This window comes from Chenopodium quinoa, unplaced genomic scaffold (genome assembly GCF_001683475.1).
Source record: "Chenopodium quinoa cultivar QQ74 unplaced genomic scaffold, ASM168347v1, whole genome shotgun sequence".
Taxonomy (NCBI): Eukaryota; Viridiplantae; Streptophyta; class Magnoliopsida; order Caryophyllales; family Amaranthaceae; genus Chenopodium; species Chenopodium quinoa.
Genome location: NW_018744497.1, coordinates 2,893,878 through 2,965,966, shown reverse-complemented (window position 1 = coordinate 2,965,966; position 72,089 = coordinate 2,893,878). Strand labels below are relative to the sequence as shown.

At 40.0% G+C, this 72,089-nt stretch overlaps 1 protein-coding gene and 1 pseudogene across 1 annotated transcript; one reads left to right on the top strand and one right to left on the bottom strand.

The window, feature by feature from the left end:
* Positions 1–13,988: 13,988 nt before the first annotated feature.
* On the top strand, positions 13,989–31,985 carry LOC110697711. Its single transcript, XM_021875094.1, has 6 exons — positions 13,989–14,344; positions 18,164–18,230; positions 19,352–19,500; positions 21,934–21,996; positions 26,481–26,556; positions 29,257–31,985. The coding sequence occupies exons 1-6, from the start codon at positions 14,270–14,272 to the stop codon at positions 31,380–31,382; spliced, it is 2,556 nt and encodes an 851-aa protein (XP_021730786.1). The 5' UTR covers positions 13,989–14,269; the 3' UTR covers positions 31,383–31,985.
* A 460-nt stretch (positions 31,986–32,445) lies between these two features.
* Positions 32,446–60,031, bottom strand: LOC110697710 (annotated as a pseudogene).
* Positions 60,032–72,089: the final 12,058 nt, after the last annotated feature.

The window sequence follows — 72,089 nt, the reverse complement described above, 5'->3', positions numbered from 1 at the left end:
TCGTTTGGTGATTCATTTGGATATTTAATTTAATTTAGAATTAAATTAAATTCCATTTTTGCGTTTTTTCCAACTCTCCCACATTGATGGGAGATGAGATTTCAAGGGCTACTTTCCCTATAAATACCAATCATTTGGCATTAGGAAGCAGCACTTTAGTTATGAACTTGAAGGGATCTCCAAGAAGAGAAAACCTTCATTCTAATACTCTAAGTTATATTTTGCCTAGCTCCGAATAAGCTTCGGGGTAAGGGTCGGGTCAAATCGGGGAGCGAGGGTGTTAGCCGTCGGAGGTTCGCATATTTGCAGGACTCTACGTTTTTAAGTCCGAGCTCTAGTGATAGCGAAGTACGCGCCAAAGGTAATGATTCTTTCTCTCTCTTCTTGTTAATCATGTGATTGTGGTTTTAATACATGCTTACTTACTTTAATTTGTGTGCGGATTTTGGGCGGGTTTCCTTCCGCATGATGTTGGACATCAAGAAACCCAACAGCGGTATCGGAGCCGCGTGCATTCAATTATTGTAACTAATAATTAGTTAAGGTGATTTTAATGGATTTAAATTTTTGATTTTGCTTTCTAATTGTATTAGAAGCTCGTTTTAAATAGTTTTAATCTCATATTTATACTAATTTTGGCTAAAGAACCCAGATTTCGACCCAAGACTAGTGAATTTTAGGTGAAATCGATGTTCTAAATTATTTTTGAACACTTTGTGTATGCTCCAGAAGCCAAAATCCACCCATAAACATGTTTTTCGAGGGGTTTATTGTTTTTGACGAAAAATTTTAAATCTTTAAACCTTGCTTAATTATGGCATGTTAATGTTAGATTATGTGTATGGTAACACCATTAATCTACTGCAATAATGACCCTTATTAAGCATATTTATGAAGTCATATTTGGTGCTTAATTTGGTGAGTTTATTTTTCACATAAATTTGCAATTTCACATTTTTGCAAATTAATTGCTTCAGGTGTGAATGTTTATGGTGCATTTGTATTTTTAAAGCCCCTGAAATGTTAAAGATCCAATCTTTAATTGTTTATTTGGTTGGAACTTAACTTTCTACATTCCATGTTGAACTAAATTTTGATTTTAATCATTTTTTTAGTTGATTAAAGTCTTAAAATTTCAAACTTGTGATTGAAATTTGATTACTCTTCATATTGGAAGGATGTAATTTTTCAAGTTTACACAAGTTAGTGTTGGAAAAAAATTTCATTGGATGATTGTTCTTATTTTTCCAACTTTTTTTATTTTGTCAAATCTCATTATTAATTTGGTTAAATTAATTGTGAGAATAGCCCTCAATTTTTGTAGCATCAAGTTGAGCTAAAAATAATTTAAAGAATGGTTCTTGAATTAATTTTGGTTTGTGCACTAAAAAATTGAATTTATTTAAGTTGGACTTGTTTTATTTTCTTTTTGCTCAATATTGATTCTAAAAATAAATTAGAATAATTTTTTATATCACGCAAAAACGGGATTAAATCCTGAGGCACGAAGCCCCAAGCACATCTCTCGGCTAGCTGGGCTGCTTGCGCAACCCGCATGTGGGTGCCGAGGTTGTGCGAGCCGCTGGTGCATTAATAGATACGTGAGTGCGTGTGTGCAAGCTTGGTGCGCTGCTTGGTGCTGCACTGGTGCGTGCGTAGGCTGCGATGTGTGGCTGGGGCCAGCACTAGCTAGCACAGCAGCAGGCCTTTGAGGCCCTCACTTGCTGGCGTTGGAAGCGCGCTGCTATAGCCAGCATAACGCACATAGTGCGATGCTGTCAGCCACAAGCAAACTTCTTCGCGCAGCAAGTGGTTGTGCAGGGGCAGCAGCCACGCAAGGCAACCGAGCCTCGGGCTTAGCAAACCAAGCCTCGTTCCTTGGTGCTAGGCACTTCGAAGGGCTATTCTATTTTGCGATTTTTGTCGTTTTAATTATTTTATTAAAGTATTAATACGAGGCTAGGCCTCGGTTTTTCTAGGCATTTACAAAATAATTTTGGCAAAATTTGGGTAAACCGGCTTAATTAAATTAATTGGATTAATTTTAATTAAGTTGGATGCGGAATTTAGTGGGAGCTTCATTAATTATTTGAGCTAATTTTATTGCGTTTAATCACATAATCGGTTAACAACTTTGACTAGTTTTAGTTAGGCGCGTTAATTGGATTAACCACCTAAGTTAATTACTAGTTTGCGCGTGTTTTGCATTATTGCTTGAATTATTTGTAAAATGCATGGGTCATTCACGTTAGTAAATGGATGAATGCAATAGATTTTCTAATGCAGGTTTTACAAAATGGCAAATAGTGGGGCCCGACGAGGATAGTAAATACGAACTGCGTTCCATTTTGTATTTTTGTAAATCTAAATACGGTTTACGTACCGTTGCGTATTTATGTACCTTAATATTTAGATTAGTCCTAGTCTTAATTACTAGTAGTTGCATAATTGGTGGAGATGTCTCAAAGATGGCGTTTCTAAGAAGACGGGCCAAGAGGATGCAATGAAGACCCTTGAAAAATTGAAGACTCGAGTTCAAAGGGTCATGCTAGTTGCCAAATGCATCTTTATTATGATTTATATATTTTGCTTATATAATTGCGATGTTAGATGCATGTTTAAGATTTCGAATGTTGTGATGATTAGTTTAGTTCACTTAAATCAACCAATATAGAAACCCTAAGTCCCAAAGAAAATTGAGTTAAATTTATCATTCCAAAATGACACTTACGAAACTAATGAGAATAGTAATGGGTTGTGCCAAAGTACATCATTACTACTTTCCTAGGAAAGTAAGGTATGTTGGTGGGCTTTCCAAAGCAAGGCATCACATACAATTTAGTTTTGGTTAGACTCAACGATATCAGTAAGGAGTCTTTAGATGTCGTGGTAATGGAGATAAAACGTCAAGAAAGCATTAGATGCAACGTTTTATCGAACTAAGAGTAGCTTAGAGATATTAGCAATTGGCTGGATTTCTTACCTTAAAATATTAAGTGTTAAGACAAGCCAAAGCATGCTTAATCACTTTTTGATTTTTGGGGTCTTGGAATCGCTTTATTCTCACCTAAATGGGACAATTTTAAATGTGTGGATGAAACACTCAATAAGATTGAAAACTTTGGATGTATGCTTTAAATTTCAAACTTATTGGTTTTATGAATGGTTTTTCATTGCAAATTCTTTCAATTGTAAAATCATGTCTACAACTAATAACAATAACAACTTAATGTGCCTGGAACTCCCTGACAAGTTGGCTTTTAGCCTAAACTTGGTCAACTTCAAGGAATGGGAAGAGGAACTCCGGAAAACTCTTCGGAATAGTTCCATGGAGTATATTCTTGATACTCCCATTCCAAGCTTCTACTCGAAGGGAATCATGAGTAATGAAGCTCATGATGCATGGTCTTTTGATTGCAAGAAAGTCTCACGACTAATGGCTAATTTCATTCCAAAAGAATGGAAGGAAAAGTTCTCCTCTTATTTTTCAGACATGTTCCTCAAAGCACTTGAGGACATTGTCAATGTGAGAGTCACCAAGAGTCTCAATGGCAACTATGATGGACTTGTGTTTAATGTGACTAGGTCACTCTCAAACATAAAGATAAAGCCACCAGAAGAGGGTTGCCTTGCTAAGGAAAGGTATCGGCTTTGGTCGAAGGTCTACAATACCAAATTGAGACCCGGTATGCCCCTCCAACCTCATGTGCTTAGAATGACTAGGCTCTTCAAGCACATGGAGCTTCTCGGAATCCCATTAGAGGATGAGATGGCGGGTCATATCTTGCTTGCCTCACTCCACTCGGGCTATGATGCACTCAGAATGCATATAGGTGCGGGAAAGGAGTCACACTCATTGAGAGATGTGGTGTAGCTACTTCGCAAGGCCAACTCCTATGGAGCAACCAAAATTCCCTTGAGAGCAAAGAAGAAGGAGTTCAAGAACAAAGCGAAGATGCGATGCTTCTATTGTGGTGGGCAGGGCCACTACAAGAGGTAATATAAGATCTTCCAAAGGGATGAGGAGAAGAGGAATGTTTCATCTACCTCAGGTATCTTCATTAACACTTGTGTATAACCTTTTCATAGGTATTGGATACTATGTATGACTCACTTTATGCTCCCATTTTCAAGGATCAAGTGAGAGGGCTTCACAAGTGGATGTGCAACCACGAGCGGACAATGAAGATGGTCTTTCCGTCGTGCTTGTAGGCACATCATTTGTCTTTGGCTTGTAATAGAACTAATTTCTTGTTTTATTATGTTTTGAACATATTTTGATCTATGGTGTTGGACGCTGGGTTATTTAATCACAAGTCTATATATAACAATGGTTGTTTTGAATGTCTTGCTTATATGTTTTATGAGATCACACATTCTATGTGACTAGACAAATGTTAATGATACCACCAGAAGAGCTAAGACCATTAAGTTGAATCTAACCTACTTGTGGCATTGTCGTCTTGGCCACATTAACATCAAACGTATCAAGAAACTTCTTCATGAAGGGATTCTTGATTCATTCAACTTAGAGTCGTTTGAAAACTACGAATGATGCTTACTAAGCAAGATGATAACGCAGTCATTCTCCAAGTTGGGAGAAAGGGCTAATGACTTATTGGGTCTTATACACACGGATGTATGTGGACCAATAAGCACAACCGCAAGAAATGGTTATTGCTATTTTATCACTTTCACGGACGACTTTAGCAGATATGGCTATGTCTACCTTATGTCGCACAAATCTGAATATTTGAGAAATTCAAAGAGTTTCAGAGTGAAGTGGAAAATCAGCTTGGCAAGAAAATCAAAGCACTTCGATCAAATCGAGGTGGCGAGTATTTGAGCTATGAATTCAACTATCATCTGAAAGAACATGGAATTCTCTTAGAATTGACTCCTCCTGGAACTCCACAATGGAATGGAGTGTGCGAAAGGAGAAATATAACTTTGTTAGACATGGTTTGATCAATCATGGGTCTTAGCAATCTTCCTATCTCCTTCTAGGGACACACACTTTTAACCGCGACACTCACTCTGAACCGCGCTTTGTCAAAAGCTGTCGAAAAGACTCCATATGAATTATGGACGAAGAAACCTCCACGGTTGTCTTTTCTTAAGATTTAGGGTTGCGAAGCATAAGTCAAAAGATTAATTTCTAACAAACTTCACCCAAAATCGGATAAGTGTTTCTTTGTGGGCTATCTAAAAGAAACTAAAGGGTATTACTTCTACAACTAGTCTGAGTACAAAATATTTGTTGCTCGGGACGATGTCTTTTTGGAAAAGGAGTATCTTTCCAAAATGACAAGTGGGAGGAAATCGAACTAGATGAAGTTCGAGAGGATGAGCAACAAAGTCAACCTGACAAAGCTGACAATCAAAGTGCTTTAGAAGCAGTTGTTGACATTTGTCAGAGTCAAACCGACAAGGTGCAAAGTCAAAATGACAATGCAAATGCTCAACCTACTACCCTGCGTAGGTTGCAAAGGCCAAGATCTCAACCAGACAGATACCTCGGTGTTGTCTTAATCGAAGATCAAGACATCCAAGTTGTGGATGGAGATGAGCCAGCGACATACAAACAAGCTATGACGAGCTCCGACTCTGCAAAATGGAAAGAAGCCATGAAATCCAAGATGGACTCCATGTTTGAAAATCAAGTCTGGGACTTGATTGATTTGCCCGCAGGTTACATACCTATCGGTTGCAAATGGATTTTCAAGTTGAAAACCGACAAAGATGGAAATGTATATGTATACAAAGCTAGATTGGTGGCAAAATGTTACAGGCAAATTCACAGCGTTGATTATGATGAAACCTTTTCGCCAGTCGCCATGCTTAAGTCCATCTGGATTATCCTAACAATTGTCGCATATTATGATTATGAGATATGGCAAATGAACGTCAAAACCGCCTTCCTTAATGGGATTTTGGAAGAAACTGTGTACATGACACAGCCGGAAGGTTTTTTTGATCCAAACAATGTTGGGAAGGTATGCAAGCTTAAGAAGTCCATTTATGGTTTAAAGCAGGCAAGCAGAAGTTAGAATCTGCGATTCGATGAAAGGCCATTAGTGAGTTTGGTTTTATCAAGAATCTAAATGAGTCTTGTGTTTACAAGAAGTTCGGTGGGAGTGACATCGCATTCCTCATCTTATATGTCGATGACATATTGCTCATTGGAAATAGCATTCCAATGTTGGAGTCTATAAAGGCTTGGCTTGGAAAGTGTTTTTCAATGAAGGACTTGGGATAGGCACAGTACATGTTGGGCATCAAGATCTATCGGGATAGATCTAGAAGGATGATTGGATTGAGCCAAAGTACTTATATTGATAAGGTACTAGCACGATTCAATATGAAGGAAGCCAAGAGAGGCCACCTACCCATGTCACATGGCATAACTCTCAGTAAGAAATAGTGTTTGAAGACACCTAATGAGCGAGAGAGGATGAGTCTGATTCCATATGCTTCGCTTATTGGATCGATCATGTATGTCATGATATGTACTAGGCTGGATGTATTGTATGCCTTGAGTGCTACGAGCCGATACCAATCAGACCTAAGAGAGGCGCATTGGACTGCGGCTAAGAATATCCTAAAGTACCTGAAAAGGAACAAGGATAAATTTCTGGTCTATGGTGGCAGTAAGGATTTGGTTGTTGAAGGTTATACCGACGCAAGATTCCAAACTGATAGAGACGACTTCAAGTCACAATCAGGATACATGTTCTGTCTTAATGGAGAAGCGTTTAGTTGGAAAAGTGCTAAGCAAAGCACGACTGCAGACTCTACAACTGAAGCCGAATACTTGGCAGCTTCGGAAGAAGCTAAGGAGGCAGTTTGGATTCGTAAGTTCGTTGGTGAACTTGGTGTTGTCACCTCATTACAAGGACCAATAGACCTCTACTGTGATAATAGTGGGGCTATTGCTCAGGCTAGGGAGCCAAGGGAGCATTAGAAAGTCAAACATGTCATAAGGCGATTTCATATGATAAGGGAATGGAAGTCCGAGGCTGAAATCAGAATTTGCAAGATCTAAACGGACAACAATGTAGCCGATCCACTCACTTAACCTTTGCCTCAAGTGAAACACAACAAGCATGTTGAGGAAATGGGAATCAAAAACATTGGAGATTGGCTTTGATTTCCCTATTTGTGTGTTTTAATTAAGTTGTGGAGATCTTAATGTAAAACACCGTGTTAAACCATTCATTTATGGAGTAATTTAATTTTTCTGTAAATTATTATTTCATTTCTATTTAATTGTGGTTTAGAAGTAAATAATAAGTCCATTCGATTTGAACATTCAAAATAGGGTATCAAGGCCATGTCTTGGATAAAGAAAAACATAATGAGTGAACGTTGAATATCATATCAAAATTATCCCTAATCGAGATCATTTGAAAGTTGGACGACTAATGACCGCGTGAGATTAGTGTGTAGTATGATTTATAGCACCGTTTCTTGTGCTACAAGGACATGATTATCATAAATCATTTGCACAAGTTTTAGTTTGGAACTATACCGGATCAACCTATGAGAATACTTTAAGATATTTGACAATCGTCATAAGTATATTGCTCATTATAGCTATCAGAACCTCTTTCTTGGACCATGAGTGTTGTTAGTTCTCTAGTTCGGGTACTAGTCCGATTTGATGTTGTCAAACGTCTACCATAAGAGGGGATTATAAAGGCAACAGTTGGGCAGCTAGGCCCTCTTAGTAAGGGAAGCTAACAATGCAAGACTGGGAATGTCACCCTATTAACATAGGGAACATGTCTTTGTTGTTTACAAGGCCTCTCAAAGAGCGAGACTGTGAAAATGCATGTAATGCTCAGATAGATTTTAGAAATCATCTGCTTATTAACAGTCGAACTCGGAAATCGTGAAACACTTCTGAACGTGATAAGGATGACGAAGAATCTTATCTTATAGTTCATGAAGAGACATTAAGTGACATAGGAACTAGGCTATACACAATTTGCACACTTGTCTAGAAGGACAAGTGGGAGATTGAAAGGAATGGTGTCCTTCGAACAAGTGTATTATTCCAATAGAGGGTTCAGAATTAATTAGAAAGTTAATTATACAGTAAGGTCAAGTGATCAGAATGCCTAGCTGGAGGCCGCTTCTGTTCAGTAATATTAATGCATAATTAATATTACAGCTTAATCTTGACTAAACCCTTCGGGTAACACCCAATTGTGTACCTAACCGACACAACGAATTAATCCGAAGGATTAAATGAGTCAATAGAGTATTACGAACAAAGACGTCGAACTCCGAGCTTGGAGCATCGAAAACCGAGCGTCGCAAGTCAAGTCAAATTTAGGAATCGACGAGACGGAAAAATCGATCAAACGACAAGTCGTTGCTAGAGCAATATGGCTGCCGAGGTTGTGGAATGCCGAGCTGCGATGCTAGCATTCTAGCTAGCTGGCGTAGCATGCGAAGCATTGCTGGCGCACGTGCTAGCACCAACAGCACCATCGTAAGCAAGGCCAGTAGCATGCATATGCTAGTTGGGCCTTGCGAGTGATAGCAGCAGCTAGTTAGGCAACGCTAGCGATAGCAGCATAGCACCAGCAACCCGCATGCATGCGTAGTGTGCTTGCCGGGCTGCCAGCATACGCAACCAGATAGTAGGCCCAGCCAAGGGGCCAAGCTGCTAGCGAGGCAACCTTGGCGCCCAAGGCAGGCCACACCTAGCTGGTGCGCCGTGAGTGGTGCATTGTGTTTATGAGGACCGGTTGTGAGGATTACTTGGGGAGCAAGGGGTGGATGGTCCCCCCATGTGGTCCTCACCTAACCACTTGTTCTCCCCTTGTCACTTTTTGTTTAATGATTCATTTGGATATTTAATTTAATTGAGAATTAAATTAAATTCCATTTTTGCAATTTTTCCAACTCTCCCACATTGATGGGAATTGAAATTTCAAGGGAATTTTTCCCCATAAATACCAATCATTTGGCATTATGAAGGAGCACTTGAGTTGTGAACTTGAAGGGATCTCTAAGAAGAGAAAATCTTCGTTTTAATACTCTAAGTAATTTTGGCCTAACCCCGACTAAGCTTCGGGGTCAAGGCCGGGTCGGTTCGGGGAGCGAGGGTGTTAGCTGTCACAGGTTTGCGCATTTGCGAGACTTTATGCTTTCAAGTCCGAGCTCTAGTGAAAGAAAAGCACGCGTCAAAGGTAATGATTCTTTCTCTCTCTACTTGTTAATCATGTGATTATGGTTTTAATACATGCTTAGTTACTTGAATTTGTGTGCGGATTTTTGGCGGGTTTCCTTCTGCGTGATGTTGGACATCACGAAACCCAACATTGCCTCGTTTCTATTAAAGTGATCATCGCCGGTCTAATTTCAAAATCATTGGCGGGTGTTGTAGGTGGAGCAATCCCGCTCTCGAACCTATAGGCACCTAGAATCCCTAATTCCTTCAAAGATACCCTTGGATTGTCTCCCATGCTTTCTTGTTCAACCTCTTGTCTTGGTGGATTGGGGCTCAAAGATCTTGAAGCAACTCGTCTTCTAGAGATTGTTCTTTCAATTTCCAGATCTAGAGGAACAGGTGAACGAGCACAAGTACTATGCATGCAAAAACTCAATGAAAAGATTAGTAACACGGCTATAAGTGTAGCCGAAAGAGAAAAATCTTTTTGTATTTCAAATAAAGTGAAGTAGACTCAACAAACTAAAGTAATCAAACTACGCCATTCCCCGGCAATGACGCCATTTGACAAGGGTTGAAACTAGGTCGTTTAACTAGCTCACCTATGCCAACTAAATTTATAACCAAACTTACTCGTAGTATAGGGGCAAGTCCAAGTCGATCCACAAGGAATGAGGGGTCTATCGCTATAATCTTGTGTCAAGCTACCTTGAAGCAAGTGTATGAGTGTATTGTGAACTAAACTAATCAACAAAAAATAAGAAATCGAGGAAAATCAATCACAAAGATTCTAGGGACTAGGTTCCACATATAATCATAATAGAGGTGCCAAATTGGGGGTTAATAAAAGCAATGAGTGTTGTAAGGACTAATGGTATTTGCAATCAAAGAGTTCAAAGGTTATCTAGACTAATTATCAAGCAAGGTTTCCACTATGAATGACAAACTAGTAGAATCACAATTCAAACAAATTGAAAATTGACAATCTCAAATCAAGTGGTCATCTCATCAAGATCATCAATGCAATCAAGTTTAGCAATCTAGGTTGATCAATCCTATCAAACTAAACACATGTACAAATCCATCAATCAATTTAATCACAACAATCTATCGATCAAAATCCCCAAATTAGCAACAATCTAATAATCACACATGCTTCCCCAACACACTAGCTAAGAAATCTACTCACCAATCATCATGAATTGAAGAAACAAAGCAAAGCTAATCATCATCATTATCATAATTGCAAAAGAAATCAAAGCAAATCAATTAAGCTAAATCAAGTTTAAATAAGCAAAATCAAATGCAAATTTCATCAACAACAAGAATTAAAGGCAATGATTGAAAGCTAGAAGAATAAATCTTACAAACTTGAAGATCAAAAGAGAATTAAACTTGGATTAGATTGAATTAAAGATCAAATGTTAAAATCTACACTCTCTCTCTCTAGTTTCTCTCTCTAATAGCCTACTAATCTCTTTCTTAAAATGCTAAAAATGAAGTCTATCTCAAAATAAAAGGTTCATAGTTATAAGAGAAAATAAAGAAAAATAGGCAAAACTGCAAAACAGGGCTGCTCGGGCATACTGATCTGGCCGGCTGAGCAAATGCCTATGCCCGAGAATACCCTCTTTTGGCTCGGGTAGTGCTTGGCCGAGCAGATGCTTGTTTGCCCGAGTTGCTGCTTGCTTGCGGGGGATGCTTGGTGCGGAGAGCTACTCGGGCATGACGAGCCACTCGGCCGAGCACCCTTTGTATGCCAAGCACAGAAGCAAATTAACTTCTCCAATGCTTGGGCATGCATTCTTGCCCAAGCAACTATGTATTGACTTCTAACTTGGTTTGCTTGCTCTATAACTTCCCGGACTTGGTTTTGTTGACTTCCAAAGCTCGTGTTGGGCATCCTCCTCGACATTTGAAACTCGGAAAATCCTGACACACCTACAAAACAAATCATACCAAACAGAAAGCGAGAGAATAGCAAAGAAATGCATAAAAAGGATAATAAAACCAATAAAAACATGCACACAAGCACGTAAAACAAGCATTATTACCTAAAAACACGACATAAAAAGCTAAAAACGAGCATAAACTACGAAGAAAACTACCATGTGAATGCCATAAATGACATTCATCATTAGCAGCATTGCATGCATCTCGTGTATAAAAAATATTCTAAGGACCTTGAATAAGATTAAGAAATCTATGAAAGTTGCAGACAACTTGCTTTATAATTTTTTTTTCTTGTGTTTCAGTCTTGTAATGTTGTTTAACTTTGTTGTGGTATATATTGCAGCTTTATTGTCTACTGAGATTTGTTGTTACTGAGTATACTTTGCAGATACATTTATATATCTTGGTCTGTGTATATCATTATTAATTTTGATGAACATTTGCTACAAAATAAGGGAGATTTTTTGTCCTGTGATTAGTAGAGTTTAGTTTCACTTAGAGTCATGGACTGTAATCTAATTCTTTTTCATTTTTCCTTTTTCCCCTGTTGGCTGCTATTGCCCATCCACCTCCCTTGCTTGCTGATCTAGTTTCTTTTCCCCCTTACTAGCTGCTGCTGCCTTTGCCCCTTCGCTGCTTGCTACCCTACAGTCTTTTCCTATTGCTTCTGCTTGAGTTAGACTTATAATAGTGATATTATTTCTTCTCACTTTATTACAAAATCAATTATTGCGAATGCATAACATTCTCACTGCTAATGCAGCCAGGCTAGCCACTGCAGCTATTGTTGCTAATGTAGTCGACGCTGATGCTGCATCTTTTGTTGTCGGCCTATCGCTATAAAGATTGTTGTCTTTGTTATAAATCCTTGCATAGTCGTTGTTGGGTGCTTCAAGAGATACAATTGTTATTCGGATGGGCTAATGCTTTTTTTGTTCGATGTTATAGGACTTTAGTGACGAGTTAAAAGGGCTCAATGTCATCCAGCACCACATCATGTTTCACTAAAATTCTCACATATGAGATCCCCTAGACTAGAGGTTTAACACTCCGCACAGTAGCAACAAATTGATGCATTCTTGCCTTATCAATTTCAGCACAACAAATTATGTTAAGTTAAAAGTAGAGGACACGAACATAATTATAGATTGTAATAATCTAGTTTTTAGTGTATTACAACACATATTACATATTTTTGTAACTTTTGTGTATATGTATGTGTTTGCACTAATTTTAATTAATACAACTTCAAAATTTATTTTAATTTTTTTTAGCCTTATTGGCCATAGTAATATTTATGGCTACAAAGTTCACTAGCCACGGTAAAATTTGAGAAAAGAATCTTATTAGCTATAGTAATATTGTGGCAACAAAGTTTGTTAGCCAGGGTAGAATGTGTGGCAAATAATTTGTTAGCCACATTAATGTTTGTGGCAAAAGAATTCTTTGCCACGGGAATACTCGTGGCATAAATATCAAAATTTGCCACGATATCCCTTATCCCATGGCAAATTTCTAGCCACAACCTCTTGTGTCACAAGTGTAGATTTAAAATTCATGTGGCTAAATTGCATAGCCACGGGAATTTTAAACTTGTGCCACGATTTTACATGTGGCACAAAGGTCAATTTGTTGTAGTGGAGGGAGGGAGGAGGGGTGGGGTTTTTTTTTTTTTTTTTTTTTTTTTAATAATTATTTCTAAAATAATTCAAGTCTAACAAAAAAAAAACCCTATTAAGGATTTTAATTAAAATAATTATAATTTTTATTGATCAATAATACATGATTAACAAAAATGATAATAAACTTTTTTCGAATTTACCAAAGAGACAAATAAAAAGTTAAGGGTTTGTGTATTTTCGGGAGCTAGCCCTAATATCTCAACATGAGATACATTGATGCATCTCAAAATGACATATTTGTAAATAAGATAAATTATATGAATTTTTTAATTTTTTTTATACTATTTCTTTTATGTTTTCTTTTTCCTCCTACCCCATCTTTTTCATCCTCATCTTCCATAGAAGTGGATTGTGTACAACCATTGTCATCACTAATATATCGGCGGTGAATCTGCCGATTAAATGAAAACCCTAAGTATAAAGGGAGAAAAGAAGGGCAAGGTTAACCCTTACGGGGAAGGTTTAGGTCGTCCTCCATTAAAGCCCCTTGCAGCTGTTTAGTTTCTCCATTGAAGTTTTTTCATTTGCGGTTGAAGTTCTTCAATGCTCCATTGAAGCCTTCTGTTATAGCTTGAAAATACAGATTTTTTTGACAAAATTACAATAGTAGTAACCTGATACATTTCATGTATCTCATGTTTTATTTATTTATTTATTTTTATTTATTTTTTATTTTTTATTTTTAGTTTGCCCCTCCTGGTTCACCGGAGCTTAGTTCCAACTACATCCGGATCCGACCTGGGTAGCACACCTGGCTTATGGTGGGTGAGTCTCCCAACAAGAGTTTTCTACATTCGGTGAGGCTCAAACTCGAGACCTCCCTTACCACTTGAGCCAACTCTTGTTGGCTATCCCATGTTGAGATACTTGTATCTATTAATTAATTATTACTAAAACAAAACATGTTGACATCATTATACGACACATGTCAACTTCTCATAAAAAATTTCCCGCCTAAACTATTTTTGACATCATTTTTTTTTTCTCTATCATTTCCTTCTAAGTTTCAAGACTAAAAAAAATTACAATATTTCTTTCAAAATTAATTAATGAGATTATGATTACTCTTTTTTTTAATAAAATATATTGACAACCATTTTAAATAAATAATAGTTATTTAATTCGTGCAAAGCACGGGACTAAAGTAGTTTTCACTATTTTCGAATAATGAGCAAAGGTTGGATAATTTTTATTAATTTTTTATTTTAATTTTATTTTATTTTTAAGTAAAAACTTGTACTACGTATTTTCTTTCTCTAACAGTCCCACCCCACTTGCCAGCAATTTAGACCCACTTTAATTCCTTCTCTTTGAAGCCCCCTTTTCTTTCGTATCTCTCTCTCTTTCTTCCCAAGTTCTTCAGAGGTCTTCATCGAAGTCGAAACCCTTTCTAACTTCGAATATCAATCAAAATTTCCCTTATTTTTTTTTTTGAGGAATGCACAACTAGATGATGAAGCCGCAGCAGCAAGCTTTGATGCAACAACAGTCTCTTTTCCACCCTACTCTTCTTGTAGCTTCTCAGGTTTATACTCGATTAAATTTTCGATTTTGATTCTTTGTTTCTTCACTATGTTTATGGGGTTTTTCGTGATTTTCAATTCTCGGATTTTGTGCTTGTGTTTTCCAGTTTTCTTGTTGCTTTTATGTGTGGCAAATAAGATTTGATGATTTTAGACAATAAATTTCATCACTATTGTGGGATCTTTACTGGTTGTAGTTTCAATTGTGGATTAATTATAATTTGGGGGCTTTTGATCTTGTCATGCTATTGGGTGTTTTGGTCTCCCCTTTCGCAATTGCCGGCTACTGGTTGAAGCTCAACTTCCATGGCAGTCGCCTCTTCAATTCCAATTAAACCCTAATGTAGCTTCCTTTTCCCCCAATTTCCCTTTCTTTTCAATTGCTGCTTCGAATTTACAGATCTAGGGCTCAATGGACAAAACCCTAGATCTCATGAATTGTATTAAATGGCGGCGAGTGAGAGATAGAGATAGAGAGAGGGAGCGTGAGTTGGGATTAGTAGCTGTTGGGTGTTCTCGGGAGCATCAGCTTTGCTTTAATGCATTTTTTTTTTTTTTTTTTTTTTTTTTTTTTCCCCTGGGTTTTTGGATTTTTGGAACTTTTCAATTATCTGAGGTGTTTGGCTTTTCAACTTGATGAAACAGTTAGTATACGTTTTTTGTTAGGGTATTTGGTAGGGCGAAACCCTACTTGCTGGGAATTTGTGTGCTTGATAGTTACACTAGTTAAAATAGTGTATTTATTCTTATACCCAAATATGCCATTAAGCTTAGTATCTTTTACTAGTATCAGTGTGCAATCGCCTTTTGTTATCTGGTGAATTGTTTGAATTGGCATCTCAGTATTGTGACACATAGTGTTACTTGCTTTATTGTTGTTACATGTAATTTGGGAGGCCGCCCAGTTTCTCAAAATGAGAAACAAATTTTGTTTCTCAAGAGATTAAAATTTTAAAAATTACAAGCAAAAGTGCTACTTGAAATAGCGGTTTTAGGGCTAAAGTAGCGGTTTTGCCGATGAACAGTAAAAAAATACATTTATTTACGACTTTGCCATTTGAGAAACATATTTTGTTTCTCATGTTTAGAAACTTGGAATTTCTCGTAATTTGGTTGTAGCCTTTTGTGGCATTTTGACTTATAAAGGTCTTTATCTAATGTACTTAGCTAGGTGTTCTTCAATTCAATTGTATCCACATGTATTCATACATATTGTCTATGTATTAATGTGGAAAAACTGAATAGATTATTATTGATTAGAAAATAAAATCATTGGTATAAAAAAAGAAATAAAATTTATCCTAACTTTAGATGCACACCCAAAAAAAAAAAGGAAAAAAAAAATCCAAATTTAATAAATTTATATTGTTGTGAATTTTAAATTTCCAGCTTATTCTTGAATTATTAAAAAAGTACATCTCTTAGTTTTTGAAATTTATGTATATAAAAATCTAGATTCATAATCCAAATTATATCAGACTTCCTCTGCCGCAAGGTGTTTAAAATACCATGTATGTTCTTCAAACTAAATTTAGAAACTGTAGTACTACATATATATAATTTTGGGATAATCCAAACTAGAAATATGGCCTACTATTAAGTGACAAAATCTTAGAATTGATAGTAATTATTACTGGAAGTTGAAATTTATGTATATAAAAATCTAGATTCATGATCCAAATTATATCAGACTTCCTCTGCCACAAGGTGTTTAAAATACCATGTATGTTCTTCAAACTAAATTTAGAAACTGTTGTACTACATATACTTTTGGGATAATCCAAACTAGAAATATGGCCTACTATTAAGTGACAAAATCTTAGGATTGATAGTAATTATTAAGTACTGGACGTTTAAATTGTCTTATTGTAGAATATAAAGTTATGTTTCCCTCTATACTTGATCATTTTTTTCCAGTTGGGAATTTTCATATTTATCATGATCAACTTGTAGCATTTCTCTTTTTTAAGCATTTCCTTTATGCCATACCTGCACTTCAGCATTGGCTACGAAGTGAATGTTGGAATTGGTATCTGTAAAGAAACTTCCTCTCTAGAAGTGTAGATGCTCTCACTCTACTTTGCATCTTCCTTTAGCAAGCCTCTTTATACCCTCCTCATTTCATCTGGATGCAATTTTGCTGCTGTTAAATTTGGACATGGTTATTCTATTATGCTGCTGTGGGGCTTCTACATGGATTGAAGCTTGTTAACTCCAAAACCCTATTTTTATAGTCTTCAAGCTTTTCTGATCACTATAATATGCTAGGTTTAATTAATGCAATATTTGACAATGCATAATGTTCAAGTAGTACATAATTCAGTGATTTCACCATTTTTAACAAATTAAAGTAGTAAGCTAAAGACAATATATTTTAGGTTTTGTATGTAATACATCATATGAATGTGTTGAAAAGCATGCTGATAGCTAATCCCAACCATAACCATGGATCTAAAGAACTTTTTTTTTTACCCAAAGGATAAACTTTTAAGATGCTATAAAAAAATTGGGCTCACCTAATATCTGTAAAATATAAAAAAAAAGTACTCAATAGTGGTCATATTATTATACATTTCATTTACTGAAGACAAAAGTCATACGTTTAATACAACCCTTAAGCCTCCCAACACTGCCTCATTAGGTTTTATAAAATGCTACTTTCAACCACTACTTTGGTCCACTACCCTGCCCATCACTACTTGTAAAGTGTTAAGTATTGCATACTTTGATAGGGGAAACTTGCTAACAGCGATAAGCCCTTGCTTAATATAACTATTAAGGTTATCATGTACTAGGATTGATCTAACTTCATGTGATTCTAAACTCAGATGTAACATAGACACTACCTGAAATGTGATTATAAACTATAATCTTCATGCAATTTACAAATTTTATCAAATTTCCAACTTTAATGGTGATAAGGAGCAAAAGGTAAAGATTTGATTTGACTATCACAGAAGAAATCAAGGTTCCATTCAGTGATCTCACTCAAAGTGTTATCAAAGATTGGAAAGTCACAAAGATTATAGCCCACAAAGATGCAAGAGAAGATGGAATCATGGAAAATCTTTTATTATTTTCATTTTAGTCGAAATGATAGGCAAAATTACTCTCTTAGGGGATGCCCCTTAGGGACTAAATCATGAAACCCTACCTTTAGAGAATCCTAGTCATCATTAACAAGGGGTCGAGATGAATTCTCACAACTTGTCGTTAGGACCAGAGGTGGAGGTTAGCATCCTTACAGCCTGCACTGTTGCATGGTTTGTTCACACTCACGTGTGCTTCTGTTCCTCCTTAAGAGCAATTACCTAGTAGTCAGTAGTCAGTATGTCGATTGATGTTCCTACTTCAAGACTGCTCTTTATCTCCAAAATGATTTGACATTTTAACTCACCAAACACTCTCATGCAATCTAAGGAATTTATTTTTAGCAACAAAATAGAAGTTATTTGAGTCTTAAAATGGTGAACCTGAGACTTGACCACCCAAGTATCCTTGATAAAACGCTTGAAACCCTCCATAGGACCCACTTTCCGTAATTTTTTCACCTCCTCATTACAAAAGACAATTGCCTACCTCCCATATCATGTAAGTGATTGCTTAAGTAGTGCTCAAATCTTTATTGCTATAAATTTTTGTGTGCAATATGCATCATATTTTTGCAGTTCATTATTTTGTATACCACCGTTGCAAACAGTTACTATGCCTTTTTGTTTGTGGGCTTGTGGCTAGTTAATCCACACATGCTATAGTGACCATATCGAATACTTACTATTCTGTTTTCTGGTTTGTAACATTGTTAATTCTTGTCTCTACAGGCAGTGAGTGATTCCCGAAATCCAGGAGCTATTGGGGGTACAGGTTCTGGATCTTTTTCTACAGATGGTGAGTTTTTTTGACATCCATAAAGTCCCCAGTGGCGGATCTACATAGTAACATGTGCTCCCCCAGAAATATGGCATAAAAATTTTATAACTGCATATTCATACAAAATGCTGACCTTTGCTGCAGTGGTAAAAGGAGAACATGTTAAAATTTGGGTTGTGCGGCAAGCATCAGGGGTTCGAATCCCAACTTCTATTTTTTTCATTGAGTTTTTATTTTTTATTTTTAAGTATTTTTACCCACTCTTAATAATAAAGATTTTTTTTCAAATTTACAAATTATTTACGGAATATGGAGTATTTTATTAACCATAATGATTATTTAGATATGGATTGGAGTACAAAAATACTAGTATTAATTAAAATAAAATAAAATAATTTGATACTTCATACTATTATGTATGGTTTTTTTATTTTATTTTATTTTATTTTTATTTTTTATTTTTTTATTTTAATTTATTTATTTATTTATTGTGATTATTTTTAATATGTATAATATATCTTAGTATTGTTGAATAAGTTCTCTGTCAAATGTAGATGTCCAAAATCAAATTGTCAATCAATAAGGAGCACAACGATGTACTAACACATTGCATTGCATCGAAAAAATTACTCGGTTTGTTATTTTGCTAATCGTTTTAGGGGGAAATTTATAATATGAATTGAATCCCTAAAATAAATTTTGGTTTTAATTTAGTTTTAAATGTTCTTAAACAACTATGCGTTGCTGCACTACCCTGATTGGAAATCCTGGATCCGCCACTGAAAGTCCTTATGGAGGCTTTGTTAGATTTTACCAACTGGCCTTGTCAACCAGATATTGTTGTGATAATGGTTAATCTAATGCCCATTTCTTAGTATTCTGAATGTGCAAAAATGACTAGTATATCAAATCATTCAATGATTTGTTAGAGTTATATCTGTTAATGAAATGAATTCATTTGATAGTATTTCAATTCTACTTTCACAAGTAGTGAAAACCCCTTCTTTCTAAGTGGAATTGATGTGAGGAAATCTATTTGAAAAATTAAAAACTGATCTATTAGTCATTGTACGACACCAATAAGGTGATTTGGGTCACTATTTTTTGTTGGGAGTTAATAATTATCTTTGATGCTGCAGATAATTCATGTTTTGATGCTTCTCAATATGAGTTCTTTGGTCAAAATGTTGCGGAGGAGGTTGAGTTGGGGGGTCTTGAAGATGATCGAAGTGACCTATTACAACACCCGTTGCATACCGATGAATATCACTTGTTTGATAAAGATGAGGTATGTACCTGCTAGTTTTATTGAATTCATTGGTTTTGTTCATTTCAAAGGCCTATTGTTTTGTACGGATTTAATGTATGCCCTCTTCATTTTTTCTTCCCTACTGAATAAGTTGATGTAGTTAGTTTTTATTTTGTACTTCCTCCGTTCTTTTAATATCGCATCACTTGCCTATTAGGGAAGTTTCACAAATATTGCATTACTTACATTTTGGGACAAAAAATATTTATGTTCACACTGCAAATACCCAGCATACCCTATTTTATCTTTACATTACATGGACAATTTTGTATTTTTACGTTTCTCTCTCTTACTTTTTCCCACTACCAAATTTTGCCTCCAAAACCCCTATGATGCAAAAAAAAAGAACGGAGGAAGTATTTTTTTTCCCCTTGGAGTGGAAGTGTGGAACCAATTTTTAACAAAAATTATAATCACCCCTTGTTGAATTGTTACCCTGTTCTTTCATTCCATAATAGAAACTTGTGAATGGAATTTATGTGCTCTTGCTGAATATGTTGGAGATGGTGCTGGCATAGAAAACAGATTGAATTCTGCATGATGTTGTGCAGAATGGATTTAAGGATTGTGAATTCACTTAGTGTTAATTTAGTACCCTTGAGTCTCTTTTATGTCATTATACTCTATGTTCTGCTTTCTCTAATTTTTATTTGTTGTTCCACTCTGGCCGAACACGTTTGCTCTAGTACAATTTTGAACTATAATATCATTAATAGTAAGACCTCGTTTGCTTGCATATGGGAATTAAATACCTTTAGGAAATTACAACGCATGGGAAGTTATAATTCCAATGAAATACTAAAATAGTGTAAATCAAAGTGAGACATTTGCTTCATGTCAGACCTGTCTTTTCTGCTTGTTATCATCTTCATGGAAACTGTTTGCCAAAGATAACAGTGTTGATTTGTATAACTCGTCTTTCCGATATTGCTAAATGCATTAATTTAGTATGGCAGACAATTATTAACAAACGGAGGGAGATATTTGCTTCATGTTCCTGCTTATTATCATTTTCATGGAAACTATTTGCCAAAGATATTGATTTGTATATAACTCTTCTTTGTGATTTTGAAAAATGAATAAATTTAGTAGGTAGTGTAATTATTTTGTCACTATGTCCTCACTAGTTTCATTGCTGAATTACCTCTTCATACTCGTTATTTATTTAATTTGTGTTTTCATGCTGATTTTTGTGATTGATGATGTATAAATGCATTTTTGGCTGTGTAGTTTGGTTTAAAAATTTGGCCTTTAGGGAGCAAGCAAGTTATTTATTTATTTATTTTTCCATGTCGTCTGATCTGGAGTTACCAACACTTTGTAGCTATTACTGTCTGACTCCTCCTCTCTTCCCTTTACATTTATCTTGCAATTTGTCACCTTACAATTGCCAGGTCTCACCAAGTTTAATAGGTGACCTTTGCTCTAATATTTTTCTTAATGTGTATACTGTATACTGCTTTTCCTTGTCTTCAAATTGGCCAACATATAGCTCTGTAAAGATTCATGATGATTATGTTCTAGCTCTCTTCTCATATCATGTTGCCTTATTCTTTTCCCTTTGTGATTAAAGCAGGTCATCTACCTTGTATCTCACGTATTTTGCAAATATATATTGACTAAATTTGGTCTTTTGCTTTGAAGTTAAATATATGGTCTCTGTATAAATGAGTGTGTTACATGCATTCATTGTATGCGTTCCTGCTTTCCTTTTTGGGGAGTTTAGTTTTTGGCTGACACAAGACTTCTTTTATTCTCTTGTTTTGAATTATATATGTACTATTTTATTATCGTTGATTTTCCAATCTGATTCGTGCTGTTGGCAGGTTTTCTTTGTAGCTTCATCTTCTTAGCTTAATTGGCTGAATATATTATTTGGCATATTCTTCTATATCCACAAGTTAAATTGGGATACCCTTAATTTTTGTATGGTCTAGTCAACTTTAAGGAATATATAAAGATTGGATCATCTTGCTTCCCCTAGAGTTTCTGTATGTTGTGAATTGAATCAATTGTCATGGACATTGAACTTAATAAAAATTAAATCCCACGTAACAATGGTTTATAATTTGTGGAATACTTCTTTGGGAAGGGGTTACAAGTTTTTGTAACCATGGTTTAAAATATGTGAAATTCTTCTTTAGGAAGGGTTCACAAGTATTTAAAAAGTTTGAAAGAGTGGATTCTCGTAAACTAGTTGGGTTTGCTCTTTGTTGGGAGTGTTGCTCTCATATAATCCTAATAGGAGTGGATGGAACTCTTTTGGTTTCTTCTCTTGGGCAATTAATTTACAACTTTTCACTAATGCTCTTTGCTAATATTATTCTCATTTCTTAAAGCAAAAGTGTAAAGGGTGATTGATCGCTTGCGTTTATTAGATATGACCTTTTATGTTCTTTTACTTTGTTTCAGGGGCAAGATGTCAATTTAGGATCTTTGTCAGACGTCGATGATCTGGAAACCACATTCTTGAAGGTAAGCTTCCAGTGATGTTGATGCTGTTCTATTTTGGATGATATTTGTTTGGCAGAAACATTTGCCATTGTATTATTTCTAATAAAATAGATTGCTTTTCAAAGTAGATACTATTTTCTATTTACTAAGACATGTCAGAGATTACAAAAACATGGGTTATTGGTTTGATACTTGTTGGTAAGTTAATATCCAACCCTATGATCAGTTCTAGTGTTCATCATCTTCCAGCATATTTTGTCTCTACACCTAGGATGAAGTGAATGGGAGGAGGGGAGTGGAGAACTGAGATAAGAAATTGGGATCAGGAAACATTGGGTAGAGAAAGGGCCTGTTGGCATAGATTTTTTTGCGCTACATGGAAAATATTTGAATGTTTCCTGTTACACACTTGAATGTGATTGGCATAGGATTAGCTTATGTGAAAGGGGCATCCAATTCTGACAACTAGGGAGTCGCCAACAAATTTTTTTCAGTGATTTGTAAACCTCTTTGCATGGATATGCGATTTTTTAACTGGGATTATGGGATATCATGGATTGGGTTTGGAAGGGATTATAAATTGAGCCAAGAGACTATTCTTCAACCTATTCTCAGTTTTCACTAAGTAAGCAACTTGTATAGCTTGATATTTTGAACATTAAATTGAAGGTGTCTACAGGGCCTAAGTTGTAGGGGTTAAGGTAGGGCTGCTTTTTTGTTTGGTGTGTGTCATCACGGATATGTGAAAATAAGAGGTGTTAATTTGCAAGCACCCATTTTTTTTAAAAAAGGAAGGATGAAAGCCAAAAAGACTACATGGTAGTAGTGTACTGTAATCTATCCTGCAATAGCAAAGAAATCATAGAAGACCAGGCCTCCTGTAGGCAGAGAAGAACTTTGGAAAGTTTGTATGTTTGACTGTCTTTCCCTTTTTTGCTAAAAAGCCACAAAGTTTTGAATCCAGAGTTATTGACTGCTGTGTCTCATGTCTGACCTGTATTCTGTGTCTGCATTCGGTCTGAGTTGTGTTGACACAGTAGCTGATGGAGTAGGTTGTCGAGTCTGAGCATTATAATCTTCCATTTGTGAGTTTATTATTTATTCTGCTTCTTGCAAATAAGTCTATTTAAGTAGGGTAACGTGTTAATAGTTTCAAAGTGTAAAAAAAATATGCTTATGTGAGAGAACAATCACTAAATTCTTGACTGCCTGCTGATAGATGAAAGTATGAGGGGGGAGAAAGATGTTTTCTATCTTCAGCAATTGTTCCTTTTCATGCTTGATTGCATTTATGTGAGTAGGTACGATATCGATAGTCAATATTTGCTTAAAATTCAAAGATATTGACTATGAATGTCGAAATTGTTCCCTTGAAATATTAGAAAGTAAATTTCCCCTACGGATGCTAAGGTCTTATGGGCTTAGTTATTGTTTAGTACTGATAAAAGAATCTACATTTGATTCGTTGGTGGTTGACTTGAATATTATTATCTTATCTATTATGTTCATAAATTAAAAGTAGAATCTTCCATGTTAGTTTTTTATCTTCAAGGAAAACTTTCAGTTTCTTTATTGCTTATGCTTGTGGTTTATATAATTCTACTACATATTAGGATCTTGTTTTAGACTGGTAAATCAGATTAGTATACTTGAGGTTGAAGAAGAGTATTTTGGGAGAAATTACAACCTCATCCTTTGAGTGACTAGACACTCTCACACTCCCTACTAAAAGCTAATTAAAGTATTATAATATTTTCTGACTACCTCTCAACTTATTCCCCAAAGCCCATTACAGAGATATACTATCATTCCTCATAGCGCCCTTACCTGTAAATTGGTGAGTTACACTATTACCTGCCTCCTTATACCACCCTTACCTGTGGATTGGTGAGCTACACTATTGCCTGCCAAAACTTCTATCTTGTTCGTAGGGTTGATAAGTAATTAACAATCAATTTCTGGTGACAGCAACGATGATCTGTGTCCCATTTGTCGCTACACTTGAACCTAAGACACTGCTTCAGCTTGTTGTGAAACTCCCCATTATTGAAGTTTAGAGTTTTCACCACTGTCTAGATTATGGAGAAACAATTATGGGATTTCCTGTGGGGTATTTCTGGAATAAGTTGGATTTGGTGCTGGGAGCTGTGTGGTTGGAAAAGTTGGTGGGAAGAATGTTTCTTGTAGTAGGGAGTGGTGAGTTAAAGTGTTAAAAAAAGGGGGTTTATGAAGTTTGTTGAGAGATTGGTCTTAGGAATAGAATAGACAAATGTGGGACCAAACCCATCAGTGTGATTGGGTAATTAGTCTCAGGGCTGGAGAAATAAGGAGGGTAATATTCTGATAGAATGCTAGTTTAATGAAAAAATGGCTAGGCTGATATGATAGCTGTTTGATTTGCTGTGTTTGAAAACTGATGGCGAAGTGAACCTTCACTTGATAAGCCCAGAGAAAAGTAGGACTTAATTACATTATATAAGATCCTAAACCAAATTTTCCTTTGTCAATTGCTTGATTCATCGTTGTGTTATCACCTTAAGCATTTACTGATGTGCCCCCAACAACTCAAAGAATGATTCTGCAAAGCTTATCTGTATCTCATATCTGGAACTTTCTGCTGCAAGCTCCAACAGATCTTTTTCTATTGAAGAAGTATGAATCATCGCCAATTTTTTGTCTGAAAATTTTGAGCTCACCATGCACCAGATCTGCCCTCTGTGAAGCCCTCTGTTCCACCTTTTTAATCCATCACCAGCAGTTCAGCCTTTAGACCTTTCTTTTTCAGTAAAGAAACCTGTAAAATCTATGGTGATTTCACTTTGCAGCGATGTGGTACTCCACCTTCCCTAGTTACACCTATGTTTTGTTCGCCAGCAATCCTGCCTGGAAAACCACCAGATTCGTACACCGCAAATTTAATACTGCTGTGGTTGGTTCACCTATACCACGCCCACTATCCAGTCTAACATCCTAAAATGTCAAGATTACCGTCTCTAACTCCATCACTATACTTCAGTGGTGTCGAGTTGGTTCTGCCATCTTCGCTGAGGAATATGCCACCTCCAATGCTGACATGTGACTGTTGTAGTCATCATCTCAAAAATCACTCGAAACCAATTGGCTGATTTACTTTTATGAGTTTCACCTTTCCTGGATCATAGGTTTTAGTTGCTTAGAGATGGACCTAGGTGTCGTTGCTGCTTTCTGTGGGAAGGTTAATTGATCTCCAATTGCATTTAGGTGTGGGCTCTCCACCACCTTCTGTACGCCTGTTCTGTTCTCTGAATTGGGTTAAGCTCAGATCCAAAATTTTTCCAGAACATTCTTATCGTTATATGCATCATCTTTGTGGAATCACTTTGGTATCTACTAAAATTTTACGAACCAAAGCATTATAGATTTTTCTCAACAAATCTTTCTTATCTTCTCTCTAGATGACCTTTATATATTCTCTCCGTCCGTACCATTAAGATTGTGCCTCTTTTACCCAAATAGGTCAAGTGGGCAATCTTAGTGTGACGAAGGGAGTAGATAACGCTTCCCTTTTTGAACTTTCTACTCTTGACAACTATATTACTTATTCTTCAAGTTGCTGATAACAGATGTATACTGTCATCTCCGTACTGCCCCTACCCCTAAATCAGTTGTTACAAACGTTCCTGAATGCTTCATGTCTGCCTGCCTTATTTTTAAAAAGTGCACTTATGCCAAAAGACCTGCAAAGGACACGTGCTTATGCACTTCATTTCTAGGCTGTATGCCTTTTGTGCTTTATGTTGTACGGCGTCAATAGCTGATGTGTAATATACTTCAAAAATAAGAACACTACGCGACTTTACAACGGTTAGATTATCTTTAATATTGGAGGAGAGGGAACCCTACATCCCCAAAACCCTAGCAATCAGTCACATAGCCCTTTCACCTTTTCTCAGAGTTCTTTTGTAGACTTATTTAATAGAAATTAATTAATTTTTTTTTTTATTTTTTTATTTTTTTTATAAATAAAGTGCGTCTCACCTACCATAGGTGTGTCCTTTGCCTTGCATATTGTGCCTAGGCCCCAAGAACAGTGCCTTGGTGCGTCTCGCACATTTTGAAACTAAGCTGCTTGCTTTTCCTTATATTATCACGTTTAGCTATTGATAATACTATAGATGAAGGCAGCTTTCCAAGCTCTCATTTTTTGACTGTTTATTTTGTCCTGGTTAGGATTTTAGATATTGTAGGCTCACTTTTTTATTCACTGACCTGGTGTATCTATTACCTGAGTATCTAGTTGGCTTATAATAACTATGGGATCTTTAACTGCAGTAGTTGGTTCTCGTTAAGTACTTATACTGACTTTTGTGGGTTTTCTTTTGTGATGGGCACTTTGTTATTGTTAACGCTAGCAAAATCTTTACTTTTGCTTATCAGCCTCTTTTTGTTTAGCTTCTGCGTAGTTTATAAGCAATTTACGATACAATGTGATTATTTCTCCTAACAAAAAATTATCATGTCAACAGCTGAATAGAGTTGTCACAGGACCAAGGAATCCTGGGGTTATTGGTGATAGAGGATCTGGATCTTTGTCAAGAGAAAGTAAGTCTAATACCACATAAATTTGTAAGATTTCTACTATTTAAATGTAAAAGGGAGTTTCTTATGAGATGCTGAATGAGAATATCTTGGTTTATTCAGTTATAGGGTGTGTATTTGATTTATCGAAAGTTGTCTTATTTTTATATGAATTTATACAAAGTTGTCTTACTGTCCAGCAGGCTTTGATTGATTTGATACATGAATTTATAATTTGTATGCATGTATAAATTCATCTTCTATGCACTTGATATCAGAACTTCGTTTGAAATAATTTGAACTTGATTACTACCTCCGTGTCATATTATGTGCAACAATTGCCAAAAAGGGTTGCTACACATTATGTGCAACGAACTAAAACTTTCCATTTTTTTAATAAACTTTTTAAAGTGAAATTACTAACATATCCTTGCTTAAATTCAATTATCACATTAAATAAAATATTATTAAGTTATTATGAACTTAAATTAAGCTAATGATTCTCACCTAATTCAACCCTAAACTAATTAAATTCATCCTTTTCACCCTCATATTTCATCACTCTCCATCTCCTCCAACCACCACTACCACCACCGGTCTCCGGTTCTCCACTCTCTTCATCTACCCACATTTCTCCTCTCTTTTTTCATCTTCCTCTGGATCTCGACCGCCACCTTCGTCGGAAGTCATTGCCGTTTCCTCCTTTTCCTTGCTGCCGCCTCCCCTTTTTTTTTTTTCTTTCTTTTTTCGTTTCATCATTGCCACTAAAGCTCAAATTTAAAGGTTTTATGGTCAACTTTGACTATGAAAACTCTAGATCTAGAGTTTCATAGTCAAATTTTACCATGTTAAGCCCTAAGTCAAATTTTACCATGTTAAGCCCTAATTGATGATGAGAAGGTAATAATAATTGGTCATTTTTATCCTTTTCGATCATATTTTTAGGATTGTGGTTATGGTGGTGGATTGGTGGTGGTTTTGAAGTGAGTACGACTACTTGGAGAGGGTGGGTTGTGCGTTGGGGTGGATACAATGACTTCAAGATGGTGGGTTGAGGTTTCAGGGAGGGTTGATTTGGTTATGGATGGTAGGGATGGTGTTTACAGGGTTGAGATGAGGCCGGGGTGGGTAAGAGGTGGATGATGGTGGTAATGGTGGTGGTGTGGTGGGTTCGTCAGTAAGGTGGTTTCGTTTGGTGGCTAGGGTGGGTTACAAGTGGGTGTTCTGGTGGGTGTTTGTGTTAGTGGTGGGGTGACTTAATTTAATCATCACCTTGATGACATGCCCTTCAATTTACTAATCTACCATTTAGAAATTTTTCCTAGAAATTTGTATAGGAGGGTCCTTTGTTGCACACATAAAATACGTAATTTATTTATTTATTTTATTTGTGTTCTCTTACATTTTCCCTTTTTTTTTTTTTTTTTTTTTTTTTTTTTTTTTTTTTTTTTTTTTTTTTAAATTCTCCATTGTCCATTCCTATGTCAGTATGTCTTAATATTTTCGTCGTTTGAACTCCCTGTCTCTCACCTCCCATTCTCTTGGTTGATTTCAGTTTTTTTTTTTTTTTTTTTTTTTTTTTTTTTTTTTTTTTCTGATCTAAAAAAACCTTTCTTTTGATTTTAAAATTATTTAGAAGGTTTTTAGCCCCTTGATGGATACATGCATTATTCTTTTGCTGTACTGTTTTTGTTGGAACTTATCCTTGTTCTGTTTGTACTCCTTGAATCTAGGGTGGTTTTTTTTTTTTCCCCTTAATTCTACTAGATTCGTTTGTTTATTTATTTTTATGATTATCTCTCATGCTTACCTAGTCTCATTTGTTTATATGTATCTCAGAATTCAGTAGTGTTTTTATTGGTAAAAAGTTATTTGTGAAAGGGTCTAAGGGCCTTTTTTTTTTCCTCAATTTCTTTTTTCCTTAATTGATAAATAAAATGGTGGAGAACAAGGCAAGAACTTTTTTTTTGTGTCCTTGTCAATTAATTCTTCAACTTCAGATACAAGGTTTCATCTAACCCTAGATTAATTATTCTGTATGGAGTCTTTGTGGAATGTCTTCCAAGTGGTAATTTTCTCTTATCAAGTCCTATGAAGGGTTTTTGGTGCAGTTGAGTAGTTGACCTTTAGGGGAATGCCAAATTTAATCCCAAAGGGTTTAAACTGCAGGGGAAGCTGGACTTAGGTGACCTATGAGCTACACTTTACACGATAGAAGTATTTTGTTTCCTTTTGTTAGATATTGGACGTTTCTACTGTGGATCATAGTTTGTCAAATGTTATAATGGACGTTTCTACTGTGGATTTTGTAGAAGGTTAATCGGTGTTACATTTGTTATTTAAATTAATGGAGGAAATTATGTAGTGTCATTTCTTAACAATTTGGATAATTCTCTTTTGACATGTATTAAATGTACCATGTGCAAGTTAAGATCCGAGGATAAGTGTATAACTTAAACTAATGCAACAAGGGTGTATGTGTGCACTCTCTTACACTTCTGCTATAATTGTAATAAATTCCTACTGACCACACCTTTTGAAACAAAAACACAATTGATGAGAAGTTTAATTTTTCACCCTATGCATTTGAGGCCAGCTTTAGGACCCTTTGCTTTTGCATCCAGCAATCTTAGATCACTTTGTGTTTCAGCTTGAAATTACATTATTATCAATTACTTGCTGTCCATAAACTCACATCTTTTTTGTGATATCCCATTATTTCAGGTTCATCTGTCGCAGATTGGTCAAGGGAAGGCTGGTTGGATCATAGTGTGTCAGATGTAGACAATGCGTTGGAAAGTAAAAGGTGGTCATCTCAGCCTCATTGCTTGTCGAATCATCCTGGGGAATATAAACCCTTGTACAGAGCATTGTCTTACCCAGAGCAGCAACTACAACAGCAGCAGTATCTTCAGCAACACTTTTCAAGCGATACAATTTCAACTCCCAAATCATCTTTTACCTCTTTTCCTCCACCGGGAGACAGAGCTCAGCAACCTTTGTCTCATCGCCATTCACTTCCTGTAAATGTCCCATCTCTGAATTCTGGTCCTGATCTAACTCTCTCAGCATCAAACCTGTCACATATGTCTGATTCTAGTCGTCATTTTTCTGGGATTTCTAATGCCCATGGACTACAATATGGTGGAAACTTCTCAGGTCTTATACCTGGCCATGGAATTAATAACCAGCCACGAAGCCAGTGGAGCAACCATGCTGGTTTATTGCATGGGGATCATTCTAGGATTCTCAATAATGTATTGCAACAACAATTTACTCATCAAAATGGGTTACTTCGTACTTCAGCATTGATGTCACCACGGAGACAGCTGCAACAAGGACTTCGTCAGTCTTTACCATCACTGGCACAATTTTCATTAATGCAGTCCCAGCTCATTGGTGGCCATTCATCGGTGCCCTCTCATATATTAAAAAAGTACGACACAGCATATGCTATTTCTGAGACGAGGGATCAAAGGCCGAAATCAATGCGTGGTAAGCATCATCGATTTAGTCAGCAAGCATCCGAGTCTGCTAGCCAGAAGAATGATTGTGTTCAGTTCAGATCTAAGTATATGACTGCTGAGGAGATAGATAGTATATTGAAGATGCAGCATACTTCTCACAGCAATGACCCATATATAGATGATTATTATCACCAGGCTTGTGCTGCTAAAAAATCGTCGAGTGCGAGGCTGAAACATCACTTTGCTCCCCTTCATTTGCGGGATCTGCCTTCACGTGTACGTAATAGTGGCTCTGATCAACATGGCCATCAATCCTTTGATACCATAAGAAGGCTTGCCTTGTCATCCATTCGTAGGCCTCGACCTCTTCTTGAAATTGAACCCCCTTCATCAGGATGCAGTGATGGTAGCACGGAACACAAGTCACTTGAACAAGAACCAATGTTTGCTGCTAGAATTACTGTGGAGGATGCTTTTACTCTTCTTCTCGATGTACATGATGTTGATCGTTTTCTACAATGTAGTCCACCCCAAGATGGGGGGTCTCAGCTTAGGCGTAAACGACAGGTTCTGCTAGAGGCTTTAGCTGCATCCCTTCAGCTTGTTGATCCTCTTGGAAGTGGGGGGCATACAGTCAGTCCAGGGGATGATATTGTGTTCATGCGGCTTGTTTCTCTGCCGAAGGGCTGGAAGCTTCTAGTTAAGTACCTTGAGCTTCTTACAATCAGCCCTGGCCCTGCAAGCGAGTTGGCTCGAATTGTTTGCATGGCTGTTTTTCGCCATTTAAGGTTTCTGTTTGGTGGTCTTCCAACTGAATCTGGTGCTGCTGTGGCTACTGTAGATCTTGCAAAGGCAGTTTCAACTTGTGTCAGTGGCATGGATCTCCGTGGTCTGAGTTCATGTCTTGCTGCTGTTGTTTGTTCTCCAGAGCAGCCGCCACTCCGCCCACTAGGAAGTCCTACAGGCGATCTTGCTTCTGTAATCTTGAAGTCTTTGCTTGAACGAGCTACTGTGCTAACCAACCCTAATCGACAAGCCCCTGGCAGCTGCAATGTCCCCCATTATAATTTCTGGAAAGCTTCTTTTGCAACATTCTTTACTCTGCTAACAAAGTACTGTGTTAGTAAGTATGACACTATAATGCAATCTATTTTGAATCGAGCACAGACAAGTTTTGAATATTCGAGATCAGAAGCAGCAAGGGCTATTCGCAGGGAGATGCCTGTGGAACTCCTACGTGCAAGTCTTCCTCACACTGATGATCACCAACGGGGGATGTTGATGGATTTTGCTCACCAATCTATTCCATTTCCTGTCACTGAATTCAATCTTCGCGATGAGGAAAATAATGGCTGGATAACATCAGAATCAGTCAAGAGCTAGGAGAAATGTGGTTGACTAAGATGCATAGCTGTGTGGTTGGTTGCAACATGTATGAGAGGGATGACATGCATGAAATCAGGAGGGTTCTATATTGTTTTCTCTAAAGGGCTCCCTCTTGTGGGGAAGAAGTCCTACAAGTGCCATCTGGTTTTGTTAAGGTGGTGTACTTGTAAGTTGAAAGATAAAGACTTGTGTCAAGTCACAATTATCGCCTATTTGAACGAACAAACAAGTTTCCCAAATCCCGATTGTGTATAATTTAGAAAAAAAATTTGAAAAAGTTGAATGTGGTTGATATATTGTGGTGCCTCCTCTTGTGCAGGGCCTTATTTTAGAAGCTCTGTTGGAACCCTTAGGACAGAACTAGCAGCGTAGGGGTTTAATTTGTACAGAATGTAACCAAATTGTATTTCATTAAGCCTTTCTTATAGATTGTTTGACTATGTTGCTATTGTTTAAAAGAAAGGGCCAGTGTAATAGTCTTAAGCCAGCAGCCCAACGTACTATTGTATTTAGGTTGCAATTGTTCTTGTCCCACCTATTTAAAGGTTGGAATGTTTGCATATTACAAAGACTTTAGTAAAGATCGTTACTGGTGTAAAATATGTTTCATGTCGGGTTTACTTTTGACTGACAGGTTAGATGCATCAGATGTACAATGAATTTGGTGTGTGCCTAGCAACCCGTTTAAAGTTCTAATGAAAGTAGGCGTGATTGATGGATTTGGATACGTTTTATAGGATGGGTTTGGAGTTGGATCCTTTTTTGACATCCGGATCTAGTTCACATCCAACTGGTAGATCCAATTCTAATAAATATTTTTATTTAAAAAAATATTCATATACTTTGTGTATTATTAAATTTGACTTGCTATTAGAAAACATCACGTTTTGTGTATTTCGTAGTTATAGGGGTGTACGTGGTCCGGTTTGGTGCGGTTTAGGAGAGGTAATAGAACAATCAAAACTAAACGTCTACTACCACAACCTGCACATATGAGCACAATAACTGATCTTCCAAATGAAACTAGTAGATTAAGTCATGTGTGGGTGCTATCTCTTGATCAATGTGACTGATCAGCAGAATGAAAATGAGACCAATATTCCTTCACAAGTATAATGAATCTGAAGCAACCTTCACAAGTATAATGAATCTGAAGCAAGAGTTGCAGAACTTAGAAGCATTTTCTACAAAATATTATAGGTAGCTAGACTTAGTCAAGCGTAAAAGAATTCGGCAGGATAGAATGTAATGAAATGTTGTTGCAGGAAATTTAGCTGAATATGATGACCCTTTGAAGCTAATGGAGAAGGAAGATTCACTATTTGGCCAACTTGTGAAGGAATATTGGTCTCATTTTCAATCTGCTAATCAGTCACGTTGATCAAGAGATAGCACCCACACGTGACTTAATCTACTAGTTTCATTTGGAAGATCAGTTATTGTGCTTATATGTGCAGGTTGTGGTAGTATCTTTGATCAAACTTTCTTTTGGTCTGCCTTGCTGTTTTCCCAGCCGGTCTCACACCGTCTGGGGGGTGAGCAAGCAATTCCTTCCTAAACTGTTTTGCTGGAACCCCTGACCGGCTCTACCGCCTGGGGTGCCTTCAAACAACCTTTTCATCTTAACGAATACACATCCGGCTTTCAGGCCTCCTGTGTTGGATTCGTTCAATTCTTTTTGAGCTGTCCTCTCGTGAGTCCTCAGCCAGTTTATGCCGTCTGGGGGGTCTTGGGACAATCTGATAAAATACCAGATTACTTGCTTCGGCAAATCTAACCCAACCGGCTTTTCCCGCCTGTGGTATCTTTGGGCAACATTGGTGATTAATTTTTCTTCTTCTGCCAATATGCAGTTTGCTCAAAGTGATACCGTCTGGGGTATCTTTTGTCAACAACCATCTTCAAACTTTTATTCAATCTCAAGGTAACGTCTTGGTTCCTTGTCTTTTTGGAGTTTATATTTGAATCTTTTGGCTGTATATACCTTAAAATAATGACCTCACCCATCACACACACGGCACACCACAATTTAGAGGTCAGCCGGTCTCCTGGTACGGCTGAGTCTAGGACTGGGGGTGCCGCCTCTGGGTACGGGGAGTCTCCCTGTTCATCTCCGAAACCGACCGTCTCTGTCTCTGTGCAGGACGCAATGGCTCGCACAAAAAAGACTGCCTTCGACCCAGAGTACAGAGAAGCAGACTCTAGCGAGCTGCCGCCTGACCTTGATCAGGCAGATTCGACAAGGGATTCACCGCATGCCATCCCAAGCACTCCTAGTGATGGGATATTAGGAATGGGTATGGGAGGCGATGAAGATGCCGCCTCGCCTTCTGGAGTCGAACTGGAACACCAAGAAAGGGGTGTCAGTGACGACGAGGCCGCCTCCTCATCCGGTAGAGAGTAGAGTGGCAGCAGCAGCAGCCTCTTGACGCCGGATGCTGATAGTGAGGCGGAGGAGAGGCCTAATTGGAATAATAAAGGCGACCCCTTCCTCATCGCCGTTTCTGCCAAGGATAGGGCTAGCATGGCCAATAACTTGGAGGACTTCATAAAAATTCGTCCTCTTGGGAAGAAGTGGAAAATAATCGTGCCGCTTGAGATGGGCACTATTGTTTGGGAAGACGAGCAGCCCAATGCAAATGGGTATTTTGGCTGCTATGAAGCGGCGTTTCTGGCTGGCCTCCGCTTCTCCCTTCATAACACAATAAAGGCCATCCTTCGAGGGTATGGCCTAGGTATCTGATGACCTTAGACAAACCGTCTAAGTGGTCAGACTGGAAGAACAGGTTCTACTTGGTCTCCGCCCCTACTCAGGAGGAAAACCGGGAGTATAGGATATACAACCGGAAGCCAACCCTTCTGGGCCACAAGTGCAAGAAGCCTCGCATCCCGGATGAGGACTATGAGCGAATAATAGAGTCTAAGTTCTTTGAACATACCACCACAACCCTCTCCAATGGGGACTTAATAAGTGTACCCAGAAATTGGGTACCTAGGCACGAATTTCTTCGAGACGAGGCGTTTATGTCCGTCTGTAAGCTTAGCACTCAGTTTGATAAACGTAGGTCACATTAGAGATTGCCCCTATTTTATTTTGTAATAACTCGTTCCTTGTTAGGTCTGTTTTTTCTGACCGGATGGGTTCTTTTGTGCAGTGCGTGGATTAGCTACGCTGCCTGCTGACAAGACACCCGCCAAGTCAGCCGCTGAAATCCGCAAGGCTAATGCGGAGAAAAAACTTGCTGCCCAGGCGGCGAAAAATAAGGTATCTTGCTTTTTCCTTTTCTTTTTACATCAATTTCCGTTTGGCTTCTATGCCGCCTGATCCCTATGTTCGTTTTTTTCAGGATGGGAGCAAGGTGCCCCATTCCATTTCCAAAATAATAAGGCCTCGGCCTGGAGAGGAGCCGCTATCTACAACAAGGCGAGAAAGACTTCCTCCTTGACAGTACCCAGCCGTCTGACGGTTGGGGGTAAATCTGTCAAAAACCTCGGCTTGGGGTTTGATCTAACGAAGAGGCAGCCGGATGTTCCTGAGAAGGAGACGGCGCCGCCTAGGGCATCCGGCGCTTCAGTACCAGCTGAGGGCAGCCACGACCCTCTGCCTACATCCCAAGGTACTATTGACCCCTTCAACCCTTCTTTGCTTGGCAAGCCTATGCAGGTCAAGTCGCACTCCCAGCTCCAGCCATAAGACTCTTCTGGCAGCCGGCAGTCGATAGGAGGGAAGTATGTTGCCTTCTCACCATCTTTTTCTGGTGCAGATCACTCCCCTCGCTGGCCGGATGTACAAAGGTACGCTCGAGCCATGCTGAAGGCCGTCCCCAAAGAAGAGAAGGAGGCGATCCCAGGGATCCACATCTTCAATGCCGACCAGGTTCTGGCCGGACTGTCTGAGGTACATAATCTTCCAATTTGTTTTAAGTTATTATGCCACCTGACCCCTTCTGAAACCGTTTGGGCTTTTGTAGTCAATGCTGCGCGTGGAAGGGCTCAAGAAAGCCTATGCCCGCAAGTGTGAGGAGGTAAGACGGGCTAAACGGGATGCGTCTGACGCCCATAACGTTGCCCAGTATTCCATGATTATGCATGAATTGAAAACTAAAAGCATAATCATGCAACAGGAAGATTCCATCAAGGCGCTCCAAAAGGCGCTCAATGAAGCCGACACCAAGCTCCACAATCTCAAGGCGGAAAAGGAGAATGCCGAGGCGGAGCTGAAGAAGGTGAACGACTCTTCCAAACTTTTGGAGGTAGCCAGGAAAGAAAAAATCTTCTTGCTGACAACGTCCGATTGAAGGAGGCGGCAGCCAAGGCCAGCGACAACTTCAAGGCTACGCTGAAGGCTGAACAGAGTCGGCTCATTGAAGAGAATCAAGAAGAGATTGTCCCTCCTGCCCCAGGAGCCGCCTCGCAGGGCCATGATTAGCCTGCGCCTCAGCCATAAGCTCTTATTCTTCTAATTTTCCGGCCTGCGTGCCATGTGCTTCTATTGTATCTTTTACCGGACAGGGGTCCGGCTAACATTTGAACAAGTTTTGATGTTAATATAATTTTATGCCGACTGAGTCGGTCATCTTATTCTATTTTTTCCCTTTGTTTTCTTTTCATTGTTTGCTTGCTCTTTTTTTTTTTTTTTTTTTTTTTTTTTTTTTTTTTTTTTTTTAAATGACATTGCCGGATGTGTTGACTATGCCTGCCCCTGGGTGGGTGGTTGTTTAGTGCAAACACTAAGCAAATAGCTGGCCATACATGTCCAGATCAATACTTAACGGTTCTGGGTCAGGCGAGTTTAGGTCAGACGCATGTTAATATGCTGATTGTCGCTTGAGTCGCGCTTAGAGAATGAAATCGGGGTCTATGTGACCGCTTGTGTGAGAAGTCTGAGCCGGCCTGCGTCGGCTGACAATAGACTTCTCACCGGCTGGGTTACCTTGGGGTAACAGCCATATGGAATCTTCCCCAAATTGGTGGGGAGTAAACTTGATAGAATTTTCGCCGCCTTAGTTGCCTTGGAGTAAAAAAAGCTACCGCTTGAATTGTAATTTCACCGGTTGGGGTACCTTGGGGTAACAGTCGGAGAAGATTTGTTAAAAGTTGGTTAATGGGCGCATAAGCCGGCTGGGTTGCTTTTTGGCAATAGCCGGCTGCCCAACAAGATTTAATATTGCCGTCTGTATTGCCTTGGGGTAATAACCGACTCTATCTTGTTTGCAATAGGTCATTTGAACGGTCATGAGCTTAACCTAGCCGGTTAAGACCGTCCGACGTTTTGACGCTTAGAACAATGTACCACCCGGAAGGGAGATGTTCTCTTCGACAAATTCACCTGGAAGGGCGTTGTCGGATGCCTGTTCATGGGTAGAACAGGCGGTTTAAATATGTTGGCTCTGTGCCTTTAAAAGGCTAAGTTAGGTACTTAGCATTTTTGGTTTATGTTTGGGGCAAACGGATGCCCGATCTTAGAAAATACCCGGATGTGTTGTTCACATTGGGACTTTGGTACACAAAGAAATTGAAATAAGGTATTTCTTATTAATTTACTCTATTTACAAAAAATGATTACATCTTCCTAGAAGTAGTACATTTTCAAGTTATCTACGTTCCAGGTTCTGGGTAGCTTTCTACCGTCTGGGGTTTCCAGGCGGTAGGTGCCGCCTCTAACTTCGTAAAAAATCCGGTAGGGGCCTTCCCAATTGGGGGTCAGCTTCCCTTGCTCATTTGCCCTGCCAGTGGCTTCCGTTTTTCGTAATACAAAGTCCCCAACTTTGAGAGGGCGCTTGCATACTCTCTTGTTGTAAGCCCTTGTCATTCTCAGTCGGTATATTTCATGACGCAAGGCGGCATTGCCCCTGCGTTCTGGGAGTGAATCTAATGCTAGGCGCATGGCCTCCCAGTTAGCCTCCTCATCATAGAGCATGACTCGGAGTGTTGGCTCATAGAGTTCAATTGGCAAAACTGCTTCAGTACCGTATGTCATTAGAAACGGGGTTTCACCGGTTGCCCCCTTTTCCGTTGTCCTGATGGCCCAAAGGATGTGAGGTAACTCATCCGCCCACAGACCACCGACTCTTTTGATCTTCTTTTTTATGTCATCTGAGATGAGTTTGTTGAAGGCTTCAACCTGACCGTTTGCTTGGGGCCGGCCAACATATGCAAAACAATGCGAGATCCCCTGATCTCCCAACCAATCCTTGAGGGCAGGCGTTTCAAACTGAGGACCGTTGTCAAAAACCATAGACATAGGAACCCCAAACCGAGTGATGATGTTTCTCCAAATAAAGGAGATGACGTCCTTTGTCTTGATGCCTTTGACCGCCTCGGCCTCAACCCACTTGGTGAAGTAATCTACAGCCACCCGAATATATCTTCTGCCGCCTGAGGCAGGCGTATAAGGACCCAAGATGTCCATGCCTCATTTTGCAAAGGGAACCGGGCTGTAGATAGCCGTCAGATCGGTTGCTGGACGGTGTATAAGTCGGCCAAACTTCTGACACTTGTCACACTTTTTCACTAAGTTCATGGCATCCGCCTCAAGGGTCGGCTAAAAATAGCCTTGCCGTCTGACTCTCTTTGCTAGAGTCCTGCCACCTATGTGTGAAGCACAAAAGCCCGCATGCAGATCCTCTAACACCTCTCTTCCCCTTTCTGGGGTAACGTACTTCAGCAACGGCTGGAGGTAACCCTTTCTGAAGAGTTCTCCCTTGAAAATTTCAAAGCTCAGAGCTCGCTTTTTAAGCGCTGCCGCTTCTGATGAGGCATCCGGCAGGGTGCCGTCTACCAAATAATCTCGGATGGGGTCCATCCAGGTGGAGCTTCGGTCTAAGATTCCAATGGGATCATGCTCAATGTTTCTTTTTTCCATGATTCCCAAAAGACCGACCTAGGCGTATCGCAAGTGGCGGATGAGGCCAGCTTGGACAAAGCATCCGCCTGGTTGTTCTCCGACCGGGGCACCTGACACAAATAGAACTCATCAAATGCCCCCGCCTCCTCTTTGACCGCTTGTAGGTATTTGTTCATTGCCGGATGGGTGGCCTCGTAGTCACCATTGAATTGGCTGACAATCAATTGAGAGTCTGAGCAGGCGTCAACTTTTCTTGCCCCTGCCACCTTACACATGTGCATACCGGCTAGCAGGGCCTCATACTCAGCTTCATTGTTTGAAGCTTGGAATTTGAATCGTAGTGCATATTCGTATGTATCTCCTTCCGGAGATTTGCAAATTACGCCTGCACCACAACCGTTTACCGTAGAGCTTCCGTCTACAAATAACTTCCAAACCTGACCGACATCTTCCGGCTGAGCCTGCCTAGTCATTTCGACAATGAAGTCAGCAAACGCCTAACCCTTCACTGCCCGCCTAGGCTCAAAAGTTATTTCCAGGCTTTGAATTTCAACAGCCCACTTGATCATTCTGCCGGATGACTCCATGGTAGTCATTGGTCGTTTGAGTGGTTGATCAGTATAGACAATCACCGGATGGGCCAAGAAGTATGGCTTCAGCCGCTTGACTGCTTTGTAGAGAGCAAGCCCAAAATTTTCAATCGTTGGGTACTGGAGCTCAGCGTTTTTGAGAATATGGCTGATGAAATACACTGGAAGCTATTTGCCGTCTCTCTCAGCAAGGAGAACGGCATTGAGGGAGTGATCTGAGACGGCTAGGTACATGTAGAGAACCTCCTTGGGCAGGGGGCTCACTAGTCTGGGCAACGAGTGCAGGTGTTATTTTAACCTCTGAAATGCCGCCTCAGCCTCTTCTCCCCATTCAAATCTGGACCTCTTCCTGATTGCCTGGAAGAAATAAAGGCACTTGTCACTTGACCGGCTGAGGAATCTTCCTAATGCCGCCAGGCAACCGATTAGCTTCTGGGCCTCCTTGACGGTTCGGGGTGATTTCATGTCAATCACCTCCTGGACCTTCTCCGGATTGGCCTCTATGCCTCTTTGATCAATCAAGAATCCGAGAAAATTCCCAGACTTAACACCAAAGACACACTTCTTGGGATTAAGCATGACCTTGTGCCACCTGAGTGTGGTGAAGGTTTCTCGGAGGTCAGCTAGGTGATCCACCTGGAGCTTGGATTTGACTATCATGTCGTCTATATACGCCTCTTCATTCCTTCCGATTAGATTGGTAAAAACCGTGTTAATCATTCGTTGGAAAGTAGCAGGTGCATTCTTCAACCCAAACGGCATCACCGTATAGCAGTACAACCCCTGATCAGTGACGAAGGCCGTCTTTTCCTGATCCTTCTTCCATACGGGAATTTGATGAAAGCCTGAGTAGGCGTCCATGAAGCTCATCAGGGCATGGCCGGCTGTAGAGTCAACCAGACTGTCAATCTTAGGAAGCGGGTAGCTATCCTTTGGACATGCCCTATTCTGGTCTGTGTAGTCTACACACATCCACCAGGTACCATTCGGTTTTTTGACAAGGACAACATTAGCTACCCAATCCGGGTAGTAGCATTACCGAATGAACCCAGCGTCGAGGAGCTTTTTGACCTCGGCGGCTGCCGCCTGTGACCTCTCCTCGCCATGATACCTCTTCTTTTTCCTAATTGGCTTTATTTTGGGATCAACGACTAGCTTGTGGACGACTAGATCCGGGCTGACGCCTGACATTTCCTCCTCTTCAAAGGCGAAGAGGTCTTTGAACTCTTTCAGGAGTTGGAGCAAGTCTGCCCCCAACTTGCCAATCCGGGTAGTAGCATTGCCAAATGTTTCGGGGTTTTTTGAGATGTCCCGCGGGAGAGTTACAGCACCGGGAATGCACGCCTGACGTCTGTACCTGCAAAACCACAAAACTCCGGTTGTGAATACGTGCGGAAAGTAAACTGGTTCTCTCGGATTCCGGGAGATTCCGCAATTAATATTGCTCGGGTTTTGTGGGTCTATTTATGAATGCCCATAAATGAGGTAGATTCCTCTATTTATAGCAGATGGATTTGCTCCCCCATTGGGGGCACAATGCCACGTGGCATCCATTGGTTGGATGCCCATGGTGCTATAGGGTGGTGACACGTGTTAGGCCTTTATAGGGCCACGTGTCTAGGGTAATTTTTACCCTAAACAAGGACTATTATAGAAAATAAGGCTACTCTGAAATAAATTAAGGTCTAGGGCATATGAATGCTCTGTCCACCATGCTAATACCAATCCCAAAAATTTTAAAATAAATCATTAATAAACAAACTAGGTCGAATAAATTAAAGCACTTCTTAATCCTACGGTCGAAAATTAATGCTTACGAATTAACATATGTAGTTTGACCACTAACACACTCAAATTCGCCAATTGTAACTAAGCCTCTAAAACTATGATCTTTCAATTCTAATTTTTAATTTGCTAAATAATTAACACATGATATTGGCCAATAGCATGAATCAAACAATGAAGCAAAAATCAATTAGATTTACTCAAACCCTAATTCATGAATTTATTAATCTTAAAGCACAAATAATCAAGGTATAAACATGGTTTCCCTCACTTAGCCTTAGAAATGCATACTCTCTCATAATTGAAATAAACAAAACAAAAGAAATTAATAAACTTGATTTCATAATTAATAAAATAAAAGACGAAAGATTAAATGAAATACCTTGAAGAATTGAATTAATGAAGAACAAAAGCTAGGGTTCAATAATGGAGAAAAAAAAAACTAAAGAAGCGTTTAATCTAAAAAAAAAGAGAATGAAAAAGAATAAGAGACAATAATACAATCCTCTCAAAATTTAATATATTCCTAATCTTATGTAAAAATAATATATAGATACATAAACTATGATGTTATTGGATGATAAGCGATGACGTGTTGCGCAAATATGAAAGCGGGATTGAACACTTGTTACGATCATGGAACAACAAGGATGTTTGAGGCTTCAAGAGAACTCGACTAGCCTTGCAGAGGCAGGAATAGTTGCGGCCTTGCAGTAGCGTCAGCTAGCGTAGGACAGGAGCGCAGCTAACCCAACAGGTGTTGTGCTTCGTTGATGATTGCACTGCTCGGATTGAAACGACCATAACTTTTGTTTTAGTAGGCTTCTTAGGGTGTATGACCTATTGTTGGATATTTCTTCAAGTCTAGTTTCCAACATAACTGAAATTTCTCCAATCTGATATATAAAACTCGAGTTAAAATCGAAAGTGTGGACATATGTCAAGTTCGCCTCTTTGTAAACCATCATTTAACTTCATTTCTAACTCAAATTCATTTTTGAAAAGTGCATAACGACCCTTGTGGATGATATTATCATTTCTCATGCATAAAATCCTCAAAATCAACATACACGAACATAAATCCCTTCTATCAACGAAATCAATTCGTCGACTTTCCATCCAATCAACAATCACCCGAAATAACTCTAAATAGTTCAAAAGCATCCAGATGATTATGAAATCACCTAAAACATTAAGAAAACATAAAAGAAGATCAATAGAGCGATATATGGTAGCTTATGCCTGCAAACACGACTCTAGAATCGACAAAAAAGATTAAGAATAAGCTATACAACTAGCCTAATCTTTGCCTAAGAATCCTATAAAAATATGATTCATCACCTCCATAACAAACCCCTTCTAGCCACCACCTCCCCCTTCCCCTACTTCACCTTCCCTTAGATGATAAAAATAGGTTCCGATCAGCTTTACCAAAGGCACACAATATCTCTTTCAAATTCTCTGACCAGTGAACCACAACGTGACAATCACTATCATCGATCGGGAACGCTTAAAGAAGAAAAAATAGCATGCAATCCATGTCTCTCAATATGAAGTAAAACCTTTCGGTGGAGTTCATTCGGAAATCCCCACATGTATGCCACACTACGAATGTATATGCATCACATTATTCATCAAATTTATCTCTTTGGTGATTAAATTAGACGGGGTTGTGATTATAAAAAGAGAGGCTGGAGTAGGTCTCTCAAACTCTTTCAATGTAATTAACTTCTACTCAAATTTTGAATTAATTCTTAAAATAATAGGAGAGCTTTTCTACTACGTATAATTTTTATGCTTTTGTTGCAAATCTTTGATCTTCTTTTTCCTCATTAACATTTTGAATTTTAGATTGATGGGTTTGTTCTTGCTCCCTCCTATGATTGATTTCTTTCTCCAATTATACTTTATATGAGCTCTTCATATTAAATTAAATAATCTGTTCCTTGATTTAAACTTTTTTGTTGATTGATTTGATGCTGGGATTCAGAGAAGACAGATAAAGCAGTTTCCATTTGAAATATGACGATGGTGGTTCAATACAAAGGGTGTTAAACAAGACAACAAATGTGTAATTAGACTTATCTATTACTCTCTCCTCCTTCCTCTCTCATAACCCTAGCCTCCATTGTTGTTTTTTTTTAAGGGGGCTTCCATCGATTTTAACCGGTGGAAAGCCCCAATCCTTGTTTCTTTAAAAGTTTTTTTAGATTTATAATAATGCTTCCTCCTTTTGGGAGGAACTTTTCTCCCTTGAAAGAAAGGATTTCCGATCTCTTTCGAAATACAAGGGTTTTTTTGAGCTCCTTTTAAATACAAGGTTTATCTCCACTTTTCGGGGAGAATTTTCTTAGGTTTGAATCCATGATAATAGGTCTAATGAATTATCGTTAAATTATTTTGTTGTTAGAAAATTATGCGAAAACGCAAGGGTTATCAAGCTTTCAAATACAATCGGACGAATCAAAAGGAAAACATCCTCATGGCTACAAAGGATCGTAAGATTGTCTCTCCAACAAGGCTGTATTTACCAGCGATATAAACGGGAGATGTTCCACATGCTGTAGTTTTTAATTGGTTTAGATCAATATCTTATGTATTTGTTAAACTCGAATCGCTTTTGTAGATGTCGTATGACTTTTTATTTATGTATTTTTTTACTATTCAAAAAAATACAAAGGGTGTTTTCGGGGCTTGTGTCTAGGGAGGATGTTATTTTACGGTTGGAAAGGGGGTGGCCAACGGAAGGGGGATTCCATGGAAAGGAGGAGAGGGGGAAAAATAAAAAGCAATAAAAATAAATAAAAAAAAGACCAAAACCACATTGTGATACATGAAAAGTTTACTTATTTTACCGATTATTGGCCTAATTAAAGTAAATAACCCCTAAAATTCGAATTATTCAATAATAATCCAAATTTGGGATTATAAAAAGTAAATCACCTAAAGTTGGGATTATTAATACTGATATATATTATGGCATATCAACCGTTGCAAATTAGGAACAAAAGGATTACTCCCTTCATCCCAATATAATTGACACATTAAACTTTCTTCAATATTTACATACTAACTTTAACTATAGTTTTTTTTAGTAATGTATTAAAATCATATATTATCATTAAATATATTAAATAGCTATTAATAATTTTTAGAATATTAACTTTTAAAAATTTGTTTACTAATAATAGGTTATAGGAAAAAATTAGAAATAATAATCCCGACTTTCACGGATTTTGTTTCAATAATCCCAACTTTGGATTATTCTAGAATAATCCGAACTTTAGGGGCTGTTGATTTTCTTCAATCCTAAAAACCAGTGACCGGTTGAATGGGTTTTTTTTTTTTAAATTTTTTTTAAAGTGACACGTGTCACAAGTTAATTGATAAAAAAATTTAAAAAAAAAATAAAAAAAATAACAAACAAACAAAAAAAAAATTAAAAATAAAAACCACCAACTTAACCCCAAGCTTTCGCTTGCCCTTTACGCCGGCGGCTGTTGCCATTCCCCCCTCCCCCTGCGCTGCTAATTCCCCTCCTCCTACATCGGTTTCCCCCTACTCACTCGCCGGTCCTCCTTTTTCGACTAGTTTTCTCGATCGAAAACCCCCAACTTGTTGGGTGTCGTAGTGACCCACACTACGCGGAAAGAAACCCGCCAAGACCCGCCCCCATAATCAAAGCAATTAATCAAGCAAAACATAATTAAACACAAGAAAGGATAAAAGATTATACCTTTCACGCGTGCTTCGCTCAAGTATGAGCTCTTACTTGAACCCTGAAAATACGGGGTCTCCAACAGGATCGTACCCTCGAACCCGACCCGAGCGTCCTAAGTCTCGAAGGTTAGTCGAGACCGGACAAATAAAACTATGAGTTTTACGAATCAAGGTTTACTCAAATCAAGAGTTGCCTTTTTAATTCTACTCAAGGTTGTTTCTTCCCAATACCCAATCCTTTGGTATTTATAGGGAAGAGCACCCTTGATTTCCAATCTCCCATCAATGTGGGAGAGTTGGTAAAATAAACAATTTATTTAATTCCAAATTAAATAAATAATCAACTTAATCACATTACGACAAGTGGCATGATCATGTGCAAAGGAGTAGTGCCCAAGGTTAGGTGGGGGACCATATTCCTTGCTCCCTAAGGGGTGGATTTGGTCCCCAGACCACTCCACAAAACCGGCATGTGGTTGCTGGGCTGGCAACCAGCTAGCGTGCCAGCTAGCGCTGCCAGCTAGCACTGCCCATCATCCCAGCTAGTCAGTGCGTGTGTGGCCCTGCCATGCACGCCCAGGCATCCAGGCAAGCACGCTGCTGTACTGCGATGGGTTGCCTAGTGCCCCTGGTGCGCCTAGTGCTTGCGATGGTCAGCGATGGTGCCTAGGCATCATGCTAGGGCTGCGATAGCGCCTAGGCATGATGCTAGGGCTGTGATAACACCTAGGCACTCATGCCTCGCCTAGCACACACATGGTGCACCTAGGCTTGCGATGAGCTAGCCTAACCTAGCTAGGGCTACGCTCATACTTGTTGCTTGTGATTTTGCGACGCTCGGTCTCGACGCCCTAGGCTCGATATCCGACGTCAGTATTCGTAAAACTCTGTCGACTAATTAAATCCTTCGGATTAATTCGTCGTCTCGGATCGGTTGTTCGATTAGGTTCGACCCGAAGGGTTCAGTTAAGATTAAGCTGTAATATTAATTATACCTTAATATTACTGATCGGAAGCGGCCTCCACCTAGGCATTCCGATCACTTGACCATACTGAAGAATTAGCTCTGTAATAATTCTGAACCCTCTATCAGAATAATACACTTGTTGGAAGGACACCATTCCTTTCACAACCTCCCTCTTAATCTCCTTTTCCCGTTTTTCGTCTAACCTTCTCAATCGAAAATCCCCAACCTCCCTTGAAACTCTCCTCCACTCGAAAATCGCTTAAAACCACCTCTCCCACTCCCGAAACCCCCAAAAACTCTTCCCCACCGTTGAAAACCCTAGCCGCTTAGGGTTTTGGGGTGGTGGGAGGAACGATTTGGGCTTTTTGGCAGTGGAGAGGGGTTTCATTGGTGGTTTCGTTGGAAATGGGGGCTTTTTTGGGGAGGGAGGGAGACGACGGCGCGGAGGATTTTTCGCGCGGGGCGAGAAAGGGGCAACAAGGTGGGCAGTGGGGTGGTGGTTAGGGTGGGCGGTGGGGGAAGGGGAGGCTGACCGGTGGTTTGTTGATTTTTGGGTTTTTTTTTTGTTTTGTTTTTGGACCAATCAGGGCTTAACATGTGTCAAGTGACCTGATATAATAGGTCATTGAATTTTGGTGGCTGGTTAGGGATTGAAGAAAATCAACAACCCCCAAAGTTCGGATTATTCCAGAATAATCCAGAGTTGGGATTATTGAACAAAATCCATGAAAGTTAGGATTATTATTTCTAATTTTTCCTAAGTCATATATAGATCGTAGTAAGTATTTTTATTTATTTATTTTTTTTATGTTTTTTTTTAATTTTTTTTTACTTTATAAAAAATTTAAAAATTATAAAATAAATAGTTTGATGATAAGAAAAATATTAAAATTTATTCATTCAACTTATATTCTTACAAGCTTATCATCGTTTATTATAAAGGGATAAATAATTAAATATGAACACCACAATATCGGCGTCTTCAAAGTTTGGTCTTAATCGCACCAAACCGTTTTTTAAAGGTTTAGTTTGGTTTACGGTTTCAAAATAATGGTTTGGTTTGAGAAAATGTGGGAATACTAAAGAGAACTCACCATCACTGATGGCAAGAACCTTGGTGCAACCCATCACGGTTGGTATCCTATGGGCTACTGTAATTACTGTGCAATTTGCAAACTCTCCTTGTATTGTGGGAATATTGGTCTAAATGTGGTTGACTAATGGGGGAATACTAAAGAGAACTCACCATCACTGATGGCAAGAACCTTGGTGCAATCCATCACGGTTGGTATCCTATGGGCTACTGTAATTACTGTGCAATTTGCAAACTCTCGTCGTATTGTTTTCTGCAGAATCATGTTAGTTGCATTATTGATTGATGCGGTTGCTTCATCGAGCACCATTATCCTACTTCTTCTTAATAAAGCGTAACCTAGACCAAATAGTTGCTACTGTCCCATGCTCCAATTTGGAATCAAGGCGCTGCTCCTTCTTTTGCGCAACTTCTTTGAGTTGACATTTCCCTAGTACCTTTTACAGGGAATTCAAATTTTTTATGAAAAAATGTAGGAAAATCAGCAATCGTCTTGCATTACACAAATTTGTATGTATTCTAAATATTTTTATCGAAGAAAAGGAAACTATACCTCCCAGATTCTTCTCAGTATGCTAACACAATGGATCCAAGTTAAATCGTACACTTCCATTGAAAAGTGTGGGTTCTTGAGGGATAATCCCGAAACATGACCTTAAATCTTGAAGTCTTACCGAACTTATATCCATTCCATCAACTATAATATTCCCATCTACTGGTTCTACCAAGCGAAATAGTGCCCCTATTAAGGTAGTCTTTCCACTACCTGTCCTACCAACAACACCAATATTGTCTCCACCTTCAATTATGCAACTGATTCCCTTAAGAACCAGTGGTGTGTCTGATCTATATTTTATCTGTTTGTGACATCAAATGTTAAGTATCTTTTTCTTAATACATGTTGATTCAATATAAAAAACTTCACCTGTAGATTGTGGACCACCACATTTACAACAGATGGCCAGTTTTGTGGAGGACGGCTATCATTGATGAATTCTGAAGCTTTTTTGGGTATATCTATGTACTGATGAATCCTCTCTACTGATATGATTTGGTTGACTACTATGCATATTGATTTTGAATTGAGAAAACCATACCCAAATTTAACCCTAGAATATATGATAGCGCCATTCCAATGAAGCCTGCATTGTCGGTTTTGTTATTAATGCTAGCGAAAGGTTTTTAGCTACGCGAATATAGAGAGAGGGAGAGAAAGATCTTTTACCTGGGCTAATTGTTCCTGGTGGAAGGAAAACCATGCAAAGTGCTGCCGTTGCAAGTACAACGGCACTAAGGATCTCAATCCTTTGAATAAGCCATTCTGTGGCTGCAAAGTTGTGGAAGAATGGGCTTGCATGTGTGTCAATTAGATCAAGAATTTTAGAAAAAAACGTTCTTCTTGTTGAAAAGCTCTAATCGTTATGGCTCCTACTAAGATTCGGCTAAATGGTTTGCAACCTTAGACTTGGTTGTACCATTGAATCTCATCAGCTCTTTTGTAGTTGCAAAGTAGTATCTCTGTCCTCATGTATCAAAATAGTTATGAACTTCTAAATCTAACAACATAGTAAGTTCAAGAAGTTTAAAATAAAACTCTCTTTATAACGACAAAATATATGAATATAGAGTTCTCTTAAGCTATAGGTGGAGATGAATGCCTATTACTCATGCAATTTGGTAGTGCATGAGTTAATAACCTATGTCTTTTTGGGTGAATATATACTCATCCTCAAGAGAAATTTCAGTTCCTAAAATTTGTTATCAATCTATGTGCAGGAAAAATGTCAGTTTATTGAAGTCGAAGAAATGTACCTATTTAATACATGGTTGGACCTTTTATTTGGTAATTCATTGGCTATAATTTCTCCATACTACACTTTTCTTGACAATTTATTGGCATTTTGGGGATAAAATATAACAATGACTCTATCTTTTATGTGGCAAAGTAATGAATGAAAAACTATTGAGCCCATAGGGATGCACATGAGAGTTTCGATGATGTAGAAAATTTGAAGGGGGGGGGGGTTACATTGTGAAAGATCCTTTTAGAACTTACTTGTATTCGTATCATCATGTAAATCACTGGTGTGGTCACAAATATAACCTGCCAGATCATGACAACCAACACTCCAAAATTTGTATATGTCGTTGTAGTAGCTCCAAGGGCTGCTTGAAAGTTGAAGGGGAGATCAAGATCGACTATGCTTAAATCTGAAGAGATCTAGAGAGTTTAAAGAAGTAAGAAAAAAGTTAATGTGATTTCAGATTTGTCTACTGGTTTAAATTATAGCTGTAAACCATATAACAACTTTATATTTACCCGACTGAGTATCCTTCCAAGAGTTGTGGAGTCATAAAATGACATAGGAGCACGAAATAGGGTGTTAAGTAATTTAGAAAACAACAATCTTGATGATTCCATCCCTAATCTAACCATTGCAAGAGATCTTATAAATAAACAGACTGTTGAGCAAACTCCAATGATGAGGTATACCAAAATTAGTTTATTTCACTGAGTTGAGGATTATCTACGCCTTTTGCCATCCAAGTGTTCTGTAAAATCTGGCCTACTAGAAAGGCTACATAAGAAAAGAAAACGATAGAGATGTACCAGTATCCTATATTCTAATTCAAGTATATCAAATATGGCTTTATCCCAGTGTCTCCTACTTCTCTTTCTTCTTGCTTAATCAATTGATCACTATTTGCTTGATTTCCGTACTCGACATTAGTTGTTTGAATTTCTGCAGTAGGATAGTTTTGTCTTTTAAATGTGTTAGCTTCTCTTGGTGTCTTAGTTTTGGCAGTCTCTTTGTGTGCGTTAACAAGATCTGTAAACTCCTGACTTGAAGCTAATAACTCATGGTAAGAGCTTGACCGAAGGACTTTTCCATCTGACATAAGCTGGATATAAAAAATTTTCTTTCATTGATGATTCTAGCCATGTAGGGATTATATACTCATAAAAAGAAAAGACAGCGTGTGTACATATGTGCACTGTAGCAAATAAATGTGTGTGTGTGTGAGTGTACATGTGTGCACACTCGTGTGGTGGAGATGGTTAACGCCAATTTAGGGAGAGTTAGCATAATTATTTTGCTCCGTTAACACATTTAATTCCCTACCTCTCAAAAAAAGTCTATCTGAGCTAATTTCTTAATTATTTCATTGTTAAGAGATACTTGATGCTGACCAAGGGTTAGTTTGTGTTAGGGGACTAAAAATAGTTATGGGTGCTTTATTTTCATTGTTATGCTTTGGGTCGTTTGAGTTCATGATAAATTTTTTTGGTGGATAATAGTTATGACCCTTAGGGATAAATTTTTTTGTGAATATTCTAGAGAGACAATAAGTATGCTAATTAGGTTATGAACTAGATGACATTATAATATAAAAATGTGTATGCATTATGTTGGTTCGGTTATGAACCAGATGAATTACGTTGTCCTACTAATGAATATTGGATTAAGGTTAAATTGTAATCATGGTACTGCATTTACTCATCTTCCTTCAAGGTTGAAGAGTAATCATAGTAGCTCAGAAGGGTATGTCATGGTTAACATATGTAATTATTTTTTACTAAAGAAGAAACTTAAGCTTAATGAATCTTGCTTTCTTGTAGCATACATATGAAGAAGATAGGTTCACAAGCATTTGTTTAGCAAAGGTACACTCAATAAACAACAGTGAAATGCTGGAAGAAAATCAACTTGGTGAGTCACAAGCAAGACTATCTTCTCGGAAAGAGCTTTCATAACATATTCCTGCCACAACATAAAGAGTCAGGTGTTAATCAAGTTAAATTTATAAAGTAATCCATGGTTGAGGTGTGAAAGATACATTAAAAAGGCTGATTACAATGTGTGCATCAACTGCACTAAATGGATCGTCCAAAAGGTAAATGTCAGCATTTTGGTATAATGCCCAAGCAAGTTGAATTCGTTGCTTCTGCCCACCACTTAGATTAACTCCTCTTTCCCCTATTTCAGTCATATCCCCATAAGGTAGAAGCTCAAGGTCCTTCACCAATGAACACCTATGAAAAGTTTCTCTGTATCTGAGGTCATCCATGGAGGAACCAAATAGAATATTCTCGCGTATTGTCCCTGTTTGAATCCAAGCTGTCTGGGAAACATAAGCAATACTCCTAGAAACCTCTACCAATAATTGAAAAAAAAAGGAAAACAATTAAATGACTCGCCATTTGTCTTGATCTATGTGCAATTGGTTATAAAAAAATTAAAACAAAAAATGATGCTATATGATTAGGGGATTTTGCTCCCACCAATCGGAATGCGCCACGTGGGCCAATCAGGACCTGCCAAGTGTCCCCTAGTTGGAACTGTCAGGGCTTGCCACGTGGCACGCGCTTATTCGTCCACCTTGGACCTGTTATGTAACGACATGTGGCATACTCCATGCCTAATGGAGAAACCGGCCACCCAGGCCCAACTTCCGAGGGAAGCCCAATCAGCCCTAGGTTAACCTAAACCTAGGATGGGCACGTTTTCCAAGGTTATAAATACCTCCCTTCATCCTCATTAAGGGGGAACACAGAAACATTACGGAAAAAACACATTAATTACACACAGTAATAACCGGCTGATCTCGCTAACAAAGCAGATTACCTACGTTAATCACTCTCACCTAGAGAGACCTAATCACTTTAATTTCCGCATTAATTACTCCTTAATCAAGTACTAACTTGACCGTTGGAGGCGGAGCTCCCAGGAGTCTCCGTTATTTTGCAGGTACAGGCGTCCGGTTCAAGTCTCGGAATTGTAACTCTCCCGCAGGACATCAGAAAACCCCGAAACATTTGGCGCCGTCTGTGGGGAGAGTACTTCTGAGATGTCATCCAGGTCTGTACCGACTCCTGAAGAGAGGCGTCCCCTAGACGACCCTCAAGTTCAGTCGGACCATGATACCGAAAGTGAATTTGAAGTTGAAGCTCATACAGCTTCAGACGGGACCCTAAGGGCCCGACGTACCCGTCATACCGAAAGGAGGGAACGGGAGCATCTTCAAACAGGAAGCGAGCCAGCAGGCGCACCGCCTGTTCGGCAACAGCCGACTGATGGGTCTGCTCCCATCACAAGGAATGAACTCATGACCTTCATGAGGGACTTCAAGGGAGAGATTCAAGAGTTGATCAACTAGAAGCCGCCTGCTCCAGTCAAGGAGCAGTCGGCCAAGAAACCCTCCACTTAACTGAAGAGGAAGCCAGTTCAAGGGCGAGAGGCGACTCCTCATCCTAAATCTAGGAAGCGGGAGCCACCTGCCCTTGATTTCACAAAATTCCGTTATCCTACAGGAAATAGGAAACCTGTTCGTCATGTTCAGGCGGACGGGTCGAGGAAAACATACACAGACGCTCGGCTACTGCTAGAGCAGAAGAAGAGTGACCGATTGTCAGAGTCGGCCTCCACTTCAAACTTCCAAGACAGTCTGCGAAATACCTCGATGAGGCATACTCAGTCGTATCATGAGGGTCAGTCAGGCGGTACCTCCCTTCAGTCCGGCTTTCATAGCGACCAGGCGGTACCAAACTTACCGTTTGTACCGCAACAACAATATTTTTTACAGCCACCTCCGTTTGGTGGACATGCAGCAAAAAATGTCCAACCTATGGACTGGCAGCTACGGTTGCTTAGACTTTGTGAACAGCCGTCGGCCTTCTCCAAGGAAATTACTGAAGCCGCTCAGCCGGCCAAAGTGAAAAATGTATTAGTAGGCGCCTATGACGGCACTACTAACCCAGAAGACCATCTGATGGCATTCACCAACCTGATGTACCTTCAAGGGTTGGATGATCCCACTTGGTGCAAGTGTTTCCCAGCGACTCTCAAAGGAATCGCACAGCAATGGTTCGGCAACCTGCCGACTGGTTGTGTAAATAGCTTCAGGACGCTTGCTTACTTATTTGCCTCCAACTTCGCCATGAACATCCCTGCGAAGAAAACGACCCTTGATTTGGGAACAATTCAGCAGGGCGAGAAGGAGGGGCTTCGTTCTTACATCAGGCGGTTTAACCTGATGAGGATACAGATTCAAGGGTTACCGGATGAGGTAGCTTATACTGACTTTTTCAGAGGTCTCAAAGACGAGTCTACCTTCAAATTTGATTTGGTTCGAAAAAGGGTGGCGACTCTTCAAGAGGCCTTGATTGAAGCAGAAGCCTATATACAGGCGACTGATCTTTGTACGATAAAACAGTCGGACGGGAAAAGGTTCGACAAAAGAGAAGGACGACAGAAACAGTCGTCAAACAAAGATGAGAAAAGAAAAGAGGTCTGGGCGGCTGATTCCTCTAAACAGCCGGCCCAGAAAAAGAAAAAAGAATTCAAACCATACTCCCCAAAGTATGCGTTTAACAAGGATAACCAGTTTATCCTAAAAGAAATCAAGGGACGGATCTCAATTGAGAAGCCGGTCCCCATGAAGGGTTCTGCAAACAACCGGAACCAAGATAAATTCTGTGCTTATCATGATGATATTGGTCATCACACCAATGACTGCATCAGTCTCATGCGGTATCTAGACCGCCTGGCTGAGCAAGGTGATCTTGACACTTATGTCAAGAAATCTACGGGGAACACTTCCTCAAAAAATCAGTCGGCCAAAAAGCATCAGCAGGCCAAAAGCTCTGATACAGATGATGCAGTCGTCTACACCATTGCAGGCGGCTTCTCAGGAGGCGGCCCCACTATTAGGGGCAACAAAGACAATATCAGGCGGTTAGATGTAAATTCCGTTCACCAAGAACGGTCGTCCAAATATTCATTTCCTGAGATTGTCATCACTGAAGAAGATCTAGGAGGGGTTAGGGGGCCGCATGACGACCCTCTCGTTATTGAATGTAAAGTGGCCAACCAGAGAGTTGGCCGAATCCTCATAGATACCGAAAGCTCCTCAGATCTCATCAGTAGCAAATGTCTGTCGAAACTAAAATATCAGACTGATTGCATACATCCGGCCTCCCACCCTTTAGTAGGGTTTGGAGGAGGAGTCGTCCACCCACTGGGACGAGTAGATTTACCCATCCGCCTGGGCGAAAAAGGGGAAGGACGACACATGGTAGTCCGGTTCCTGGTAGTAGAGGAACTCTCGGCCTACAACATGATTCTGGGTCGACCTACCCTGAATAATTCCAAGGCTGTTATAATCCCGTCTCTTATGTTGCTCAAGTTTGAGAGGGATAATGGAACAGTCGGCTCCCTAAGGGGAGATCAGAGGATGGCCCGAGAGTGCTATCTCTCGGATGTCAAGCCCACTGTTATGGCTACTGGGTCAAGCGGTGAAAAAACAGACCTTGACAATGTCAAGGAGAGTGCGCCTGTTCAAGAAGCAGGCGGCAAAAAGAGAAAGGCATCCCAGACAGGGGCCGCAAGAAAAGAAAGAAAATACCAATCATTGGCAGAGGAGCGGTCGGATGAGTTCCGCCCTCAGCCGGCTGGTGAGCATGCGGACCTTATCTTAGACGACTCACGTCCTGACCGAACAGCCAAAGTTGGGACGACTGCTCTGAGAAACCTTGGTGACGAGTTTCACAAACTCTTGAAAGAATACAAGGACATCTTTGCATTCGAAGTCCATGAAATGCCAGGCATTAGTCCTGATCTGGCGGTACATAAACTGGCTGTGGATCCAAAAAAGAAGCCGGTACGGCAGAAGAAACGGAACCATGGCGAAGAAAGAAGTCAGGCGGCAGCCGCCGAAGTGAAAAAATTACTTGATGCTGGGTTCATTCGGCAATGTTACTTCCCAGACTGGGTTGCAAATGTGGTGCTTGTTAAAAAGCCGAATGGCACCTGGCGAATGTGTGTAGACTACACAGACTTAAACAAGGCGTGCCCCAAAGACAGTTACCCTCTGCCTAAAATTGATAACCTGGTCGACTCAACAACCGGCCATGCTTTCATGAGCTTTATGGACGCCTATTCTGGTTTCCATCAAATTCCTTTATGGAAGAAAGATCAAGAGAAGACGGCCTTCGTCACTGATCAGGGGTTATACTGTTACACGGTCATGCCGTTTGGTCTTAAGAATGCCCCGGCTACCTTCCAACGAATGATAAACACTGTGTTCTTTGATCAGATTGGGAGAAACGTCGAGGCATACATTGATGATATGATTGTCAAGACTAAACTTCAGAAAGATCATCTGTCGGACCTCCGAGAAACTTTCGCCACACTCAGGCGGCACCTACCGTCTCGAAACACCAGACGGACAACCGTTGCCTCGAACTTGGAATGTAGATAATCTTAAGAAATATTTCTTTTGAATGATGTAAAAAGGATCCAGACAAAATAGTTCGAATACTGATTGGATAAATGGCCGACTGATCGTCTATCCTGGAAACAGACAACCAGTCGTCTAGGGGCATAGGCGGCGTACTAACTCTCCGTACCTGTCTGCAACGTTCGGCCATGTAAAAAAGTCGGTCTAGTGAACAATTGGATATTAGATATGGAATACTTAGACAAATTTGAAGCAAAACAAAAATTCATTAAAAATAAGCCGGTCATTAAAGACCAGCAAAATATTCAAAGCCCCGGCCCCTTGGCCGGGTAAATACAAAGCAAACGGCACGCAGGCCGTGGAAAGAATACATAAAGCTTAAGAAGGGGGCAGTTCAGTATTAGCAGCTGCCGCCTGGTCAGCACTCTTCTTACTGGACTCGGCTTCAGCTGCATCCTTTTTTGATGCCTTACCCCCAAGCGGCACAAGCGCCACTACCGGCTCCTCTCCTCCAACGCTTCCCCCAACGCCTCTTCTTCAGCAGCCGCCAGGATCTCTTGATTATATGTATCCGAACACTGGCGGTACGTTCTTTCCCAAGAGGCAAAGTCGGCACTGGGGAAGAGGCGGCCCCAGGTCATGCGCTGGATTTCAGCGGAGTCTTCCATCATCTCCCGGACTAGATCTTTCTTCTCTTGCTCGGCCTTTTCCGAGAGCTCTTGGGTAAGACTCTTCTCCTGGGTCACCAGGCGTTCCTTTACGCTGGCCAAGGATTTCTCCATGGCTTCGTAAGAGTACATTTTCAGGCGAAGAGGTTTCAGCTCGGCCTTGAGATTTGTGATGGTCGCCTCCAGCTCATCATTCTTCTTCTGGGCCGCCTCTAACTGAGCCCGAACAGCGGCGGTAGCCTGCGCCTGATAATAAAGAATATCAATGGTCAGTACTTCATTTTGGGCAATTTGAAACATTGCCTTATCACAGTCAGAGGCGGCCATAGCTTTTGCAGCCTTTACCTCTTTGTTCTTCCGATCAAGCGGCTTGCGAAGGCCGTTCACTCGGAGCAGGGCCTAAGTACAAAGAAACAGGCGTCAGTTTCCAATCAAAAAACAAAACAGGCGTCCAGAAATTCAAATACTCAAAAATATGCTAAGTATACCTCAGCAAGGACCCCTGCAATCCCGTCAAGGTCAAGGGTGCCGACACCCCTGACCGCCTCCCTTTCGGCTGGAGGAACTGCCCTGATCATAGACTTGGCCATCTCTACCAAGTCAGGCTCCTGGGGGCCGGCTGCATCAAGCATAAACAAACGGATTAGACTTAGTAAAAAGGGGCAAGTCTAAAATTTACAAGGACAACTTCATACCTCTAGGCGGCCCAGTTGGAGTTTTAGAAGAAGTGGCCGGCTGTTTCTCAGCCGCCACCTGTTTCCTGGCAGAACCAGGAGAGCTCCCAACAGTCGTCTTCCGGGCCTTGGGGTCCGACTGTTGGGAAGATGAAGCTGTTGGAGCACCCGTCTAAAACAGAAGAAAAAAGTCAGTATATGCATAAACACTCCAAAAAGAGGGTGAAAGGTTCGGAGCTCACCAAGGGTGCCCCCTTTTTGGGGGAGTCGGTTGAAGCTTGTTGCATGATGGAGGCCCGCAACATGGCCGCCGCAGTCTTGGAGGCGGTGATTTTGCTCATGGCGTCAGCTGCAAAAACAAACAACAAAGTTAATAAAAGTCATAACAAGAAATGTATGGAACAACAGAGTATTCGACAGGGCGACTACCTCTTGAGCACCGACTGCTGAGGCCACAGGCGGCCAAAAAGTACTCGTTGTAGAGCCACTTGAAGCTCGGGACGCAGTGCATGGGTACTTGCTCTCGTACCCCTGTAGTAGAGTCGACCCTCGACCCTACTTTAAAGAGTCCTTTATCAAGGATCTCTTTCTTAGCCTTGGGGGGAACAGGCGGCATGCTACGGCCGCCTGCAAGAAGAGGCGGATTCCTGTTCCACCTATTGAAGCGCTTGTTCAGCTCAATGTCTGAACTCTCAATGATGAGGAAGGTGCTCCGCCAGTCCTTCCACTTGTTTGCTTTACCTCTCGTCATGAGGTAGCCCCTGTGGCTTGTTAATTGATACCAGCCGGTACCGCCTGTCTTAGGGGTCCGGCTGAGATAGTTCATATGGGCGAAAGCCTCGAAGCTCGGCTCCACCCCGTGCAGTTCGCACCCGGCCACATAGCCGAGTACGTTGACCCAGGAGTTTGGGGCTAACTGTCATAACCCCAACTCATACCCATCCAAAATCCGCTGAACAGCCGGATGTAATGGGAAGCGCAGCCCTGCCTTGATGGCCGCCTCGTAGCAGCCAAAGAAGACGCTTTCATAACTGGAACCAGCCGGCCAGACGACTGTGTCTTCTGGATCCGGCACAAACACTAGAAAGTCGGGGCCCATGGTGTGGTTTGCAATAAAGCTCTCCACTTTCTCTTGCATGGCTGTGATTCGGCCCCGAGGTACCGTGCAGTAGTAGGGGGTATTTAGCTCTCGGTAAGAGGCGGATGGTTCCGCCTAATTGTCCCCCTTCTCAACTGCGTGAGAAAGTCTCGCCTCTTGCAGGCGGCTGTTTTTCTCTTCTGTACCCAAAGAAGCATGGCCAGAAGAGCTTGACTCGGAATCGTCCTCCGACGAGTCTGAAGAGGACGACTCCTCCCCTCTCCCGGGGGGGCCCGCCTCCTCTCTTTGAAAAGGAGCAGAATTGTTAACTGTTAAATGGGAAGGGGTCACTATGACTCCCCCCACAGAATTGCCGGCATCCAGGCCGCCTTGTTTCACTTCCACATCTGGCGCCTGGTCAGATGTTTCACTAAGCGGCACCCTGTGGGAGGAGCCGTCTGAATTTGAGATCCTAGCTGTCTTTTTCGTTCTGGCCATCCTGCTCTGCATAGACACAGATACAGTCGGACTTTGTATAAAGGGCAAAGATGAGTCCGGAAAAGGGCAGGCGGCACTCCTAGTCCTAGATTCAGCCGTCCCCGATGACCGGCTGATCACTAACCTAGGTCGTGTCGTGTGCTTCCGTGGTGCCATTTCAAAAAATAAAAAGAAAATTAAGAGTAAGAGAACTGAGTTACCTGAACGAGTGACGGTTGATGAAGTTCTGAAAATCCTGTGCAGTCGGCTTGTTAGAACAGGCGGTAGGTAGAAAAGGTCCGAAATGTCAGAGCAAGTTCAGGGGTCCGAATGTTCTCAAAAAGTTCTCAAAGTGTGAAAATGACTCAAGACAACTCTCCCTTATATAGGCGAAGTGAGAAGGCGAAGGGTCACTTTCAGAATTCAAAATTTGGGCGGGAAAATCTCTCGTCCTTTGGCCGACTGACACCTGTAGAAGGTCGCTGCCTGTTACAGTACGACACCTGTCACAGGTAACACGTGACCAATCACGTGCCACCTGTGAGGGGCAAATGATTAGGGGATTTTGCTCCCACCAATCGGAATGCGCCACGTGGGCCAATCAGGACCTGCCAAGTGTCCCCTAGTTGGAACTGTCAGGGCTTGCCACGTGGCACGCGCTTATTCGTCCACCTTGGACCTGTTATGTAACGACATGTGGCATACTCCATGCCTAATGGAGAAACCGGCCACCCAGGCCCAACTTCCGAGGGAAGCCCAATCGGCCCTAGGTTAACCTAAACCTAGGATGGGCACGTTTTCCAAGGTTATAAATACCTCCCTTCATCCTCATTAAGGGGGAACACAGAAACATTACGGAAAAAACACATTAATTACACACAGTAATAACCGGCTGATCTCGCTAACAAAGCAGATTACCTACGTTAATCACTCTCACCTAGAGAGACCTAATCACTTTAATTTCCGCATTAATTACTCCTTAATCAAGTACTAACTTGACCGTTGGAGGCGGAGCTCCCAGGAGTCTCCGTTATTTTGCAGGTACATGCGTCCGGTTCCAGTCTCGGAATTGTAACTCTCCCGCAGGACATCAGAAAACCCCGAAACACTATAGGTCCTTAATTATGAAAGTTGTAGAAGAAGCTTACTGTACCATCCATGCACGCTACTTCTCCAAGAATGGCTGTTAGTAATGTGGATTTTCCCGAGCCAACTTCTCCACATATAGCTATTTTATTACCAAGTTGAATTTCTAAATCTATGTTTCTAAGTGTTGGCTTTAAGGAATCCATTTCCCACGAAAGATTTGCTGATCTAATAAAAATGGTATGGTTTATGCAGGTCATATTGCTCCTTTCTCTGACATTATCAGTTTGGAGCTCTGGAGCTGCAAGAAAGTTTACAATTCTTGCGAATGCAACTTTTGCATCTATTATTGCAGCAATGATATCAGGGATAACTCTGATTGGCTCTTGTACTAGACGTAATGTTGCAAGAAATGTGAAAACATTATTGGCATGTAAAGGGATTCGGAGTAAATAACGTGCCCAAAATGTAGCAGTAGAGACCAAAACAGGAGACATCCAAAAGAGAAAAATGTTGTATGACTTTTGCAACTGTACAGGTGTTAAGTGTTTGGACTCCTCTTTCCTTAATGTCCCAACTACATTCTTGAAGTGAGTCTCCCAAGCATATAACTTTAAGACCTTCATGTTCACTAGAGCCTCTGAGCACGCCTTCAACCTTCCATCTTGAGCAACCATCAACTTGCTTTGAAACATATGTTGTAACTTTGCAATAGGTGCATTACAAATCACAGTTAATACAATCACTATTAATGATGCCATAATTGCGATTCTGATTGAATGGATCAATATAATAATGCAAGATAAAGTTGGAGGCTTGTAGTCCAAGTCTGATGAAACCAAAAGGGGAACTCCCCAATCCTATAAGCATCCACAGTAATATGATTCATTATCTCACCACCAGAGTGTTTCTACTTGGCTACATTTGAGAGTCGTAGATGCTTCCTATAGATTGCTGTAGTAAGCATTGACCTCACTTTAAGACCAATAAATTTGGTCCGAAAGAACCATTGCCTTTGTGACAAAGATTCTAAGATCTTCGAAAAGCAAAGTGAAATTGCCAGAACACACCTTTCATATTTGAAAGCCTCTTTACCCCAACCAATCTCAATGAAGTAATTCAATAATAAAGGTCCAGCTGACAGCACAAGTGTCTTAAGGAAAACAAAGAACCTTGACACTAGGATCTCCCTCTAGTGGCATCCAATAATTGTCCACAAGATTGAGGATTCTGATAGGGATTCAACATGTTTCTTGTTATTCAATTGATCAAGAAACTATGAGTAGCAATGTCCTGCTTTGTCTATATCCCGTAGTTTGGGTATGTCTTCTTCCTCGAGAGTCTTTTTCGTACCTGATTTCATCAAAGGGTTCAACCAACAAAATATCATCTTATTGAAAAACCCTACTTTGGCAAATGGTGTAACTTTGGCGGATTCCCTATTTTCACTGATGCCCCCTTTGTCCTCAGCACTATTTTTCCACAATTAGATTGCCATCAAAACATTGTCCACAGATCCTCTATCAAACTTCTGTGTTTTCTCTACATCAGTGAAAAACTACGTGAATTCACATAAAATTTACATAATGATTCTGTTTATTGAAATTAAATAATATGATACTAAAATAATTTTTATTTATTCCAACAAATGTAAAATATTTGTTGGTATCAATATATAAAATTATTTATTAGTTTTATGATGATATCATTTAAGCATAATTTAATATCAATGAGTGTTATTAGAGTTATTAATGTCTCAAGTTATTGGAGGCAGATAATTTCTCTTGTGTTAGTTGCTAAATTTTGACTTTTATGCTATTCCTTGGTCAACTTTGACCGTAGTTTTCTATCGGCATGAAAAAAATATCATATGAATGGTATTAGATTTTTATTTTATATAATATGAATTAAGTAAAATCATAAAAAATTAATTTTCATATTATATATATCTTAACAAAATATTTCCTTCGTTTCATTTTAATTTACACACTTACTTTTTGATGAAATCAAGAAATACATTTAATAAAGAAAGAAAAAAGTAACATGTGAAAGTGTGTCAACAAAGTGAGTGTAATTTTTTGTAAAAAATAAAATAAAAAAGTACTTTCTAATGAAAGAGGAAAAAGAGAAAGAAACATTAAAACTTTTCTATATTTTCCTTTTGGTACTTATTTAGTTTTAGAGTGAAATTCAAATTCACTGTAAAAAAATCTCCAAATAAACAAAGGTCATTTGAAACATTGATCCCAAAAAACTTTAGAGACAAAAGTATGTGTTACCTTTTTTATCGAGTTTGCCAATGCAAAACATCTAAAGCTTTAAAAGAGCACTACATCTGCAGTAATGTACAAATTTTCCATTTTCATAAGTATAGAAACCATTCAAAATTCAAAATTATAAGTATGTAAAAAATAAAAAAAATTATTGGTGCAAAGAAATACTTTAGTAGTATCCCTTTTCAAATCTCTATCTATAAAATACAGCTTCATACATTCTCTATATACTTCGGAGGGTACTTGTATAATACAAGTATATAAAAAAATTCACCTTAAACTTGAGATTACCCAAAATGTAACATGCAAAATAATGAAAACCCCAAATTTGTAGAGTAATACTTACACGCAAATAACTTCTTTTGTTTTTTTTTTCTTTTAATTGAAAGGGGAATGTTAGTGATAACCTTTGTCTCTAACTTTTTTCTTCTTCTTCTTCCTCTTCTTCTTCTTCTTCTTTTTTTTTTTTTTTTTTTTTTTTTTTTTTTTTTTTTTTTTTTTTTTTTTTGGGAAGGGAGAGTGTTAAGCTTTGTCTCTAACTTCCTTTACATCCTTTATAGGTAAGTAATGACTTATGCTAATTTAAATTGACCATAACATCATCATGAATTTTTGGGTAGTTAATAATTCATTATAAATTAATTATTGTACTATGTGTCAAAAAGGATAAGTGTGAATGGAAAACAAAAAAGGTAAGAAAAATAAGGGAAATAATGATGATACTTATATACATAGGCCTATTTTGCTGATATTTGTTGAAGATAACTTTTTTTTTTTAATTATCAAAAAATTATTTAACTAAAATTAAATTATTTTTATAAAAAAATCAGCTCATTAAATATAAGGTTTAGGGATAAAATTCTTTTTTCAGAACTTAAATTACTTTTACGGATTAAAATTAAACTTATTTTACTGATTTAATATTATCTTTGTTCGTTGATTACCTATTTTCACTTATTTCACTTATTTTGCTTAACTTAATTTTTTTTTTGCAGAATTCTATTTATTTTGAAATTACTTTATTTTTGTTGAGTGTTACATATTTTTAATTGAACTTAAATTATTTTTATTGAATGCTACTTCCTCCGTTTTTTTTTATGTGCTCCATTAGGGTGGTTTTGAGATTATTTGGAAAATAATCATAAATTATTTAATGTAATACACATATTTATGATTTATTTCTATATATACAGATTCATTATTAGAGTAATTAGTATGAGCAGATCATCTCCCATGATTGGTAATCTGATTCATTTTATAAATGCCCAATTAATTGGAATCACATTATCTCATTTACCTTACATGCTCATTGAGCCATTGCTAAACATATTTTGAGAAAATTTAGAAATAAACAATATATTATTAAATGTAATACATATATTTGTGATTTATTTCTATATATATATTGCATCGGGGTTTTTTGGATATCCTGCGGGAGAGTTACAAGACTAACCTCTGGGCGCCTGTACCTACAAAACAACGGAGACTCTTGTGGGTGGGAGTTCCGCCTCTGACGATCAAGTTAGAACGTATTCGGAAGTAAAGATGTGGAAAGTAAAGGGGATCAGGCTTCTCTCGGAAGGGGAGTAATCATTCGACTGTTTGAGACAGTCTTGGAATCCGAGCCTTAGCTCTCAAGTAGCGCAATTAAAGTTGGAGTTAATGCTCAGCAAGTAATGTACGCGTGTGTTTAATGATTTCTGAATGATGTTCCTCATAGGGAACATCTCCCTTTTATAGGGTCTTTGAAATGCGGGCCCAGTACTAGGATTCTATAACCTAGGATTGACTGGGCTTTCCTTGGGATTAGGGCCCTAAAGGTCGCTTTCCCAGTTGGCAATCCGTTTGCCACGTGTCGTGACCTGATTGGTCCACCATAGGCCCCTCACCATTGGTCCACGTGGACAACACGTGGTAGAGCTCCATTGGTCCACGAGGAAGGAAAAAATTCCCTAATCATTTTCCCCTCACAAGGGTGACGTGGCTTGCCACGTGACGCCTGTGACAGGTGTCACGCTCTGATTAGCTAACGGTTTTTACCATTTTTGTTTTTTACTATCTCTTGGAATTCACCCCCTATAAATAGGGGATGTCCAAATCATTTGTTTGGACATTTACCAAAATTTCAAAGAGAATTTTGTCTTTTTCTCAAAGAGAGCTGTAGGGTTTCGTAGAGACCATCTCTACGCGGAATAGAAACCCCCCAAGACTCGCCCCAATAATTAAAGCAATAAAGCATGCATAAACATAATTAAACAATAATTAAGAGAGAGGAGAAAGAAGTTATACCCTTGAAGCGTGCTTCACTCGTAAACCGAGCTCTTACTTCTAAGTTTAAAGCCTCACAAGCGTGACGACCTCCAACGTCTCGTACCCACGACCCGACCCGAACGGTCTATGTCTCGAGGGTTAGTCGAGACTTGACCAAAGATAAAACTAGAGTTTTACGAACTTAAAGGTTTTCTCAATAATTAGAGATGCCTTTTTGAGTTCCACTCAAGTTGATTTCCAAATGCCCAATCACGGGGTATTTATAGAGAAATGCAACTTGCACTCCCATTCATGATCAATGTGGGATAGTTTTCATTTCCAACTAATTTATTTAAATAAAAAATAAGCTAAAAGATAATGCAATCAACAATCAACAAGTGGCACATGGATGATTAGTGATTAGGTGAGGACCATCACCAAGGGGGGAACCATTGCCTTGCTCCCTAAGGGATGGCTCCAAGCTTTGGTCCCCACAACTCCAAACCGGCATCAAGGCCTTGGCAAGCTGGCAGCCTGCCTTGGCTACCAAGACTGCCAGCTGGCGCCTGACACCAAGGCTAGGCAGCCTGCCTTGCCAGCCAGCCAACACAGCAAGCACCATCGCATTGCGTGCTGCTAGCGAGCCACGCATGCTGCTGCTGCTGCTGGGAGAGGCCCTAGTTCGCTGCTACTAGGCGTGTTTCTAGGTGCTGCCATGCGAAGGCACATGCACATACGCATAGCCAAGCGTGCTGCTAGCTGGTGCGTAGTGCTGTGCGTTGCTGGGCTGCTAGCACTAGGCCTAGGCACATGCACGCACACAAAGCCAAGCGTGCTTGCTGGTTGGTGCGTAGCGATGTGCTATGCTGCCACACGTAAGCACCTAGCAAGTTAGGCATGCTGCGCGCCAGTGCTAGCAAGGCCTAGCCTTGCGATAACAGCTGGGTATGCTGTGCACCAGTGCTAGCAAGGCTTAGCCTTGTGACAACAGCTGAGCACTAGCGCCTAACACGCATGGCATGCTAGGCTTGCGCCTAGAACGCATGACATGCTAGGCTTGCGCCTAGGAATGCGAGGTGCATGGTAGCTCGAGCTAGTCTAGCAACCACATGGCTAGGCCAATGTGATGCTACGGCTTTGCTCGAACTTATTTCTTGTTAATTTAGCGACGCTCGGTCTCGACGCTCTAGGCTCGATATCCGACGTCTGTGTTCGTAATACTCTATTGACTTATCAAATCCTTTGGATTGATTCGTCGGTTCGGATTGGCAGTTCGTTTGGTTTCGACCCCAAGGGTTTAGTCAAGATAAAGCTGTAATATTAATTGTTCACTAATATTACTGGTCGGAATCGGCCTCCACCCAGGCATTCCGATCACTTGACCTCACTGAAGAATTAGCTTCCTGTTAATTCTGATCCCTCTATCAGAATAAAACACTTGTTGGAAGGATACCATTCCTTTCAAGAACGACTTCTGACTGTGCCAGACCGCCTGCTTTTACAGCCGCTTGAGATTTTCAAGCGCCTTTATCTTCACCGACTAAAGTTAACCTCCTGTTTCTTTTTCTTCTTTCGTACTTTCTCTTTGTTTTTCTTTTGAAAATGGTTTCCCATAAGCACACGGCACGACCTAGGTTAGTGATTAGCCGGCCATCGTGGACGGCTGAATCTAGAACTAGAAGTGCCGACTACCCCTTGCTGGATCACCCTTTGCGAACTGCCCCAAGTCTGACTGTCTATGTGTCTGTGTAGGACACCAAGGCAAAACTAAGAGAACGACAATGGTGGCAAATTCAGACAGCTCTTCCTTCTATGCGCCTGTTAGCGAATTGTCTGATGTGCCGCCTGGTGGCCCAATCACTCCCACTGATTCGGGGGAGGAGGTTCAAAATGATATGCCGGGCTTTGTTGATCTAGCCCACCAGGCGGACACCAGGTCCGAGAGCTCAGACAGCGACTCTGAGCAAAATACTTCTAGCAAATTTTCAGATGAATCTGAGGAGAGACACTCTCGGCTAGAGGCCGCGAGAGAGTCCCTCTCAGTAAAATTGGGAGCAGATTGGGCGGAGTCGTCTGCTAACCGCCGAGAGCAATTTTCCGCCTACTACCATCATGTTCCCGCAGGTAGGCGGAAGATGATGGCCGATAAAATTGGGAGCTTCAGAGTAGACCATGTCATGGGATATGATTACATTTTATGCACGCCAGATGTTGTAGATACCGTAGTCTGGCCACAGGGGTACAACTACGAGGATGAGTGTTTTGGCTGCTATGAGGCAACTATTAAAGCTGGCCTAAGATTTCCCTTACATCCGGCTGTGGAGCGGAGCCTAGACGGATACCAGTTGGGTGTCTGGCAATTGGCCCCAAACTCTTGGTTCAATATATTGGGCTATGTTGCCGGCTGCAAAATGCACCAAGTAGAGCCCAGCTTTGAAGCATTCGCCCACATGCATTACCTCAACCGGACCCCAAAAGCAAGCGGGACTGGCTGGTTTCAGTTGTCTAGCCATAAGGGCTATATAATGACTTTGGGGAAGGAGAGCAAGTGGAAAGATTGGAGAGACACTTTCTACATCATCTCTTTCTCTGACAAAGTCAAAAACAAAAAATTCAACAGGTGGAACAGGAACCCACCTTTCCTTACAGGCGGTTCGGAACTGCCGCCTATTCCTCGCAAAGCAAAAGAAGAGAACCTTAACAGAGGACTCTTCAAAGTAGATTTCCAAGCGAACCCCGAGATTGGGACGAGGGAGTTCATTCCCCAAAATTATATTCCCAAGTATAACTGATTATATGATGGGACATATCTGGCCGCCTGCGACCTTAGCGAAGAAATGCCGAGAGGTAGCTGACCGCCTGTTCAAGTGTCCTGTAAACTTTATTATTTTTGCGTCAAACTAACTCCCTGATTTATCTTTTGCAGACAAAGCTATGTAAAAACTCTCAACCTCAAAGAAAGCTGCTGCCCATTCCGTTCAGCCATCTTGGGCAAGCGGTTAATTGAAGAGTCGCTTGCTGCGCAGGCGCCCAAGGTGAACTTTCAACTAAAAAAATCTCATTTAGCTTTTCTATTGCCTGCTTCTTACTTATTGTGGTTTTTTTTTTGAAGGGAAACTTAGCAAAACCTTCCTCCTCCTCCTCCCAACTGGATCCGAAAGTTAGGAAACAGACGATAGGTGACATAAAGATCACTAGGAGAGCCAGGAAACATGTGGCCTCAAGGCTAGGGAGCAATCAACCTCCTAAATCTCCATCCGTCCCTGTGGGCAGTCGGACGGAGAAGGAGAAGGAGAAGGAGAAGCAGGCGGCAACTGAAGGTATCAAAGACTTGCTTTCTTTCCTTTACCCTTTGAGGGTCAAATTCAATTAGTAGTCGTCCAGCACTTCTGAAAGCAGTCGGTCTATTGGACGAATTTACACCAAGTACTTACAGGGTATTAATTGTGCAGATGTCTCTCAAAGGTCGGACCTTGTCCTTCTGGCCAAGTCCATGCTGAAAGCCGTCTCCCTTGAAGACAGGGAGGCGGTCAGGGGAGTCGGCACCCTCAATCTGGATGCCATCCTTGCTCTTCTCGCTGAGGTATACTTGTAATAATTTTTCGTTTCTTATATATATAACTTTTAAGCCGCCTGTATCTGACGTCTGTTTTTGGCCGGGTCCAGTCTATGCTGCGAGTACACGGTCTTCGCAGGCCCATAAGTGAGAAGACTAAAGAGGTAAAGGATGTGAAGGCTCGGGCCACCTCTGTTTCTGACAAAGCTATGCCAGATTGCCCAAAATGAACTTCTAACTAATGACATACTATATTATCAGGTCGCTACTACCTTGTAGGTCAAAACGGACATAGAGGCGGCCAAGAAGAGGATCTTAGAGCTGAAGTCGTTCGTTAAGGACCTCATGGATGAGCTCGGGCCTCTTAAAGAGGCGGACAAAGAAGCAACCTGCCTCCGCACTAGGGTGGACAAGCTCAAACTTCGTCTGCAGAACCAAGATACCCAGCTTGCCAAGAAATACCTCTCAAGGGCTAATGAAGAGAAGGAGGCCCTAGTCAAGGACATGATGGACGACTGTAGCGCCATCATGAAGAGGACATGGGGGTTCTCTTCCAAGAGACCAGTTATGAGAAGTGGGAGAATCAGTTTTCCGCCTCCACCAAGTAATACAATGATCAATTCCTAAACCAAGCCCAAGAGGGCGAGGAAGAGGAGGAGGTGGAGTCGACTGATTCTACTTTAGGGGAGTCGGACTAGGAAGAGGAGAAGGAAGGGGAGGTTGATGAAAAAGAACAGCGGCTGACTGGAGACTAGAAGGATACAGCTGCTGATGTTGATGTACCCCCTTTGGTTGCTTAAGCTTTCCCTTTTTTATCAACTTTTCTTCGGCCTGCGTGCCGTTCGTGTTGTATAATTACCCGACCAAGGGTCAGGGTTTATTAAAAATTTCAACTTTTTGTAGGTCTCATGGCCAACTATTTATATGAAACATCCGGCAGTTTTGTCGGATTTTCCAATTTTCACTTTGCCATGAATTTTTGCATTTCATAATTTTGCCAAGTATAGCTTGCCTTTTTGTATGAATGCTTTGAATATTATTCAAAATGCCGATTGTTTTAGTATATCGACTGTTCTTCTTTCCCCTGGCCAGCTGTGCGCCTGGTTTTCTAAGGTTGATGGATTGACTTGGAAATCTTTGATACTTTAAAGAGTATGGCTGATTTCCAGGTCAATCAATCACTATGGTGAGTGCCCTAAACTAGTTGGATAAACGATCATTGGATAGACGGTTATACAATCAGCATGATCTGGCCCTCGACCTCAATATAGTTCTTTAGACGAACCATGCTTTGCCACTAAGTTTTGTACTTAGTTTTGTAAATAGTCCATTTGTTTGGTACTTATACAGATCAGGCGCCAAATTGGATGATTTTAATCAAAGTAGCAACCGCCTGTTGGGTTACAGGTGGTAGCTTCAACTGTTTTGCTAACCTAAATAGGAATAGTGGCCGAACGCTGTCTGTTTATTAAAAGGACAGGCGGCTTCATTTGTACCTTTTTGGTTCCATTATAGGTTGGTTGAGTGACTAAGTTAACCTTTGGGGTTAATAAGTCTCTGTCTCTTGAACTTGAGTGGATAGAAGAAACAGTCGGCTTGTTGCCGCATGTTGTTTCTCCACTTGCTAAGCTAGACTTAGCTTATTACCCAAATAGCTGCCAAGTCTAGAACTCAGCTTATGCCGACTGTATTGTCCCAAGCAATAGCAAGCGATTTCTGACTTAGATTTTAACTGTCTACCACTTGTTGAAAGTAAGCGGTATGTTTATCTTAGTCTCATGTCAAACGACTGCGAGGTTATCTTAGAGACATTTGGTAGGGCCGTTTGTTTTACATTATAGAGCAATGTGCCACCCAAATGGGAGATGCTCTCTACGACGAATTCACCCGGATAGATGTCTCTTCTCTAGTGCAAGTCTTCTAGGACCTCTCGTCCCTTTTCTAGTGTAACACATTTCAGAAAAGGTTGGAGATAGTCTTTCTTAATAAGCTCTCCATTGTGGATTTCAAAATTGACCGCACATTTTTTCATTGCAACCATCTCTAGGTAAGTATCCGGCAAGGTGCTGTCTGTTACGTATGCTCGGATGCCATCCATCCAGGTTGAGCTTTGATCTAGGATTCCAATGGGTTCCTATTCGATGCTCTTTTTTTCCATCACCTCCCAGAAAACTGATCTTCGTGTGTCACAAGAGGCGGATGATGCCAATTTGGAGAGAGCATCTTCCTTGTTATTCTTAGACCTGGATACCCGACTTCAATGAAATTCCTCAAACGTCCCAGCCTCTTCTTTAACCACCTGTAAATACTTGATCATAGCCGGATGTGGGGCTTCATAATCACCATGGTATTGGCTAACAATCAATTGTGAGTCAGAACAGGCATCCACTTTCCTTGCCTCAGCCGCCTTACACATGTGGATGCCGGCTAATAGGGCTTCGTATTTTGCCTCATTACTTGAGGCTTGGAACTTGAAACGTAGTGCATACTAATACTTGTCTCCTTCAAGAGACTGACATATGACGCATGCACCACAACCGTTCATGGTGGAGCTCCCGTCCACATATACCTTCCAAACTTGTTCAAGGTTTTCAGGATCAGCCGGCCTTGTCATTTCAACAATGAAGTCAACAAACGCTTGTCCCTTCACTGCTTTCCTTCGCTCAAAAGTAATTTTAAGGCTTTGGATTTCAATCGCCCATTTGATCATTCGGCCAGATGATTCCATGGTTTTCATTGACCGCTTGATTGGCTGGTCAGTGTAGACCACAACCGGATGCACCAAGAAGTAAGGCTTTAACTTCTTGACTGCCATGAAGAGGGCAAGTCCAAAATTTTCAACCATGGGGTACCTCAGCTTTGCATTCCGTAGAACATGGTTGATGAAGTAGACTGGGAGCTGGGTGCCGCCTCTTTCAGCAAGGAGAACAACACTAAGCGCATGGTCAGAGACGGCTAAGTACATGTACAACACCTCTTTTGGCAAAGGACTGACCAACCTGGGTAGAGAGTGCAAGTGTCCTTCAAATTTTGGAAGGCCGCCTCTGCATCCAACTGATAAGTGTCATTTATGTCACTATTTTTTAGGAGTTTCTAGTTAGCTTTTCATTGTTTTGATATCTTTTCACTTGGTTTAAATAAGGTTTTATTTCATTTGTCGTGTTTGCATGTGAAATGTCATTGTTGATCAATTTTGGCTTTACTTGCATATTTTTGGTTGCTTGCATTAGATTAAACTTTATTGGTTTATTCTTATGTTTAGGAACACTTGGATAAGTTCATTGCTCAAGATTGAAGAAACGTAAAACATAAAGGAACAAGTAATGAAGAAATGTGCACTTGTTTTGAAAAGATTGAATTTCAAACGCCTATATCTTTTGATCTACATAACATTTCTGAGTGATTCTAATTGGAGATGAAATCTTATCTCAATAGCTTTCCAACGGCAGGTCATATGCTCAATTCTGATGTAAAACGAGGGAGTTATGTTCGTTTAAAGATGAGCAGTTTTGTCCAGCGCGAAGGAGCGGGGGCGCAGTCTAAGAGGAGCGCCCACTCCAAACTTTCTGGAAAGATTCTGTTTCTCACTGTTGCAGCTAGGAGCGCCCGTGCACTGACGTTGGAGCGCCCGCTCTTACACATGCTGCTCGACTTTTTGCAGAGCTTTCTAGGCAATTTAGTAAGGGGTATAAATAAATTTTTTGCTCATTTTAGAGAGAGGTATACATTTTTTCAGCAGATTTTAGGTTAGTTTTAGGTTTTTAGAGAGAGAAACTCTCAAATTTTGGAGAGAGAAAGTGAGAAACACATTGTTTTCATGGATTTTGGATAATCAAATGAGGAATTTGATGATTTGAAGATCTTCATTTTATATCAATGAGCATTTCTTACTCTCTCTTCTCTTTATGCTTTATTTAATTGCTTTCATCATGTTTGAGTAGTTTCCCTTCTACTAGGTGTTGAGTGAAGCTTTGTAATGATTAATTGAGTTATTTGAGATAAATCTGATGATAATTGTGTGATTAAATTGATTGAATTGATGTTGGCATGTTGTTTGTTTTAGATTGGATTGATCTCTCATGATAGCAAACTTAATTGCATATTGATTCTAGTTTGACAAGGGATTGTGAATTAGAATTGATTTATTTGATTGCATTTTGGGTAAATTTGTTCTATGCACCTAGTCAATGAGGGATCTAGGCTAGGAATTTGAGAGATTACTTTTGAGTGTAGTTAATTCTCATTTTAATTCTTTTTTTGCATAATTGATTATCAAATGGATTTTCATTAGCTTATTAATTGTTCAAAGTGGATCTTTTCCCCTAGTAGACTTTATCATACCTTGTTCTTTATGTGTTTTAGTGTAGTTGTAGTGTCCTCTATCCATAACTCCACTTCGGCGTAGCTTAAGCATTATATTAAGAACAATCTAGCATTACCGTTCCTTGTGGTTCGACTCTGAACTTACCACTAGACTTGTTTAGGGGTTAGTTTTAGGATTTATAAATTTATTTGAACGTTAGGAGGTTAGTTAGGGACCTAATTTTTTCACCTCTTCTTTACAAGCACAATATTGGCAACCCAATCAGGGAAATAACATTGCGGAATGAACCCATCATCTAACAATTTTTTCACCTCGATGGTTGTTGCTTGGCTTCGTTCTTCTCCATGGCTCCTATTCTTTTGGCTTACCGGCTTCTTTTTAGGATCCACAGCAAGCTTGTGGACGACTAGATCTGGGCTGATACCTGTCATCTCTTCCACCTTTAAGGCAATGATGTCTTTGAATTCTTTTAACAAGTTATGCAAGTCTGCACCAAGTTTAGCAAAAGCAGCCGTCCCCACCTTGACAGTTCGTTCAGGACGAGAGTCATCCAAAACGAGGTTCATGTGCTCACCAGCCGGCTGGGGACGGAGTTCATCCGGCCTTTCACCGGTCAATGATTGCTATTGCTTATCTTTTTTTCTCGGCCACCATTTGGTTGGCCTTTCTCTTCTTGCCGGCTGCTGTGGCAGCAGGCGCGGCTTCCTTGATTTGCTTAAGGTAAGTAGTTTCTCCACTAGGCCGGATGCGACCACAGTGGGTTTGACATTAGAGGGGTAACACTCCCTGGCCATCTTTTGGTCTCCTCAAAGGGATCCGACTGTTCCATCATGCTTCTCAAACTTGAGGAGCATAAGAGAAGGGATGATAACAGCCTTAGATTCATTTAGGGTGGGACGCCCCAAAATCATGTTATAGGTCGTCAGTTCTTCAACAACTAAGAACCGGACCACCATGTGGAATCCCTCCCCTTTTATACCAAGACAAATGGGTAGGTCTATTTGACCTACCGGATGTACCAAACCACCTCCAAATCCCACTAAGGGATGAGAGACTTGGTGCATGTTCTCGGGCT

Bases quoted from the DNA above. Each gene is read 5' to 3' on its own strand.
- LOC110697711 (XM_021875094.1), top strand. From the start codon at position 14,270: ATGATGAAGCCGCAGCAGCAAGCTTTGATGCAACAACAGTCTCTTTTC. The intron at 18,231-19,351 runs GTGAGTTTTTTT...TTGATGCTGCAG, and splicing joins TGGATCTTTTTCTACAGATG to ATAATTCATGTTTTGATGCT. The intron at 21,997-26,480 runs GTAAGCTTCCAG...TCATGTCAACAG, and splicing joins TGGAAACCACATTCTTGAAG to CTGAATAGAGTTGTCACAGG.